The sequence below is a fragment of the Triticum aestivum genome, chromosome 1D (genome assembly GCF_018294505.1).
Source record: "Triticum aestivum cultivar Chinese Spring chromosome 1D, IWGSC CS RefSeq v2.1, whole genome shotgun sequence".
Lineage (NCBI taxonomy): Eukaryota > Viridiplantae > Streptophyta > Magnoliopsida > Poales > Poaceae > Triticum > Triticum aestivum.
In genome coordinates this window covers 177,241,367-177,313,455 of record NC_057796.1, presented here as the reverse complement: position 1 = coordinate 177,313,455, position 72,089 = coordinate 177,241,367, and positions in this window count along the sequence as shown.

Genomic DNA, 72,089 nt, shown 5'->3' with positions numbered 1-72,089 from the left:
ATGGCCCGGATGGCATCCCCTCTTTCGTCTTCGTCTATCGGTAAATTTACTTGAGGCTATATTTTTATTCACCACATGATATGTGTTTTGCTTGGAGCGTCTTGTATGATATGAGTATTTATATTTTAGTTTGACACAATCATCCTTGCTGTACATACCTTTTGAGAGGGACACGCGTGAATCGTGATTTATTAGAATACTCTCTGAGCTTCACTTATATCATTTGAGCTAGGCAATTTTGCTCTAGTGCTTCACTTATATCTTTTTTGAGCATGGCGGTGGCTTTATTTTGTAGAAATTATTGAACTCTCATGCTTCACTTATATTATTTTGAGAGTCTATATAAACAGCATGGTAATTTGCTTTGGTTATGAATTTAGTCCTATTATGATAGGCATCCAAGAGAATGAAAACTTTCATATAAAGTGCATTGAATACTATGAGAAGTTTGATTCCTTATGATTGTTTCGAGATATAAAGATGATGATATTAGAGTCATGCTAGTGAGTAATTGTGGATTGATAGAAATACTTGTGTTAAAGTTTGTGATTCCCGAAGCATGCACGTATGGTGAACCGTTATGTGATGAAGTCAGAGCATGATTTATTTCTTGATTGTCTTCCTTATGAGTGGCGGTCGGGGACGAGCCATGGTCTATTCCTACCAATCTATCCCCCTAGGAGCATGCGCGTAGTACTTTGTTTCGAGGACTAATAGATTTTTGCAATAAATATGTGAGCTCTTTATGACTAATGTTGAGTCCGTGGATTATACGCACTTTCACCCTTCCACCATTGCTAGCCTCTCTAGTACCATGCAACTTTCGCCGGTGCGTTACACCCACCTTTTTACCTTCCTCCAAAATAGCCACCATACCTACCTATTATGGCATTTCCATAGCCATTCTGAGATATATTGCCATGCAACTTCCACCATTCCATTTTATTATGACACGCTCCATCATTGTCATATTGCTTTGCATGATCGTAAGATAGCTAGCATGATGTTTACATGGCTTGTCTGTTTTTTTGTCATTTGCTATGCTAGATCATTGCACATCCCGGTACACCTCCGGAGGCATTCATATAGAGTCATATCTTGTTCTAGTATCGAGTTGTAATTCTTGAGTTGTAAGTAAATAAAAGTGTGATGATCATCATTATTAGAGCATTGTCCCATGTGAGGAAAAAAGGAAAAAAAGAGATAGGCCAAAGAGCCCAAAATAAAAAAAAGAAAAGAGAGAAAGGTCAATGTTACTATCCTTTTTCCACACTAGTGCTTCAAAGTAGCACCATGATCTTCATGATAGAGAGTCTCCTATGTTGTCACTTTCATATACTAGTGGGAATTTTTCATTATAGAACTTGGATTGTATATTCCAATGATGGGCTTCCTCAAATTGCCCTAGGTCTTCTTGAGCAAGCAAGTTGGATGCACACCTACTTAGTTTCTTTTTGAGCTTTCATAAACTTATAGCTCTAGTGCATCTATTGCATGGCAAGCCCTACTCACTCACATTGATATCTATTGATGGGCATCTCCATAGCCCGTTGATACACCTAGTTGATGTGAGACGATCGCCTTCTTTTTGTCTTCTCCACAACCACCACATTTCTATTCCACCTATAGTGCTATGTCCATAGCTCACGCTCATGTATTGCGTGAAAGTTGAAAATGTTTGAGAACATCTAAGTATGAAACAATTGCATGGCTTGTCATCAGGGTTGTGCATGATTTAAATACTTTGTGTGATGAAGATGGAGCATAGCCAAACTATATGATTTTGTAGGGATAGCTTTCTTTGGCCATGTTATTTTGAGAAGACATGATTGCTTTATTAGTATGCTTGAAGTATTATCGTTTTTATGTTAATATTAAACTTTTGTCTTGAATCTTATGGATTTGAACGTTCATGCCACAATAAAGAAAATTACATGGATAAATATGTTAGGTGGCATTCCACATCAAAAATTCTGTTTTTATCATTTACCTACTCAAGGACGAGCAGGAATTAAGCTTGGGGATGCTTGATACGTCTCCAACGTATCTATAATTTTTTATTGTTCCATGCTATTATATAATCTGTTTTGGATGTTTTATATGCATTAATGTGCTATTTTATATTATTTTTGGGACTAACCTATTAACCTATAGCCAAGTGCCAGTTTTTATTTTTTCCTTGTTTTTAGCTTCATAGAAAAGGAATACTAAACGGAGCCCAAATAGAATAAAACTTCAGGATGATTTTTCTTGGACCAGAGGACACCCAGGGGCTTGGAGTCCAAGCCAGAAGAGCCACGAGGCGGTAGCAAGGGTGGAGGGCGCGCCCTGGGGGGCCCCTACCTTGTGGGGCCCTCGGGACTCCCCTGACCTAGCTGTCCCTCCTATATATTCACATATATTCCAGAACCACCAGAGGCATCCACGAAAACACTTTTCCACCGCCGCAACCTTATGTTCCCGTGAGATCCCATCTTGGGGCATTTTCCAGCATCCTGCCGGAGGGGGATTTGATCACGGAGGGCATCTACATCAACTCTATTGCCCTTCGATGAAGCGTGAGTAGTTTACCACAGACCTATGAGTCCATAGCTATTAGCTAGATGGCTTCTTCTCTCTCTTTGATTCTCAATACCATGTACTCCTCGATGTTCTTGGAGATCTATCCAATCTAATCTTCTTTTGCGGTGTGTTTGTCGAGATCCGATGAATTGTGGATTTATGATCAACTTATCTATGAATATTATTTGAATCTTCTCTGAATTCTTATATGCGTGATTTGATATCTTTGTATTTCTCTTTGAATTATCGGTTTGGTTTGGCAAACTAGATTGGTTTTTCTTGCAATGGGAGAGGTGCTTAGCTTTGGGTTCAATCTTTCATGATTTCAGCCAGTGACAAAGTAGGGGTAGTGAGACACATATTGAATTGTTGCCATCGAGGATAAAAAGATGGTTTTCATCATATTGCTTGAGTTTAGTCCTCTACATCATGTCATCTTACTTAAGGCGTTACTCCGTTCTTTATGAACTTAATACTCTAGATGCATGCTGGATAGCGGTCGATGTGTGGAGTAATAGTAGTAGATGCAGGCAGGAGTCGGTCTACTTGACACGGACGCGATGCCTATATTACATAATAATTGCCTTGGATATCATCATTACTTTGCGCTTTTCTATCAATTGCTCGACAGTAATTTGTTTACCCACCGCATTATTTGCTTTCATGAGAGAAGCCTCTAGTGAAACCTATGGCCCCCGGGTCTATTTTCCATCATATTAGTTTCCGTCTACTATTTTGCAATTTTTTTTTCTTATCTATAAACCAAAAAACCCTAAAATATTTGATCTTTTTTGAGTTCTATCTCTCTCTATCATATCTCACCTCTGCAAGTGACCGTGAAGGGATTGACAACCCCTTTATCGCGTTGGGTGCAAGTGTTTGATTGTTTGTGCAGGTGCATCTATTGGAGACTTGCACGTTTCTCCTACTGGATTGATACCTTGGTTCTTAACTGAGGGAAATACTTATCTCTACTATGCTGCATCACCGTTTCCTCTTCAAGGGAAAAACCAACGCAAGCTCAAGAAGTAGAAGTTAGGGAATAAAAAATTTGCACAAAGGAATTCGTAAGGATGTGTTGGTGGTCACACTCATCTGCGAGGAAGTTGGTAAGTCTAGCATTTGCAATGAATTACGCGAATTCTAGATGGAATCTGGCTTCGTCCATGAAGGCAATGTGCGGCCATTCGCATGGTCGAACCTCCGCCCAATGCGGAGTGTTGATGTCACCATCTGATGATTCACCGGTGACTCCCTTGGCATTTCTTTTAGAGGAACTCCTTTGGAAGAAATCCATCTTCCTATGAACAAATTTCTGAAAAAGTTTGGACCACAAAATGATATCAATAAAACATCGCAAGTTTGATAGAAAGTACTCATATGGATGCCTAGAGGCTATATCAAGCTTTCAAAGTACTTGGAACTCAAATAATTCAACATGCAAGCTCATTTACAGCAGCACAAAGAGTATCTAATTACTCAAAATATAAACCATTAGAACAAAAACTAATTGGATCAATGGAGGAGTCACATACCAAGTAGTAATCCCCCAAAACAGTTTCAGAAACGAAGCTCCGAGCAAAGAGATTGAAATTCTAAGGTTTGAGAGCAAGAACATAAGAGAGAGAGAGAGCTACAGGGATTTTTTCTGGAGGTAGGTGTTGAAGTGAGCTAAAGGGATAACTGAGGGGGACCTTGTGGGGCCCACTACCAACCAGGGCACGCCAGGTGGGTGTGGCGCGCCCTGGTGCCTAGTGGGCACCTGGGACACCCCCCTGTGGTGTCATCAACACCAAAAATTCTTGAATATTCAGAAAAATCATGTTGAAACTCCATAACATTCTGAGCACTTTTATTTTTGGGTACTTTTTTATTGCATGGATAATTCAAAAAAGGGATAAACATGGCATTTTATTGTATTTAAATAAAAATAAGATAAAAAAAGTGGGTACAGAAATTTTTGCTTACTAAATTCATCGACCACATGCCTCTAAAAAATAATCCATTAATAAGGTTGATCAAGTCTTATTAACAACCAGTTTCGATTGGCTTGAACCCGAAGAATTTCATAAGACATAGGATACCTCAACGGGGATATGCATATCCCCAACAATAAGTATTTCATATTTCTTTTTTGCAGTAGGAAGAGGGATTTGAAAATTTCCAATAGTATTTGTCGGAGTCTTTTCAATAACATTAACACCATTCACTTGAAATTGTTTCTTCGGAAAGTACACCGTATGCTCATTACCATTGATATGAAAAGTGACTTTGCTTTTATTGCAATCAATAACAGCCCCTGCAGTATTAAAAAAGGGTCTACCAAGGGTAATCGACATCTTGTCGTCCTCGGGCATCTCAAGTATAACAAAGTTTGTTACGATAGTAACATTTGCAACACCAACGAGCACATCCTCACAAATAGCGATAGGTATGGCAGTTGATTTGTCAGCCATTTACAATGATATTTCAATAGATGTGAGTTTATTCAAATCAAGTCTTTTGCATAAAGAGAAAGGCATAACACTAACACCGGCTCCCAAATCACGTAAGGCAGTTTTGACATAACTTCTTTTAATGGAGCATGGTATAGTTGGTATTCCTGGATCTCCTAGTTTCTTAGGTACTCCACCCTTAAAAGAATAATTAGCAGGCATGATGGGGATTTCAGCTTCAGGTATTTTTCTTTTATTAGTGACAATATCCTTCATGTATTTAGCATAAAGGGCCATCTTTAAAATATCAGTCAAACGAGTACGCAAAAATACTGGCCTAAGCATTTCAGCAAAGCGTTCAATTTCTTCCTCATCCTTTTTCTTAGGTGGTTTAGGTGGAAAGGGCATCGGTTTCTGGACCCATGGTTCTCTTTCTTTACCATGTTTTCTAGCAATAAAGTCTATTTTGTCATAACCTTTATTCTTAGCTGGTGGGTTATCAAGACCAACAACAGGTTCTCTTTCAACATCATTATCTGGTTCTTTATCATTTTCTGGTTGAGCATCTACATCAACCTCATCATTGTGATTTTCATTATCACTAGGTGAATGCTCATTACCAGATTGAGTTTCAGCATTAGAGATAGAGACATCATTGTCTTCAGAAGGTTTTTCTACCTCAGATTCACTAGAAGTATGGAAAGTCCTGTCATTTTTCTTTTTTCTTTTTAGTAGGACTAGGTGCATCAGTATTTATTCTTTGAGAGTCTTGTTCAATTCTTTTAGGATGTCCTTGAGGATAAATCGGTCCTGAGTCATTCGACCTCCTCTAGTCATTACTCTAACAGCATGATCATTCATATTATTATTCATTTCATTGACCAACTCACTTTGAGATTTAGCAACTTGTTCTAACTGAGTTTGAACCATAGAAGCATGTTTTCCGACTCCTTTGACATCATTAGTGATTCTAAATAGCAAGTCACTCAAGCGAGCTATCATATCGGCATTTTGTTTTAACTGTTTCATAACATTTGCACTGAAATGATCTTGCTTAATAATGTAATTATCAAATTCATACAAGCATTGACTAGGGTGCTTATTATAAGGGATATCACCTTCATCAAATTTATAAAAGAGTTTACCTCTACCACCTGTGGTGGTGTGTCAAGACCATGTATTTCTTCAATAGGCGGTAAATTCTTAACTTCTTCATCTTTAATATCTTTTTCCCTCATACGTTTCTTTGCTTCTAGCATATCTTCAGGACTGAGATATAAAATACCACTCTTCTTTCAAGTGGGTTTATGCGGTGGTTCAGGAAGTGTCCAATCATCATAATTATTTGATATATTATTCAATAATTCCTCATCTTGTTCAGTAGTTTGTTCCTAGAAAACACAACCAACACAACTATCTAGGAACTCCCTAGAAGCATCAGTTAGTCCATGATAGAAGATATCTAGTATTTCATTTTTCTTGATAGGATGATCGGGCAAAGTATTAAGTAATTGGAGAAGCCTCCCTCAATGATGAGGACATGACTACCTTGGATATGACCAAAAGTATTGCATACATGTATATTTGTGAGGTGATTTCTAATGCAAACTATGCAATAAATTATTTATGTCATCCAGGACAAAAATACTTCACACTTTTGTGTTATGTCTAATTGCAGGTGTATGGGACATTTGTACAATACACATATGAAGATAAGGGGAAAAGATAAGTTTAGGTGCTGTTCAAAAAGTCCTCCCCCGTCACTTTTGGGCAAGAGAAGATAGAGTCCAAGTGTCTCACGTTCTGGATTCAGATTCGGACTGCATAGACATACCTGACTCAAAACGCCAAGAACTTTTTCATACGGACTCCAAATTGGGTGATTCTTCTTTTTTGTAAAGTAGATTTCGTGGTCTTTCCAGCCCAATTGGATTAACCTTCAAATTCGTCGGGTGCATTGAGTTATCGACGAAACAATCTGATGCTGCAGCAGAATCCGTGTCAAACTACAAGTCCAATGGTGTTGCATCACCTCCACTTGGGCCCATGAGCCTTGTACGACCTAGGGTTAGTTTTAGGCTGCCTTGGGACATCCTCCCACCTCCTTGACCGCCACCCCTTGCTCCTATATAAGTAGATACATCTAGTAGCTTTTTCCTTGGGATTTGTTTAGATAAAAGTTAGCCATTGCAACTTCGTGTATTTCGTTTGTGTCCAACGACCAGACCAAGACCGCTTTCGGATCCCCACATTTATCAATACTTCATCTATATTCGCAATATTTAGATTGCATTATCATATTCTTTCTTGTTCTTCGATTGCATGCAGGAATAAACCTTCGTGGTCAGGTTGCTCGTGCTCCGGCGTGGTCAATAACCTCTCGGAGTTGGTTTAGCGATTGCTAAGGCGCAACGTCGTGCATGTTTGTAGTCGGATCATCAAAGTCATCTCCACCAAATCGATAGTTGTCATCTGATCAAAGATCGGTTCACCCCGCCTCTATCACCCAAGCTTCTGGGACACTCTCTTCTTCAATTTGCACAAAGTTAAATATTTCCTGTAAGGCAACTTGTTTCTTATGAGCAGCAATTTTTTTCTAGAGAAGTAACAAATAATATCCTGGGACTACGCACACAACCAGGAGCAAGTGTATTGTACCATATCTTAGCATCACCCTTTAATGAGAACGGAAATAACTTGAGAATATAGTAGTAGCGAATTTTTTCATCATGAGCAAATAGGGTGGCTATATCATTTAATTTAGTAAGATGTCGAGGACATGACAACCTTGGAAACGACCAAAAATATTGCATACATGTATATTTGTGAGGTGATTTCTAATGTAAACTATGCAATGATTTATTTATGTCATCTAGGACAAAAATACTTCATAAACTTTTGTGCCATGTCTAATTGCAGGTGTATGGGACATTTGTACAATCCACATATAAAGATAAAGGAAAAGGAGAAGTTTAGGTACTGTTCAAAAAGTACTCTCACGTCACTTCTGGGCCAAGAGAAGATAAAGTCCAAGTCTCTCACGTTCTGGATTTAGATTCTGACTACACAGACATACTTGACTCAAAACGGCAAGAACTCTTCCATACGAACTCCGAATTGGATGATTCTTTTTTTGTTGGAAAGTAGATTTTTTGCTCTTTCCAACCCAATTGGATTCGTCTTAAAATTCGTCAGGAGCGTTGAGTTATCGACGAAACAATCTGATGCTGCAGCAGAATCCGAGTCAAACTACAAGTCCAAAGGTGTTGCATCACCTCCACTTGGGCCCATGAGCCTTGTATGACCTAGGGTTAGTTTTAGGCTTCCTTGTGACGTCATTCCACCTCCTTGGCCGCCACCCCTTACTCCTATATAAGTAGATCCATCTAGTAGCTTTTTGCTTGAGATTTGTTTAGTTAAAAGTTAGCCATTGCAACTTCGTGTACTTTGTTTGTGTCCAACGACCAAACCAAGACCGCTTTCGGATTCCCACCTTTATCAATACTTCAACTATATTCGCAATATTCAGATTGCATCATCATATTTTTGCTTGTTATTCGATTGCATGCAGGAATAGACCTTCGCGGTCAGGCTGATCGTGCTTCCAGCATCGTTAGTAACCTTAGGAGATTGGTTTAGCGATTGCTAAGACGCAATGTCATGCACGTTTGTAGTCGGATCGTCAAAGTCGGCTCCACCAAATCAATAGTTATCATGTCATCAGAAGATTGGGACACCCTCGCCTCTATCATAAGATGTGCCACAACACCTTTAGTTTCATAGCCATGGAAAGGATCAGATTCAACCAAAGTAATTAACTCTGGGACGACAGTGAATTCATAATCCTTATTAGTAATATAGATAGGTGAAGTAGCAAACTAAGGATTATATTTCATTCTAGCATTCAAAGATTTTTCTTTCAGCTTGCATAATAATTTATTAAGATCATCTGTATCCTTACAAGCAAGAAAGTATCGAGCTACCTCTCCATCTATAACATAACCCTCAGGTATCTCATGCAATTCATATCTAGGGGCACTAGTTCCAAGAGATGAATCATAATTCTTAGTTTCAATAATTTCATGAGTTTCAGTAATTTCATTGGTTTCAGCATTCTCAATTTCTTAAGCTCTAGCAAGTTGTTCATCAAGAAATTCACCTAGTAGCACAGTCTTATCAAGCAAGGTACTAGCATCATCATAAGCATCATTCATAGAAGAAGCAACATCACCAATTGCTTGCGACATATCATAATTAATAGCAGGTGGTCATTGGTACGCGTCGGTCCTAAACAAACGGTTTTTAACCCCTTTCCGCGACGGCATTTGGAACCGTCACCAAGTGAGTGTGGGCGATAGGGGGGTCCTTCCCACACGACCCAGAAACCGTCGAGGATATGCCCTCCTGGCACACACGCTCGGCAAAATGAGTTTGTGTGCGATCGGCGAGCGCTCAAATACGGAAATACGTACAGTAGAGCTAAAAAAACAATTATACGGCGAAATTGTTTCCGGTCGCAAGTACATCCCACACAGTCAGTCCCCGCTAAACGTTTTCGTTCGTATGTACATCCCACACAGTCGCTCCAAGGAAAACATTTCCGTTCACAGGTACATCCCACACAATCTTTCCCGTTAAATCGTTTGTGGTAGCGTTACCATTGCACACGATATTAATAATTTTATCGTTTGCCTTATTGAATGCATCACACACGGTGCATAGAATAAACTGTGTGTCAAAGGCTGTCCATCACACACACTTTTTATGTGGTAAACGTTTGCGCAAGGTGGCCTAACGCAAACAGTTTTCAAGAGAAAGGCGTGTGTGCAGTGGAGATTGATCGCACACGTAGTGGATCCTCGAAACATTTCTGATCTCCACGTATATCGCAGACGTTTCGCTTTCGCAAACCGTGTGCAGTGTAATCCCTAATTTAAAAATCACATGTTTTGAATTTGAAAGTAGGCAATCACTTATTTCATATTCAACCATGTTTATTACAAATATAGGTTCAACCACGAATCCATAATTCGATGCACAGGTACATATACTGAAGAACTATAGAAGCAGCAAGTAAAGAATGATGAACCACAGTTGTACTAAAGACTGTAAAGAGAGAGGCGAAAGACATTCTGGTTGCTGGAGAAGGTGAAGCGGAATGCCCATATTGTGCCCTCCTCCATGCGTAAGGCGCGCACGACTCTAGGCCAACCCCTTGTGATGGCTGCCCGTCCATCCTTCACTATATTCATTAGGACTTCTCGATGCTCATTGTAGTCTAGATGAAATACTTTAACCTTCATTGAATGTCCACCAATCATGTACTTTGCGAGGTAATCTTGAGTGAACTGCTTCGGGAACCACTGGGAACGAAAAAGATTGAGACATTGTTGTCTAACAACTCATTATGGGCAGTAAAAAGAGAAGGCTGCAGAGTTTGTAGTTACCATCCTACAGCTCACTGTTGTGTTGGAGAGAGCATAAACAAATAATTTGCTTGCCACCATTCGTATCTTTTTGCTAATAATCCTTATCAGTTTCCTCACTTGATGCTTGTTCATCAATATCTCATTGCCCCATACGCAAAAAGGGTCGATGCGTGGATCCTTGCCAAGGGCATATGTACCTACAAGCAACAAGTCAATATTAGAAGCTAACTAGTGTCCAGGCCTGGATCTATATGCACTACATTATGGAACGACGGGGGGAGTACAAGCCAAGGGATGAAGCTAACCTCGGCGGAAAATGGTGGCCACTCCCGTTGTTGTCCTGCATAAGTAGTGGAAAGGCATGATAAGTACAGCAATCTTAACATCAAACAAATATAGCAAAGGTAAACAACATCATCTCCAAATGATAGCTTGAATGTGTTGGTTTCAGCATGCTATTAAAACAGATATAAAATGGAAGGCAATGTTACCAACAGCAGGCTTAACAACTATCAAATATTGCAATTCAAATTGGTATTGTTGAAAATGAATAGAACGTAGGTAATGCTTAAACATCACACTGGATAAAGGTGTAAAACTGAAGTAAAGGGCATGTGTTAACTACACCAAGAATAACTGGAACCAAATATAGCCGTTCAAACTGGTATTGATGTAGTCGAGCGGCACAGTTCCGACTTGCACATAATGAACAACACATTGTGAATGACTGAAATAAAGAAGGCATAAATGACCAGTATAACAACCAAATATAGCCATTGAAAACTGGACAGAGTCTCACTGCAACCAACCTAACAAGCAAATACAGATAAACAGGGCATATGCTTGAAAACTGGACAAATGCTCACTGCAACCAACCTAACAAGCATATAAAGATAAACAAGGCATCTGCTTGATAACTGGACAAATGCTAAGAAAAAGCAACCTAACAACCAAATACAGATAAACAAGGCATCTGCTTGATAACTGGACAAATGCTAAAAAAAGCAACCTAACAACCAAATACAGATAAACAAGGCATCTGCTTGATAACTGGACAAATACTCACTGCAACCAAACTAAGAACCAAATACAGATAAACAAGGCATCTGCTCGATAAATAAAAAAATGCTCACTCCAACCAACCTAACAACCAAATGCAGATAAACAAGGCATCTACTCACTATAAACAACCAAATATAGCCATTCGTGAAACTAAAGTGGACAATTCATACTTAAACGTCACATAGACCTATTGAACAATACATTTTTGCATAACTGAAATAATTAAACACGGCACAGTTAAAGCACCGCACGAGAAATGCTACTACAACAAATGGTACGGATTGGCAAGCTAGAAAAGGTAAGATTTGCTGATAGAATGTTGCCTCACATTTCATGGACGGGATCCTTCCAGTTGGAAGAGCAGAGACCCATGGTGCGCTCTCTGATGTCACAGATGGGCTGTTTCACCTTGGAAGAACCTTCGTGGGTGCCCTCCTCGTGGTCGTGGTCGATAAGATCTGACTTGGCAATTGAGGATCCCAAGCCGCCGCCGTAGAACGTGTCCTTCAGAAGTGACAAAATGGGCTCGATGGCGTATAAAGCTCGCAAATCCTTGACCGCTTGGCGGAGGAGATAAGCAGCAGGGCCATCGAAGAGATCGACGATGGTTGAACCAGAGGGGTTGGGGATGGACCACTTAACCTGTGACATGGCCCGCGTGAAGCCGTCGGTGTGGACGAGCTTGATGTCGTAGCTAGCTTTCCCGAGATACAGTAATACGCTAGTCCGCTGACATGTAGCCTTCGGCATGGCAACATAGTCAACATCTTCACCGGCTTCCGCGGTGACGTGTTGCTCCGGGATCGACAGGTCGGGGCGAACGGCGGCCACCTCGCCAACGTCCGCCAGAGAGGCCATGATAAACCTCTTCTTGGTCGAATGCTCGTCGGGCTCCCCGGGATACGTGGTCGAGCTTAGGCCGCGACATTCTGGAGCAGGGGATGTGGATCTGGCGGGGAGGGACACCACAGGCCTCATCTAAAAACTCAGGGGAGTGGGGCGACAGTATGGGAATCGCTGGATAACCTATACTTTATTATCTAAGCTAGGAGGAACGGACAGACCAGTAGGGTTGGCGGCGGCGGCCATGAGCTAGGGTTCGAAGGGGGGGAGGGGGTGGGTGGGGGCTGTGGAATCCGTTGTTTGAGGATTCGCCGCGGCTACTGAAAATTTTAGTAATGGTGGGTGGAGATGGTGGTGGACAAGGGAGGGCGACGGTTCAAATGCCTCGTCTACTGCAATTTTACTATAACACTACTCGAATCAGCTTCTTTGCCGTCCGCCATGGCAGACGGCAAAGGCATAGATCCCGGACGGCAAACTCCTTTGCCGTCAGCCAGCGGACGGCAAACTGTCCGTCTGAACACGTGCCAGCAAAGGCCTTCTTTGCAACCCGCTTCTTAGAAACGGACGGCAAAGGATTGTGCCGTCCGCCGTCCAAGGCCAGCAGACGGCAAAGAGAACGGACGACAGTGTGGTGGGGTGAGAGCTGTTAGGGGGTTAACGGCGCTCTTTGTCGTCCGCTCACAGGCGACAAAGAGCTTATCTAGGCCAGCACTGGGAAGATGCCTCGTGGAGAGGACGTTTTGAGGACTCCAACATTTCAGTGAAGGCCTTTGCAGAGTCCTCCATCTCCTCGTCGAGTCCCGAGCATCGTCATAGTCTTGCACCATGTCTGCGGTCCCGGTGCCATGCTCGTCGGTGTGACGACGAACCACCTCGGCTCTGGCACGTTGGGCAGACTCACCATGTAATGTCCAGACCGTGTAACCAGGCGTAAAACCAAACTTCAGCAGGTCTTTACTCATTTCAAGCTCGTCCCTCTTTTTATAGTTGTCGCACCGGGCACAGGGGCACCAGCTTAATTCCTGGCCATTTGCAAATGCGGCTTTAACAAACCCCTTGGTTTTTGTTAACCATTCCTCGGTCCAAACTTTCTGACTAGTGTAACCGGTGTACATCCACGCACGATCACTCGTATTGACTTCCTACTTGACACACAAGAAACATATATACATAATTAAGCAAACCATATCCATCAGTTAATGGAGTTTGTCAGTTTTATTACGTCCATGCAACCTACACGCTAATAGGTAAAGATAGGCCCTAATCCCACACGAGTATGTGTAGATTGGGTTCGTTTTCCCATGCTCTGCTCCGGATCCGACGCAAAATTTCGGCAGCACCTCCCCGTTGTTCTCCTGATACACGTCTTGGCAATAAGCAGAGAGGATGTGTACCCGGAGAACAACAGGGAGGCACTGACGAAATTCTGCATCGGATCCGGAGCAGAGCATATGGGAAAAAGAACCCAATCTACACATACTCGGGCTGTCCATGGATAACGTTGCACAATTCGAAAGAATCACGATTATAAATATGCAAATGCATGCATATTTATAGATGTAACCCTTTCGAACGGGAGACGCATAGTGGTTACGCATACTGATGATTGACACCTATAGCTAGCAAGTTTCATCGACACAAAGACCGGAACAGAGCAAATGAAGGGGGGAGGAGGAGATGTCATTTGTGCTCACGAACGAACGCAGGGGCGGAGCTCGTCGAACACTAGACCCTCGCAGCGATGAAATAACTGCACATTTAAATCAAAAGATGAGTAACATAGCAATTTTGTTTCTTCCGTCGACCTAACTAAATATTTACAATAGGACGAGCGGGTTAGGGGGTCCTTGGCATCGATGGAACCCTAAATAGCAAGTATTTGACATCGACGGCCACATGTACCTCGCACTGACACTACTTGCTATTTATGGTACCATCGACACCGACAAACCCCCTAACCCGCTCATCCCCGGGTAAACTAAATAGAAACTACCATCGGTGCAAGTTACATGAGGCGGTCGGCGTTGAACACTAGATCCACATCCCACAAGTGAAGCCGGCACCCGGCGTCCCGCAACAATAGTTCTGGTGACCGATGACAGTCGAATACCTTGGCGAATTTGTCTGGCAGCCTCTGCGATGAGGATTAAAGCCAAGTTTTGAAATTTCGAACAACCAAACCGGCTTGAGTTAGTTTGGGTGTTTCAATTTTCAACACTTAGCTCTCAATCGTCACCTCTGAGGCTGCCAGACAAATTCGCAATGGTGTTCGACCGCCATCGACGCCGAGAACTGTTGCTGCTGGACGCAGGACCCCTGTGTCACTTGTGGGACGTGGATGTAGTATTCGACACCGACGGCCACATGCACCTTGCACTGACGATACTTGCTATTTAGGGTACCATCGACACCGAGGAACCCCCTAACCAGCTCGTCCCCGGGTAAACTAAATAGCAACTACCATTGGTGCAAGTTACATGAGGCGGTCGGCGTTGAACACTAGATCCACATCCCACAAGTGAAGCCGGCGCCTGGCGCCCCGAAACAATAGTTCTGGTGGCCGATGACGGTCGAACAAATTCGCAATGGTGTTCGACCGCCATCGTCGTCCGGCGTCACTTATGGGACGTGGATGTAGTGCTCGACACCGATGGCCACATGTATCTCGCACCGACGATACTTGTTATTTAGGGTTCCATCGACACTGAGGAACCCCCTAACCCGCTCGTCCCCGGGCGCCCTCAGGTATGGTGACGCACGGTCGACGAGTCAGCACTCGGACCAGGGGGTTCTCGGCATGGGCGTCGGGACCGGCGGGACCCACTGGCTCCACCATCTATCCCTGGGCAACCCTCTTCCTTTTTCCCTTTTTTCTCTTTTTGTACTTATTCTTTTTTCAAATTTTTCTTCTTCTAATTATGTAAACCTAAATCTGGCAGTAACCTAATCCTACCAATATAACCTAAACCTAAACACAAATAATAGTAGAAAAAAATCACCTCGGCTCCGGCGGTGGTGGAGGAGGCGGCGGGGAGGCGGGGGCGGGGCGCCACCGGGCCGGCGAGGGCAGGGCGCTGCCGGGGCGGGACGCTGAGCCAGGGGGTGGTGCGGGGCGGGGCGGCGAGCTGGGGCGGCAAGCCGGGACGGGCCGGGCTCCGCGGCGGGGTGGTGCGGCAAGACGGGGTGGGGCGGCGAGCCGGGGTAGGGCGGTGGGGCGATGGGGCGGGGCGCCGGGGCGGTGGGGCGGCGGGGTGGTGGGGCGATGGGGCAGGGCGGCGTGGCGGCGGGGCGGTGGGGCGATGGGACGGGGCGACGTGGCTGTGGGGCGAGGTGGCGGGGCGGAGCAGCGGTCGAGGGCGGTGGCGCGGGTGGAGATCGAGAGAGAGAGAGGGGGGTGGGGGTGCGGGCGCGACCCCTTTTCTGCTAGTAGGTCACAACTCTTTGCCGTCTACTAGCAGACGGCAAAGAGCGTACCTTGTGGGTTGGGGCCGGGGGAAACGACTGTTAAAATGGCCGTTTTCTTTGCCGTCCGCCAGCAGACAGCAAAGAAAACGGCCGTTAGGTCATCTCGTAAGCCCGCCACCCACCCTCTTTGCCGTCAGCTAGCGGACGGCAAAGAAACGGCTGATGGCAAAGCCTTCCGTTGCCGTCCGCTGCTCTTTGCCGTCCATTTTCTGGTGGCTGATGTCAAAGCCTTTCTTTGTCGTCCGCTAGCTGACGGCAAAGAGTCGGCAGACGGCAAATCTGCTGATTCCAGTAGTGCAAGGTCGGTGCTGGAGGAGTGTGGGCGACGGTTGAAGTACGACGGCTACTAAAATTTGGGTAAAGGAATTGATGCAGGGCGGGAGTGCCCAAGATCACCCACGGTACAATAACAATATGCGTGTATGATAATAAGGAAAAGTGGCGTGGATCCGCCGATTTTTGCAACGCTCAAGGCGGGTAGTTTGTTTTTTATATTCCTAGCTAGCTGGTCTATCGCACACAGTTCGTCCTAATTTCCAAATAAACTTACCGGCCTTTAGCTTGCACAGGTGGTGGTTTTACAGCGCACTTGCATCGCACACGGTTAAGCCAGTACCTCCACCCTTTGATCGCGCTTGCACGGTCGTGGTGATTTCAGCGCACTTGCATCGCACACGGTTGAGCCAGTATGCTCGCGCTTGCGCGGTCGTGGTGATTTCAGCACACTTGCATCGCACACGGTTGAGCCAGTACCTCCACCCTTTGCTCGCGCTTGCGCGGTCGTGGTCATTTCAGCACACTTGCATCGCACACGGTGGAACAAGTATGCTCGCGCTTGCACAGTCATGGTGATTTCAGCACACTGGCATCGCACACGGTTGAGCTAGTATCTCCACCTTAATTTGCTCGCGCTTGCGCGGTCGTGGTGATTTCAGCGCACTTGCATCGCACACGGTTGAGCCAGTACCTCCACCTTAATTTGTTCGCGCTTGCGCGGTCGTCGTGATTCACATCGCACTTGTATCTCACACTGTTAAGATATTATACCCCGTGTCCGTTGAGGGTCATCAGAGTCTTTGCAGCAAAAACTAACGTTAGAGAGGATCAAAAGACAGCCACACCAGCATGTGGCCCAAATATATATGAGTGAAAAGGGTGGTCTGTGATGTTCAAAATTCCAATGCACAACCTTTACCCCGCAGGCCCACGGATGGGCGCGTCATTGAAGATCGATGAGAGGGGCCAGAAGTCAAGAACCACCTGGAAGTGGCCAAATATATGTACGAATATTGGGGATGTTTAAAACTTTAAATACACAATGCATAACTTTGGTGGCACCTGCCTGGCAAACCCGAAAGCACCCTAACAACCACCTAGCTAGGATATATATAATGACATAATGTCGTACCTAGCTAGGATGCTTGGCCCACAGCCTCCCACTTCGTGTCAGCGGGGCGGATGTACGTAATGATCGATACTTTGGTCATACATGCATGTCGCCATGACATACCATAAGACGGACCAATGAATCTTTCGTTTGGTCAAATGACAGTTTTTGTTGTCGATAAACCGCTTGGACCAATAGATTGAACCATCATAATAATCACACGACAGGGACCACAAAACCAGCACCTCTTGCATGCGGCCGAAAATGATGTACGTTGGGAAGGGGTGATGTGTGTTTTCAATATAGAATAATGTACAATTTAGATGTGGTGCCTACCTCTCAATACAGACAACAACCATGAAGGCAAGGTAGTTAAGGACGAGATATGTACGCAGGGTTTGATGTAGGTCGAACCCAGCAATCTGAGCATCTGGGAGGGAATCCTGACAACGCATGAGCTCGAGCTTTGGTTGACCGACATTTGACGGTGACCGGCCCTAACATGAACTAGGAGGAATCCATTCATGGCCAACACATACCCCTCATTATCGGTCAAAGGGATGATATATATACACTCGGGGAGCCCATAGATATCCATGTCGTCACAAAAAACCGCACAAGGGAGACGTTGTCGGGGGTGTCGTGCGACATATGCCAAAGGATGGCTTATCATGGAGGGGGTTAATAATACATCGCCGGTGCCAGGAAACGGGATAAGGCTCAAACATGCCCGCCAGCGAATCTTACCCAGGTTCGGGGCTCTCCTAGGAGATAACACCCCTACTCCTGCTCTGCGGGGTCTCCGCATAATCACTCAAGCAACAAAGGTGGCTATAAGCTTGCTCCTGGAGCTGTTTATCTGGAGGGGGAAGAAAACAAGGCTACCCCTAACTTCCTCTCTCTATGTGTGTGGGTGGATGGACTAAGGTCTGAACCCCTTTGCATGGATGTCCTGGGGGGTTTATATAGGCCTATCCCCCAGGGGTACAAAGGTAATCTGGCCGGGTGTAGGACCCGGCTTTCAGTGTCTATGGGCGTCGGATTCTCCGCTGGTCGCTGGGGCCCGCCGGCTGGTGGGCCCTGCTGGTTGTCTTGTACTTAGCCGACAGGCCATGCCCACGGCTGGCGGGTCCTGCCGGCTGCTTAGTACTGTGGCAATGCCACTAATGATGTGTGCTTTGTTAGGGAGGCGTGGCTATAGTACCGCCGCCTGGCGGGCGACCACTGTAGCCACTCCCCATCTCTTCTGATTAATGGCGTACAGACTTTGAGGAAGGGAGAGGGCCGTCTGCTAGGAGTCGGCCTCTCCTCATGCCGGCTGGTCCGAGCTCGCCGCCTTCTGGCTTCTCACTGACAGGTAGGGCCCGCCGCGGGTGGGCCGTACCGACAACCCGTAGTGGGAGCATGGCCCTCCCTGCCATGGATGACGCCACACTTTAGCCACACTCTGCCCTGGATTCGAGGGTGGCAGGCAGCACTGGAGCCACGCCCCGGTTCGTCGTCATAATGTGGTGCAAACTTTGAGGGCGCTTGGGACCACCTGCTAGGAGCCGGCCTATCTGGAAGCCGCCTGCTAGGAGCCGGCCCACCTCGAGGCCGTCTTCAGGGCCTTGCCATCTTCTGGCAGCCGGCCGCTTGGACCAGCCGGCCGCAAGAAGGCGACGCTTTGGTCTTTGATTCTTGAGGGGCGCAGCCGGCCCTGATGTCTTGAAATACCATGGGAGGCTGATGAGGCTACCCATGGTCATTTACTCCGACAGTAGTCCCCAAAGCTGGTGTGGCACCGTGGCTGGGAAGGCAAGGAGCCTCGGCAGCTTCCTACTCAGAATGATCTGATGGCTTGCTTCATTCATCTTCCGAAGTGCCGACTGCTAGGAGTCGGACGCGACCAGGCAGGCCACCTGGTGTTTTTTGAAACATTGCGGCAGGAGTTGGGTGGCGTGCCAGCCAGGCACCAGGCTCACCGCCAGCTATCTGCGCGCCATGTGGCGCCAGCCGGCCAGGCCGCCTGCTAGCCCACGCGCGCGATGGGACATCTCTGCAGGCCGGGGCCCACCACTACCGGGCCTCGGCACGCGCGCGGATCCGCTGCGGCCGACGCAAACGGTTGGGATTCCGTAGCGCAATAACTTTGCGTCGTTACCGCGCGGTAAACGCGGGGTCGTGGGCACAGTTAATCCCACGATCCCCATGCCCCGCCCCCTCGGCTTCACAGCCAGGGGCTATAAGTAGGGGGGATGAGGGGAACGACACTAGCACGTGCGTCCTCCTCTCCCCTCGCCATCTTCTTCCTCTTCTTCTTCTTCTCCGCTGCCGCTGCACTCCCACACCGTGCCGAAGTGCTGCCACGGTCCGTCGTCACCGAGCCCGTCCTTTCCGCCACGCCGTTGCTTCGTCGCGGGTTCATGCACTAATCGTCGTGCTGCGCCTCCGTCGACCTCGAGCTTCCATGGGGCGCGGGCGGGCCGGTGACTGGGACGGCTCGAACGTCATCGAGGACCACATCACCTTCCTTCGCAACGCGCGACGGCTGCCCGGCGAGGGCTATGTTCAGGCGCGCGTTCCGCCTGCGAAGGAGATTTCGCCGGCGCCGTAGGAAGGCGAGCGCGTCATCTTTTGGTCGCACTTCCTCCGAGGCTTCGGCCTGCCGGCGAGCGGCTTCCTCCGCTCTATTCTTCAATTTTACCACCTCCAGTCGCACCACCTCACACCAAACACGGTGGTGCTGCTGTCGGCCTTCGTCATGCTCTGCGAAGGCTACCTAGGAGTTCTCCCCACCCTCAAGCTTTGGGGAGAATTCTTCTACACCAAACTTGGCACCTCCGCCAAGGACGAGGTGGCTCAGTGTAGAGCTTTCATCGCGGTGCGGCGCCCGGGTGCTGGGAACCGATTCCTCTCCATTAGCTTGACACAGTCGGTCAAGCTGTGGCAAAAATCGTACTTCTACGTCAAGAACGTCAACCCGGTGATCGACTTTGTCATCCTGCCGGCTTACGAAGCCGGCCCACCGGCTGAGCCGCGCACCAACTGGACCTTCAAGCCCAAGACGTTGTCGACCGCCTCCGCCGCAGCCGTCGCCTGGCTCAAGGTGACGACGGACTCGGAAGGCCTCAAGGCCTCGGACTTGTTGACCGCCTTTCTGGATCACCGGGTTCTCCCTTCAAGACGGCCTCATCTGATCAATCGGATGAGCGGGCACCGAGACCCGTGCCGGATGAGCACCAGGGAGATGTCGGCCATGGAGGTGGCCCGCCTGGTGAACGAGATTGCGAACTGCAAACTCTCAGAATTGGAGTGGCAGTTCGGCAAGCGGCCGTATTCCCGCGCACACCCGCCGCCTGCGGTAAGCTCTCCATTTCGTTTCCTTTCTTGTCTGTCGGGTTCCGCTTCGCCGCCTGATCAATTGGTCATGATGCAGCTCCTCACGACCCAGCCGGCAGCCGACGCCCTGGAGCAGGGCCAGGAGTACCTGCCGGACCGAGCCGTGAGCGACGCGGACGACCCCGACTTGGGAGCGGCCGCCTTAGAGGAAGACGACGCCACAGGCGGTGGCGACGGAGCAGGCGGCTCCGAAGGAGGAGGCGGCCTCGAGGGTTGGCCAAACGATGACGAGGAGGAGCACGTGTTGCACCGCCCGCCGGTCGCCAACAGGGCGGGGGCGAGTTCCTCAGCGGCGCGCCAAAGCGTCGAGCCGGCTCGCAGCTGCAAGGCGGCCGGCCGAAGAAACCCAAGGGCTCGCCACAACGGCCAGGCAGGAGGAAGCCGCCACGAAGGCAGCCCGGTTCCAGAGGGCCCTGAAGCAGCCGTCGACGGTGTCCGTGTAAGAGCTCGTATTTTCTTGTGTTTTCCTTTGTCTTTTTTGCAAACTCCTTCTGAGTTCGTCTTGTCTTGCTTGAACAGAGCTCCGCTCTCCCTTGAGCGATCGGCCTCCGCCTCCATCATCGGGGGACGGAGGGCTCCGCCAACACCCGCCGCATAGACCTGCTCGCCGACCTCCGAGAGGCGACGGAGAAGAACGCGCGAGAGGCGCGCGAGGAGCAGGAGCGGCAGAGGGAGGCGGCCAAGGCGGCGCAGGAAGAGGCGGACGCAGAGGCCAAGGCCCAACCCGACGCCGCGGCCAAGGCCCAGGCGGACGCAGCGACCAAGAGGCGGGCGGACGCGGCCGCCAAGGTGCAAGTGGAGGGAGCCGCATGTGGCGAGGTTCCGCAGCTCATCACCCCCTATGCTCCGCGCCGCGGGCACCAGAGATCCCGTTGCCGACTGGAAGAACCGGCAATGAGCAACCGGTCATGGAGAGGGAAGGGGATGACACCACCACCTTGAGGACGGAGGTGCCTCAGCAGGCGCCGACTGCCGAGGCCCAGGGCAGTCGTCCTGTCATGCCGCCAACGCCTCAAGGCGGCGGCGAGCTGGTGGTGGGGGCGACCCCTGTTGCCCGCACTCCGACGTGCCGGCGTGTGGCGAAGGCGACCTCGGCACCGCTCCTCAGGAGATCGGAGCCTCAAGCTCGTCGGCCCTAGAGGCGGAGGCCACCAGCGCCACTCCGCGAGAGTGGACGTCTGGGGCGGGACGAGCGTCCTGAACAAGGCTGCGCATGAAGTCCAGTCTCTGCTTCAGGCCCAAGGCACCACCCTCCAGAACTATACGAAGACGTCCCTGGCGTCGTGAGCCGCCGTCCGGGTATGTTCCTTGACCGCTTGTTTCTGATTCTTGTAGTTTTCTTGAATTCTTCTGTGGGGGCGCGCCAGTGCACCCACTGGGTGTAGCCCCCAAGTTTCGGACCGGCTGCTGAGCTAGCGGCTCGGAACTTAAAGGCAAGTTCCGAGTGCTAACCCTTTCTTTCCTTCTGTTGTCTTTGTTGCAGGATTACCACAACATCCGTGCGGCCACCTTCAACTCCCAGGTCCAGGAGCTGGCCAAGCGGACCACTGACTTGGCCGACAGCCGGAGTAAGCACTCCGCTCTTTGTTCTCGCGGGGGCGCGCCAGCGCACCCGCGGGGTGTAGCTCTCGAGATTCGGGCCGACTGCTGAGCAGTCGGGTCGGATCTTCCGGTGACCACTTTTCTTGTTTCTTTCATTTGAATCGCTCAATCCTTAGTTTCGCGGGGGCGCGCCAGCGCACCCGCGGGGTGTAGCCCCCGTGATTCGGGCCGACTGTTGAGCAGTCGGGTCGGATCTTCCGACAGCTACTTCTTTCTTTGTTGATTTGTTGATTTCCTGTTCTTTCTTGTCTTCTGCAGGAGCCAACGCCACCTTACGGCAGCAGCTGGGCGAAGCTCAAACCGCGCTGCACGCTAAGGATGAGGCCCTCTCCCTTCGAGCCATCCCCATGAAAGAGTCGAAGCGTCGGCTCCAAAACCAGATTTCCACGGCTTGCGCCTCCTACCTGGCGCGCCAAAGATGTCGGGGGATACGACACCTATGGGACCATGAAGAATCCCTTTTGCTACGTTGGCGGGCGCGGGGCTGTGGGAAGAGCGGGATTAAAAGAACAACGCAGGGGGGTTATCCAGGTTCGGGCCGCAAGCGATGCGTAATACCCTACTCCTTCTGGTTTATGTTTATCTGGTGTTCTTGGACTAGCTACAAGGCGTGCAGGGCCCAAAGAGTCTGAATCCTCTCTCAGTACACCGCGGGCCTCCTTTTATAGACAAAGGGGCTGCCAGAGTGGCACACAGGAGGTGGAAAGCTATATAGTGGTCGAGTCTATCCTCTAGCACCATAGGACAAACGCATTTAATGCGCGGCCGACGTGCCCTTCTTGCTTTATCGGGGACGGCAAGGAAGCTCGTCCCAGCTGTCGCTGCTTCGCCTGGCTTCGACGCGCGTCCGAGCTGACGAGGCGTCTAGTGCCATGCTGGCTGGCTGGCTGCTGAGTTGATGCGGTGGCAGAGTATTCACGAAGATATGCATGCCACCACGCAGGTGCTTGCTGAGTTGGCCTAGAGGCCGCACGTCGCCACGCGGGTGCTCCCTAGTTGGTGGGCTGGCAGCTGCATGGGAACGGCGGTAGAGTCTTGGCAGATGCGGGCCTGGCTGCGGCCCTGCAGATGTCTTTGGCGAGGGTCTTGCCGGGGCCCTGGCAAGGGTCTTGCCGCGGCGTCGTGGGCGTCCCCCGCAAGGGTCTTGCTGGGGGGTCTCGTGGGTATCCTCGGCAAGGATCTCGCCGAGGATCTCTGTCTTCTGATTCTCATCTAATCTTGCATGTTCTTGGTCTTCACAAAGATCTGCATGCCACCACGGAGGCGCCCCCGAGCCTTGGTTCCAATGTTGTTGAGGGCGTTGGAACTCTTAGGCTCAAGGGCGGCAGCCCTGCTGGCGTTGGGCAAGTTGCCCCGGCAAGGTTCTTGCCGGGGCTGTGGAGGCCGCCCCGGCAAGGGTCTTGCCGGGGGAGTTCACCTCGTGTGACGCCCCCGATTCAATCATACCCTAATCATGCACGCAAACGTGTACGATCAAGATCAGGGACTCACGGGAAGATATCACAACACAACTCTAAAAACATAAATAAGTCATACAAGCATCATAATACAAGCCAGGGGCCTCGAGGGCTCGAATACAAGTGCTCGGTCATAGACGAGTCAGCGGAAGCAACAATATCTGAGTACAGACATAAGTTAAACAAGTTTGCCTTAAGAAGGCTAGCACAAACTGGGATACAGATCGAAAGAGGCGTAGGCCTCCTGCCTGGGATCCTCCTAAACTACTCCTGGTCATCGTCAGCGGCTTGCACGTAGTAGTAGGCACCTCCGGTGTAGTAGGAGTCATCGTCGACGGTGGCGTCTGGCTCCTGGGCTCCAGCATCTGGTTGCGACAACCAGGAAGAAAGGAAAGGGGGAAAGGGGGAGAAAAGCAACCATGAGTACTCATCCAAAGTACTCGCAAGCAAGGATCTACACTACATATGCATGGGTATATGTGTAAAGGGGACATATCGGTGGACTGAACTGCAGAATGCCAGAATAAGAGGGGGATAGCTAATCCTTCCAAAGACTACGCTTCTGGCAGCCTCCATCTTGCAGCATGTAGAAGAGAGTAGATGGTAAGTTCACCAAGTGGCATCGTATAGCATAATCCTACCCGACGATCCTCTCCTCGTCGACCTATGAGAGAGCGATCACCGGGTTGTATCTGGCACTTGGAAGGGTGTGTTTTATTAAGTATCCGGTTCTAGTTGTCATAAGGTCAAGGTACAACTCCGGGTCATCCTTTTACCGAGGGACACGGCTATTCGAATAGATAAACTTCCCTGCAGGGGTGCACCACATAACCCAACACGCTCGATCCCATTTGGCCGGACACACTTTCCTGGGTCATGCCCGGCCTCGGAAGATCAACATGTCGCAGCCCCACCTAGGCACAACAGAGAGGTCAGCACGCCGGTCTAAATCCTATGGCGCAGGGGTCTGGGCCCATCGCCCATTGCACACCTGCACGTTGCGTGGGCGGCCGGAAGCAGACCTAGCCTCCCTAATACAAGAGCAGGCGTCCCAGTCCAATCTGGCGCGCGCCGCTCAGTCGCTGACGTCAAGAAGGCTTCGGCTGATACCACGATGTCGTGTGCCCATAACTGTTCCCGCGTAGTTGATTAGTGCGTATAGGCCAGTGGCCAGACTCAGATCAAATACCAAGATCTCGTTAAGCGTGTTATTATGAAGTAACCGCGAACGCCGACCAGGGCCAGGCCCACCTCTCGCCTAGGTAGTCTCAACCTGCCCTGTTGCTCCCCCACAAAGATCCACTCGCGGGTACTCTTATGAGCCGACCCGACTTTAGTCACCACAGGTATCATATATCATGTATATAAGTATATACCCGTGATCACCTCCCGAGTGATCACGGCCCGATAGTATAGCAAGGCAGATGGATGGACAAGAATGTAGGGCCACAGATGGAATACTAGCATCCTATACTAAGCATGTAGGATTGCAGGTAAAGGTAACAACAGTAGTAGCAAGGACAGGCTATGCAGCAGAGTAGGATTAACGGAAAGCAGTAACATGCTACACTACTCTAATGCAAGCAGTATAGAGAAGAATAGGCGATATCTGGTGATCAAGGGGGGGGGGCTTGCCTGGTTGCTCTGGCAAGAAGGAGGGGTCGTCAACACCGTAGTCGGCCGGGGCCCCCAGCAGCGGCGTCAGTCTCGTAGTCTACCGGAGAGAAGAGGGGGAAGAAACAAGGAATACAATGCAAACAGATGCATAACGATGCATGACAAGACAATGAGCGTTGCTAGGTGTGCCCTAATGCGGTAGTAGGTGATACCGACGAAGGGGGGAAACATCCGGGAAAGTATTCCCGGTGTTTCGCGTTTTCGGACAGATGAACCGGAGGGGGAAGTTGCGAGTTCGATAGGTTAGGGATGTGTGGCGGACGAACGGGCTTGTATCCGGATTCGTCTCGTCGTTCTGAGCAACTTTCATGTAGAAAGTATTTTCATCCGAGTTACGGATTATTTTATATCATTTTCTAAAGTTTTAACCATTTTTAGAATTTATTTGATTAATTTAATTCAACATTATCCAGAATAGTGCACGCTGATGTCATCATGACGTCAGCATGACGTCAGCAGTCAACAGAGGTGTTGACTGGTCAAACTGACGTGTGGGTCCAGTGGGACCCACCTGTCATACTCTGTTTAGGTTAATTAGGGTTTAGTTAAACTAATTACAGTTTAATTAAACTAACAAGTTAATCAGATTAATTAAATAGGATTAATTAACTTAATTAATTAACTAATTAATCAATTAATTAATTAGAAATTTTATTAATTCATTTTTATTTTTAAACGTTCTGGGGCTTGGCCCACCAGTCATTGTCACAGGGCGCGGGGCCCAGCTGTCATAGGGCCAGCGGGCCTTAACGGGCACGATGCTAACGGGCGGTGGTGTGGGCGCCCAAATGGACGGGTGCCCGAGGGGCACTGAGCAGGCCCGACGCACGCCGGCACCGGCGCCGGCCATAGCCAGGGGAGGCGGCGGAGGGGGGATGGCCGCGGCGGCAGAGGTGGCTGCGACAGGGAGCAGCAGGGCGGTGGTGCGCCGATGGCGGGATGCACGGCGCGGTGCGGCGGGTGGCCTCCGGCGAGCAGTGACGAGGGGGCGCGCGTGCATGCGGTTGGAGGACCGCAGCGGCATGGCGAGGCGGGCGCGTCGCGGGTGCAGTGATGCAGAGCAGCAGCATCCGGTGCGGGAGCAGCAGCAGCAAGCACGCGGGCAGGGCCGCGGCCGGGAGCAGCGACGGCCGTGGCGGTGCAGCGCGGGGTCGGCGATGGCCGAACGCGGCCACGGCGGGCGCGCGCGCAGACGAGGCGGGGTGAGGCCAGCACGGGTCGGCCGGAGCCGCGAGCGGCAGCGGGCGCGGCCCTGCGTGGGCAGGCGCGCGGAAGGACTGCAGGAGGGGGGCATGAGGCGCTCACCGCGGGGGTGCGGTGCGCGGCACGGGTTCGAGCGCGTGCGCGGGGAAGGAAGAGAGGAGGATCGGGGTCGCTCACGGGGGTCATAGGGTTCGTGGCAACGGGGCGTGAGGAGGAGGACGGAGACGGCGTGATGGAGAGGAAGCAGGCCGGTGGGGAGGGGGCGCCGGTGAGGTCGTGCTCCGAGCGGCGACGTGACCGCGGCGGCGGGCAACGGGAGGGGAATGGGATCGAGCTCCTCCCGATCCAGATCCAGACGAGGGAGTGGGGGAAGAGTGGGTGTCGGTGGGGGTTAGGGTTACGGGAATGGGGGATATGGGGAGTGGGGGTGGCCGGTTGGGTCGGCCTGGTGGTTCGTGGCCCAGTTGGGCCGGTGGCCTGCTCGGCCGGAGCCCGGGGGGTGTCTCTTTTATTTTTATTTTTTTGTTGGTCTTGTTTTTCTTTTTCTTTTATTTATTTATTTATTTATTTATTTTCCTACTCTGTTTTAATTCAACTTAAACTATTTATGCATTTGTAAAAGTGTGGTACCTTCACCTTAATACCTAGGCATTATTTGGCACACTCCAAACATTTTTGTTTTAACGTTTGAAAACTTTTATTGTTTGCCATATTTTGAATTGATTTTTGAATCGGTTTTGAACTAACGAGAGATTAGCAACAGTAACGGAGCTGACGTGGCATCATTAGCAGAGTTTTACTGTAGCTTAATTATCCGGGCGTTACACCTCGCCCTTCTGCTCTTCGTGTTTCTGGCTTGGCGTCGCTCTCGTTGTCTCGTGGCCATGCTTCCTTCCTCCACCCTGCTAAGTGTGGCCGCAGGCGCGGCTCCAACTGCGCGCACACAAGTAAAGGGGTACAAAATAGGACCCCTCCTTTCGTGCACCGACATAGTCGCTCAAAGTTGCCCATAACTGGGGACACGGCTAATCATGATTAGTTTTAATACTCTGTAGAGTTTTGCACACTTTACCCACTAGACTCAACCTGAAGATTGAGACGAAATCTTTCAGAAGCAGTCACCTCCACCCCCGGCAGCCGGTACACCTACTCATATCTACATCTGCTAGCTTACCTGGGCGAGGATCCCACAACCTACTCAACTAAGCCAGAGCCCATTTAGCTAGTGGTTGCGCATGGAAGCTACTAGTCACTAAGTCTGTCTGATCTTTTTGAGCCTGGGCGGCCGTCCACTTACATTCAGAGGGTATAAACCATGATGTTTTTGAAACCACCCTTCAATACCAATTCCGCCCAGAGGTGAATTAAGTCCTTAATTACTACTCAATTTGTCATATATATATATATATATATATATATATATATATATATATATATAATCCTCACATAAGCTCAATGAATACACGAACCACCCCCGTCTACAAAGCATAGCAAACTACAACTACCATGATTTGCAAAAGATGGGAAGATAGCTCAATAGCATAGCAAAATAATATAGTAATCCTATACATGCATATATTCATAGTGTGATATAACTACATGCATAGAAAACAATAGGTAAAGGATGATCAACATGTAACTTGCCTTGATTCTGGTTCAAAAAAGTCACACTCCTGACAATAGCTCGCGTCGCACTCCGGACAATCTACAGGTTTCACACAATTCAACAAATCAATCATCGAAACTTCCAAAAGAACCCAATAAAACCAACAGCAAGAAAACCATTTTAAAAATCCAAAAACAGTAGCATAATAGCACCTAAAAAGCACTACGGGCACAATGCAAAAAGAAACACCTAAAACCGACAAACGGTTTGAGAGTTACGACCTCCGGAAGGTTTAGTTTGAATTTGAATGAATTCAAATTTGAAAGGTGCAAACATGTGAGATTTTGGTTCTGTGATAAAGTACTGGTTTTTGTGAGTGCATAGGAAAAATAAACACCTAATTTGGATATATAGACTAAAAGATATAGCTAGTAGAAGCTTAGAGGCAAATATGAAATAAAAACAAAACCAACTGAAATCCCCTGGTCTGGAATCCCTGTAGCGTTTACTATAGCGCTACGTGGCAGCGCGTGATTGGCCGAAAGTGATCCTACACCCGTGTGCTAACCGGAAACAGAGGACGTCGGCGGTGGGTCAGGCGTCGGTGGCGGCGGGTCTCCGACGAAGATGAAGTGATGGTCGAGTGCGGTGTCGAGAGACGGAGGTGGTGGTGGTGTTCAATGGCGATGGGGTGTGCTCTGCGGGCGACGGCGACGACGAGAACACGGCGTGCTCCGGCGGCGTCGGTCGAGCTCTTCCTCTCTCCCCGCTGAGTTTCTGGTCACGAGAACTTGTCAAGCGAGTACGACGTCGAGCGGCGGATCGAAGGAAGCAGTCGGCTGAGCTCGGTGAGTCCTTACGACGGTGGAAACATCGGCGAACGGCGGCGGTCGGCAGACCTTCTCTACGAGATCCAAATTGGCCGACAGGCGTGTGTGGACGAGGGGCGATGGGGAAATGGCTTCTGAAGGTTTCCCCTAGGGCTTTTCCTCGCGTGCGGTGTCCCTAGGGAGCACGGGGTTGGACAGGGGCGCAGATCGACTCGGGTGCAGCCTCGGCGTGCGTGCGTGATCGTCCGACCGGAAAAGGGGGATGGGGAGCAGGGCCCGCTGGTCAGCGGCTGGGGCGAGGTGGATCGGGCGCGGGCGAGTGATGCGGGTGAGGTTTTTTTAGGGGTAAGTCAAACTTAATTCATCAAACACCACATTGTGTGGGATACAGTTCAGATCACGGGGTTGGCCATACCAAACGTGGCGCCCTTGACCTAGAAGGAGAGATTGTTTGGCTAGATTATGTGCTTCCTTATTAGAGGCACGACCTTCAAAGATAAAATTACATTGAAATGAGTCTGACTGAATTTTCATTTCATTGATAATTGCACCAAATGTGCCTAAGCTGCCCTTGTTGATTGCGGGTCAGGTGCATACCACTTCGCTGGAAAGGTGGCCGGCTGGGCCGCGACAAGGGAGCTGGGCCGCAGTTGTTTGTGCGCCTGTTGGGCCGCGGTGCGGCGCTGCGTGCTGTGTTTTTTTAAACCAAGGCTACGGCAAAACAAATACTAAAAATATAATAAAGCCAAAATAAAATCTAAAATAAATCCTATAACCACAGTAAAAATAATAACACTAATATAAACTACAGGAACACTAGTTCCTATTCTAATGCAATTTTCAAAAATAGTTTTATGCAATAGGCCACATAACAGCAATAAAACAATCAAATAAAATATTTTAAAGATAAAGAAAAATACCAGAACATATCAGATAAACTGGAAATAATATTCTGGACATTATGAACATTTTTAAAATAGGGGAGAAGTCATGTTATCCCCACTCGAAATAAATTGCCTTTTGTTGCATAATGATTTGAATATTCTGAAAAAGCAAATAATGCAATAAAAAATATGATATGCGTATGAATGATCTATTAACATCCTAATTTAGGAAAATTGGGATGTTACACCATTGGGGCATGCTGGTCAGACGTCGGCGTTCTCCTTCCCGGCCTTGTAGGCGGCAGCCCACCGTGCTTCGATCTCCGCCAAGCTCTCATCACCATGGCGTCCGGCCTCTTCTTTCTTGCAGCGGCGGGACTCTCTTTTCTTGACTGCATTCTGCCTTTTCCGGTCCTTCTGTGCGGCTTTGGCCGCCTTTAGATCCACCGCCCATTTGGCCATGGCAGCCTCAAAGTCCGGTGATACGTCCATTTTGCATCATGTTTTCTTACTGTTATTTATAATGTTTTTACCCATAATAATGCTTTTTGGAGTAATTTTAATGCCTTTTCTCTCATAATATGCAAGGTATACACAAAGAGGGAGAATTCCGGCAGCTGGAAATCTGGACTTGAAAAAGCTACGTCAGGCTACCTATTCTGCACAACTCCAAACAAGCTGAAACTTCACGGAGATTTTTTATGGAATATTTAAGAATTATTGGAGCAAATAACTACCAGAGGGGGCCACTAGGTGGGCATAACCCACATGGGCGCGCTAGGGAGCCCAGGAGCGCCCTGGTGGGTTGTGCTCACCCAGGCCCACCTCCGGTGCCCATCTTCTGGTATATAGGTCATTTTGACCTAGAAAAAATAAGGAGGGGACTTTCGGGACGGAGCGCCGCTGCCTCGAGGTGGAACTTGGGCAGGAGCACTTTTGCCCTTCGGCGGAGCGATTCCGACGGGGGAACTTCCATCTTGGGGAGGGCAATCTCCATCAACATCTTCAACAACACCATCTCATCTCAAACCCTAGTTCATCTCTTGTGTTCAATCTTGTTACCGGAACTATAGATTGGTGCTTGTGGGTGACTAGTAGTGTAGATTACATCTTGTAGTTGATTACTATATGGTTTATTTGGTGGAAGATTATATGTTCAGATCCAATATTCTATTTGATACCCCTCTGATCTTTAGCATGATTATTATTTGTGAGTAGTTACTTTTGTTATTGAGGTCACAGGAGAAATCATGTTGCAAGTAATCATGTGAACTATATATGTGTTCGATATTTTGATAGTATGTATGTTGTGATTTCCTTAGTGGTGTCATGTGAACGTCGACTACATGACACTTCACCATATTTGGGCCTAAGGGAATGCATTGTGGATAGCAATTAGATGATGGGTTGCGAGAGTGACAGAAGCTTAAACCCCAGTTTATGCGTTATTCCGTAAGGGACCGATCGGATCCAAAAGTTTAATGCTATGGTTAGAATTTATTCTTAATACTTTTCTCGTAGTTGCGGATGCTTGCAGGAGGGTTAATCATAAGTAGGAGGTTTGTTCAAGTAAGAACGGCACCTAAGCAGCGGTCCAACCACATATCAAATTATCAAAGTACCGAACACGAATTAAACCAACATGATGAAAGTGACTAGATGAAAATCCCATGTACCCTCAAGAACACTTTGCTTATCATAAGAGATCATTTTGGCCTGTCCTTTGCCTCAAAAGGATTGGGCTACCTTGCTGCACTTTTGCTACTACTATCGTTACTTACTCGTTACAAATTATCTTGCTATCAAACTAATCCGCTACTTACAATTTTAGCACATGCAGACATTACCTTGCTGAAAACCCCTTCTCATTTCCTTCTGCTCCTCGTTGGGTTCGACACTCTTACTTATCGAAAAGAGCTACAATTGATCCCCTATACTTGTGGGTCATCAAGGCTATTTTCCGGCACCGTTGCCGGGGAGTGAAGCGCCTTTGGTAAGTGGAATTTGGTAAGGAAACATTTATATAGTGTGCTGAAATTTATTGTCACTTGTTACTATGGAAAACAATCCTTTGAGGGATTTGTTCGGGGTATCTTCACCTTGACTGGAACCACAATTAGCTACCCCTCAACCTACTGCACCTACTAAAAATACTGAATATGAAATTCCTTCGGGTATGATAAAACAACTGCTAGCTAATCCTTATGCAGGAGATGGAACCGAACATCCTGATATGCACTTGATATATGTAGAACAAATTTGTGGATTGTTTAAGCTTGTAGGATTACCCGGAGATGAAGTTATGAAGAAGGTTTTCCCTTTATCTTTGAAGGGAAAAGCATTGGCATGGTATAGGCTATGCGATGATATTGGATCTTGGAATTGGAATCGTTTGAAATTGGAGTTCCACCAAAAAATTTATCCTATGCATCTAGTTCATCGTGTCAGAATTATATATATATTTTTTGGCCTCGTGAAGGAGAAAGTATCGCTCTAGCTTGGGGGAGGCTTAAGTCAATGTTATATTCATGCCCCACTCATGAGCTCTCAAGAGAAATTATTATCTAGAACTTTTATGCTCGGCTTTCTCGTAATGATCAAACCATGCTTGATACTTCTTGTGCTGGCTCTTTTATGAAGAAGACTATTGAATTCCGTGGGATCTTTTGGAAACAATTAAATGCAACTCTGAAGATTGGGAACTCGACCAAGGTAAAGATTCAGGTATTAAACTTAAGTATGATTGTGTTAAATCTTTTATGGATACCGATGCTTTTCAAAAGTTTAGCACTAAATATGGACTTGACTCTGAGATAGTAGCCTCCTTTTGTGAATCATTTGCTACTCATGTTGAACTCCCTAAAGAGAAGTAGTTTAAATATCACCCACCTATTAAAGAAGAAATTAAAGAAACGGTACCGACTAAAGAAGAAACTATCCTTTACAATGTTGATCCAGTTGTTCCTTCTGCTTATATTGAGAAACCACCTTCCCTGTTCGGATAAAGGAACATGCTAAAGTTTCAACTGTGGTTAACAAAAGCTATATTAAAACACCTAAACCTGATGAACAAATCAAAGTAGAACCTAGTATTGCTATGGTTAAAGATCTCTTGGAAGAAGATATGGATGGGCATGTTATTTACTTATGTGAAGAAGCTGCTAGAATTGCCAAACCTGATAAAAAGGATAAACATAGACCTGTTGTTGGCATGCCTGTCATCTCAGTTAAAACAGGAGATCACTGTTATCATGGTTTATGTGACATAGGTGCTAGTGTGAGTGCTATTCCTTACACCTTATATCAAGAAATTATGATAGACATAGCACCTGCAGAAATAGAAGACATACATGTTACTATTAAACTTGCTAATAGAGACACTATATCACCGATTGGGATTGTTAGAGATGTTGAAGTCTTGCGTGGGAAAATAAAATACCCTATTGATTTTCTTGTTCTTGGTTCCCCACAAGATGACTTTTGTCCCATTATCTTTGGTAGACCTTTCTTGAATACAGTTAATCCTAAGATAGACTGTAAGAAACAAAATGTCAGTGTTAGCTTTGGTGATGAGTCTCATGAGTTTAATTTTTTGAAGTTTAGTAGAAAGTTTCATGAAAAAGAATTGCCTAGTAAGGATGAATTAATTAGTCTTGCTTCTATTGATGTACCACCTACTGATCCTTTAGAACAATATTTGCTAGACCATGAAAATGATTTACATATGCATGAAAGAAATGAAATAGATAAGATTTTCTTTGAACAACGTCCTCTACTTAAACACAATTTGCCTATTGAAACTCTAGGGGGTCCTCCTCCACCTAAAGGTGATCCTGTGTTTGAATTAAAACAATTGCCAGACACTTTGAAATATGCTTATCTTGATGAAAAGAAAATATATCCTGTTATTATTAGTGCTAACCTTTCAGAACATGAAGAAGAAAGATTATTGAAAGTTCTAAGGAAGCACCGGGCTGCTATTGGATATACTCTGGATGATTTAAAGGGCATTAGTCCCACTCTATGGCAGCACAAAATTAATATGGAACCTGATGCTAAACCCATTGTTGATCACCAACGTCGGTTAAATCCGAGGATGAAAGAAGTGGTAAGAACGGAGATATTAAAACTTCTAGAAGCAGGTATAATCTATCCTATTGTTGATAGTAGATGGGTAAGTCATGTTCATTGTGTCCCTAAGAAGGGAGGTATTACTGTTGTTCCTAATGATAAGAATGAACTTATTCCACAAAGAATTGTTACAGGTTATAGAATGGTAATTGATTTTAGAAAATTAAACAAAGCAACTAGAAAAGATCATTCCCTCTGCCTTTTATTGATCAAATGCTTGAAAGATTATCTAAGCACACACATTTTTCCTTCCTTGATGGATATTCTGGTTTTTCACAAATACCTATTTCTCAACCTGATCAAGAAAATACCACTTCTACTTGTCCCTTTGGAACTTATGCTTATAGACGTATGCCTTTTGGTTTATGTAATGCACCTGCTACCTTTCAAAGATGTATGACTGCTATATTCTCTGACTTTTGTGAAAATATTGTTGAGGTTTTCATGGACGACTTCTCCGTTTATGGGAGTCCTTTGATGATTGTTTAAGCAATCTTGATCAAGTTTTGCAGAGATGTGAACAAACAAATCTTTTCTTGAATTGGGAGAAGTGCCACTTTATGGTTAATGAAGGCATTGTCTTGGGTCATAAAATTTCTGAAAGAGGTATTGAAGTGGACCAAGCTAAGGTTGATCCAATTGAGAAAATGCCATGTCCTAAAGATATAAAAGGCATTTGTAGTTTCTTAGGTCATGATGGTTTCTATAGGAGATGTATTAAATACTTTTCTAAAATTTCTAGGCCTCTCACGAATCTTTTGCAAAAGGACATCCCTTTTGTTTTGTATGATGATTGTTTAGAAGCCTTTGAAACACTCAAGAAAGCCTTAATTTCTGCACCTATTGTTCAACCACCTGATTGGAACTTGCCTTTTGAAATTATGTGTGATGCTAGTGATTATGCCATTGATGCTGTTATACGACAAAGAGTTGATAAGAAACTGAATGTTATTCATTATGCTAGCAAAACTCTAGACAGTGCTCAACGAAATTATGCTACTACTAAAAAAGAATTCTTAGCAGTGGTGTTTGCTTGTGATAAATTTAGATCTTATATTGTTGATTCAAAAGTAACTGTTCGCACAGACCATGCTGCTATTAAATATCTTATAGAAAAGAAAGATGCTAAACCTAGACTTATTCGATGGGTTCTCTTGTTACAAGAATTTGATTTACATATCATTGATAGAAAAGGAGCTGAGAACCCAGTAGCTGATAATTTATCTAGGCTTGAAAATTTACCTGATGACCCACTACCTATTGATGATAGTTTCCCTGATGAGCAGTTAGCTGTAATAAATGTTGCTCATAGTACTCATTGGTATGCTGATTATGCTAATTACATTGTTGCTAAATATTTACCACCTAGCTTTATATACCAAAAAGAAAAAAAATCTTCTATGATTTAAGACGTTACTTTTGGGATGACCCACATCTTTATAAAGGAGTAGATGGTATTATTAGATGTTGTGTACCTGAGCATGAACAGGACAAATCCTACGGAAATGTCACTCCGAAGCTTATGGAGGGCATCATGCTGGAGATAGAACTGCTGACAAGGTATTGCGATCTGGATTTTATTGGCCTACTCTCTTCAAGGATGCCCGTAAGTTCGTCTTATCTTGTGATGAATGTCAAAGAATAGGTAATATCGGTAAGCGTCAAGAAATGCCTATGAATTATTCACTTGCTGTTGAACCATTTGATGTTTGGGGATTTGATTACATGGGACCTTTTCCTTCCTCTAATGGGTATACACATATTTTGGTTGCTGTTGATTATGTTACTAAATGGGTAGAAGCTATTCCAACCAGTAGTGCTAATCACAACACCTCTATTAAAATGCTTAAGGAAGTTATTTTCCCAAGGTTTGGAGTCCCTAGATATTTAATGACTGATGGTGGTTCACACTTTATTCATGGTGCTTTCCGTAAAATGCTTGCCAAGTATGATGTTAACCATAGAATTACATCACCTTATCATCATCAGTCTAGTGGTCAAGTTGAACTTAGCAATAGAGAAATAAAATTAATTTTGCAAAAGACTGTTAATAGGTCCAGGAAGAATTGGTCTAAGTAATTAGACGATGCACTTTGGGCTTATAGAACAGCTTATAAAAATCCTATGGTTATGTCTCCTTATGAAATGGTTTATGGAAAAGCTTGTCATTTGCCTCTTGAGTTAGAACATAAACCATATTGGGCCATCAAAACTTGCTGGTGAAAAGAGGTTATTTGATATTAGCTCATTAGATGAATGGAGAATCCAAGCTTATGAAAATGCAAAATTATTCCAAGAAAAAGTTAAAAGATGGCATGACAAAAGAATCCAAAAGCGTGAGTTCAAAGTCGGAGAATATGTTCTTTTGTACAACTCTCGTTTCAGATTCTTTGTAGGAAAACTCCTCTCAAAATGGGAAGGCCCCTATGTTATCGAGGAGGTTTATAGGTCTGGAGCCATCAAAATTTATAATACCGAAGGTACTAAACCGAAGGTTGTCAATGGGAAACGAATAAAGCATTATATCTCAGGTACGCCCATTAATGTTGAAAGTAGTGTTATCCAAACTTTGACACCGGAAGAACACATAAAAGAGTCCTTCCGGAACACTCCAGAATCATGAAAATAAGGAGGTACGTGATACGGTAAGTAAGCAGACTCCAAAAAATCCGCAAAAATATTTTTATCAGTTTTGGAATATTTAAAAAAATTCGAAATAAAGAAACTTCCAGGAAGCGTCCCCTAGTGGGCACAAGACACAAGGGCGCGCCAGGCTGGCGCGCCCAGGTGGGTTGTGCCCACCTGGGACACCTTCCGGACTCCGTTTTTCTACCGTATGCTTGTCCCCCAAGATAAAAAATCTATATATACTTCCCGAACCTGTTGATCACCGTATCGTGGCGAAATCCTTTGTTCTCTTTTCCTTGCTGTTTTCTATCAGATCCCATCTACCATGGCCTCTTCAAGCTCCTCCAAGGACGAGTTCTTCAAGAACGTCATCAACCCATATCTATGTGAGGTGGTGCAGCACCCTCAGGTCATCCAGATGCATGAGGGGGTGCTTCACCTCCGCGATGTGCCATGTGCCTAGGGGACGGGAACTGTGGAGGACAGGCTTGAAGCTGTGGAGGAAGACCTCTTCTGGTGCAAGGGGATGGTGGAGCGTGGACTCAACGCTAATCACCTTATGATCACGGACCTCTCTCGTGATCTCAAGGTGGATGGAAAGCCCATGAAGGACATCGTCTTCATCCTCAACGAGCAAATCAACTTCCTCCAAAGCCAGATTTATGATCTCCAAAACCAAGTCTTTGAATATGAGGCGAGGTTTAAAGGTATGAGTTTGGCTGCTAGTTGCAGGACCCGGAGACTCAGTCGTCCTCTTATGATGGTGGACCACTGCCATGGAAATCCGAGGACAAGATCTCTCCTTCATCACCATCATCTTCTTCACCACCAAAAGAGAACTGAGTATCGGGTATGGGCACTCCCCTTGGCATCCGCCAAGCTTGGGGGAGGTGCCCCGGTATTGTATCATCCCACCATCTTTTTGCTTCTACTTATTTTAGTTTGATCTTTTTGCTTTAGATGAATAAAAGTTAGTTCGATCCTTTCTTCCTTGAGAGTTTGCTTAGTGATCTATCCTTGTAATCGTGTGCAAGTTATATAATAAAGCTTAGTTTGATTTTCTGCTTTCTTTACTTTCATGTGGCAATTAAAGAAAAGAAATAAGAAAGAGAAAGAGAAAGGAAAGAAATAAAAGGAAAGAAATAATGAAAAGATCATATACTAACACTGGTGCGAGTCGGTCCTAAACAAATGGTTTAAAACCCCTTTCCGCGACGGCATCTGGAACCGTCTCCAAGTGAGTGTGGGCGATAGGGGGGTCCTTCCCACACGATCTAGAAAACGTCGGGGATATGCCCTCCTGGCACACACGTTCGGCAAAATGAGGTCGTGTGCGACCAGTGAGCGCTCAAATACGGAAATACGTACAGTACAAATAAAAAAAATACAATTATATGGCGAAATTGTTTCTGGTCGCAAGTACATCCCACACAGTCAGTCCCCGCTAAACGTTTCCGTTCGTATGCACATCCCACACAGTCGCTCCAAGGAAAACGTTTCCGTTCACAGGTACATCACACACAATTTTTCCCGTTAAATCGTTTGTGTTATTGAATGTAGCATTGATATGCCTCCAACGTATCTATAATTTTTGATTGCTCCATGCTATTATATATTCTGTTTTGGATGTTTAATGGGCTTTGTTATACACTTTATATTATTTTTGGGACTAACCTATTAACCCAAGGCCCAGTGCAAATTGCTGTTTTTTTTTTTGCCTATTTCACTGTTTCGCAGAACAAGAATATCAAACAGAGTCCAAACGGAATGAAACCTTCGGGAGCGTGATTTTTGGAACAAACGTGATCCACAGGACTTGGAGTGGACGTCAAGCAACAAACGAGGAGGCCACGAGGCGGGGGGGGGGGGGCGCGCCTACCCCCCTGGGCGCGTCCTCCACCCTCATGGGCCACTCGTGGCTCCACCGACCTACTTCTTCCTCCTATATATACCTACGTACCCCGGAAACATCCAGGAGCACCACGAAAACCTATTTCCACCGCCGCAACCTTCTGTACCCGTGAGATCCCATCTTGGGGCCTTTTCCGGCGCTCCGTCGGGGGGGCATCGATCACGGAGGGCTTCTACATCAACACCATAGCCTCTCCGATGATGAGTGAGTAGTTGACCACAGACCTTCGGGTCCATAGTTATTAGCTAGATGGCTTCTTCTCTCTCTTTGGATCTCAATACAAAGTTCTCCTTGATCTTCTTGGAGTTCTATTCGATGTAACTCTTTTTGCGGTGTGTTTGTCAAGATCCGATGAATTGTGGGTTTATGATCAAGATTATCTATGAACAATATTTGAATCTTCTCTGAATTCTTTTATGTATGATTGGTTATCTTTGCAAGTCTCTTCGAATTATCAGTTTAGTTTGGCCTACTAGATTGATCTTTCTTGCAATGGGAGAAGTGCTTAGCTTTGGGTTCAATCATGCGGTGCTCGATCCCAGTGACAGTAGGGGAAACGACACGTATTGTATTGTTGCCATCGAGGATAAAAAGATGGGGTTTATATCATATTGCTTGAGTTTATCCCTCTACATCATGTCATCTTATCTAATTCGTTACTCCGTTCTTATGAACTTAATACTCTAGATGCATGCTGGATAGCAGTCGATGTGTGGAGTAATAGTAGTAGATGCAGGCAGGAGTCGGTCTACTTGTCACGGACGTGATGCCTATATACATGAACATGGCTAGATATTCTCATAATTATGCACTTTTCTATCAATTGCTCGACAGTAATTTGTTCACCCACCGTAATACTTATGCTATCTTGAGAGAAGCCAGTAGTGGAACCTATGCCCCCCGGGTCTATTTTCCATCATATTAATCTCCCATCAACAAGCTATTTCTGGCACTGTTTATTTTGCAATCTTTACTTTCAATCTTTATCATAAAAATACCAAAAATATTATCTTATCATCTCTATCAGATCTCACTTTTGCAAGTGGCCGTGAAGGGATTGACAACCCCTTTATCGTGTTGGTTGCAAGGTTCTTATTTGTTTGTGTAGGTATGAGGGACTTGCGTGTGGCCTCCTACTGGATTGATACCTTGGTTCTCAAAAAATGAGGGAAATACTTACGCTACTTTGCTGCATCGCCCTTTCCTCTTCAAGGGAAAAACCAACGCATGCTCAAGAGGTAGCAAGAAGGATTTCTGGCGCCGTTGCCGGGGGGTCTATGCACAAGTCAAGACATACCAAGTACCCATCACAAACTCTTATCCCTCGCATTACATTATTTGCCATTTGCCTCTCGTTTCCTCTCCCCCACTTCACCTTTGCCGTTCTATTCGCCTTCTTTTTCATTTGCCTTTTTCTCGCCAGATCTATTGTTTGCTTGTGTTACCATGTGCCTTCTATTTGCTTGCATCTTTGCTTGCTAAAAATCTATTGATATGGATCCACTTAAAGTGTTCTACTTGGATCATCTTCGATCCTTATGCGCTCGTGTTGAAACCCCAACTAGCCTAGTTGATGGCAAATCTTTAGATGAGCATGCTCATTTTGTGCGTCACCGTTTGTCTGAAAAAGGGAGACTCTTATGGGATCAAATAAGCAGATTGTTGTGTTATGCTTGGAATCTTTGTGAAATTTGTGATTTTACTTGTTGCTCTAAGAACCCTAAAAAACACCTTCCCTACCTATGTGAGTTTAACGATAATGAAATCTTATCTTCTTATGCAAAGGGTGTTTATAGTTACTATGATATCGAACAAATTGAAGAATTTGTTACTTTTAAGGGTGCTTATGAAGTTGCTTCTTTGATTGAAAAGTATGATATTACTCTCTACGAATCTGAAAATTTTGACATACTTAAATATTGCTATGAAAACTATGCTCATAATGTCTATGTCAAAGAATTTATTGAAAGAATGACCGTTGCCTCTGAAGAAAATAATGACATGCATGAATCTATAGATAGTTTTGATTCCAATGATTTGATTGAAATATCCCTTGATGAACATGATGCTTGCTATTCTTGTGGCCATGATGCCAATATTTATGAAGATGAATTTGCTATAGTTCCTTATGTTAAACATGAGATCGTTGCTATTGCACCCATACTTGATAGTTCCTTCGATAAAAAGCATGATTGCAATGATGTTATTATAAATTCTATTAATGTCAATTGTGTTAATGATATGCAAAACCCTAAGCTTGGGGATGCTAGTTTTGTTATGTCTACTACTTGTTGGAATGATCATGATTGGGGTGATTCTTCTTATGATCTTGAAAATTTATTTAAGCCCCATGATGAATATGAGATTGATAATAGTGTTTGCAATATTATTGAAAGTGGGTTTGGAAGAGTGTCAACTTTAGATCCCAAATATTTGGAGAATGTTCAATCTGATGATTTTTTTATAAAAGTGGGTTTGGAGAGGTCATGACTCTAGCTAATGTTAATCCCACTATTTTGGAAGAGTGTCAACTTCGCATGCATGTGGATCGTGTTGAGAATATGTTATGTGATAGCTATTTTGTTGAATTTTCTTATGATCCTACATGTAATTATTATGAGAGAGGAAAATATGGTTGTAGAAATTTTCATGTTACTAAATTACCTCTCTTCATGTTGAGATTGCTATCGTCACTTTCTTCTTCCTTGCATATGCTAGTTTTTGCTTGCCTTGCAAATTTGTTTGCTTATAATATGCCTATGCATAGGAAGTATGTTAAACTTATATGTTTTGTCAAGTGTTTTATGATGCTCTCTTTGTGCTTCAATTCTTGTCTTTCATGTGAGCATCATTAAAATTATCAATGCCTAGCTAAAAGGTTTAAAGAAAAGCGCTTGTTGGGAGACAACCCAATATTTTTCCTTGCTGTTATTCAATAAATAATCCATCTAGCTTCTGGTTACATGTGTTTTATGTTATAATTAGTGTTTGTGCCAAGTGAAACCTATAGGATCTTCTTGGTTGATAATTATTTGATCTTGCTGAAAATTCCAGAAACTTTCTGTTCACGAAAACAATTGTTAAAAATCACCAGAACATGATAAAATACTGATTCCAATTGCAGTAGATCAATAAACAAATTATCTAGGTCGTCCTATTTTGGCAGATTTTCTGAGTTACAGAAGTTTGCGTTAGATACAGATTACTACAGACTGTTCTGTTTTTGACAGATTCTGTTTTTCGTGTGTTGTTTGCTTATTTTGATGAATCTATGGCTAGTAATGGAATTTATGAACCATAGAGAAGTTGGAATACAGTAGGTTTAACACCAATACAAATAAAGAATGAGTTCATTACAGTACCTTGAAGTGGTGTTTTGTTTTCTTTCGCTAACGGAGCTCATGAGATTTTCTGTTGAGTTTTGTGTTGTGAAGTTTCCAAGTTTTGGATAAAGATTTGATGGATTATGGAACAAGGAGTGGCAAGAGCCTAAGCTTGGGGATGCCCAAGGCACCCCAAGGTAAATCCAAGGACACCAAAAAGCCAAAGCTTGGTGATGCCCCGGAAGGCATCCCCTCTTTCGTCTTCGTCCATCGGTAACTTTACTTGGAGCTATATTTTTAATCACCACATGATATGTGTTTTGCTTGGAGCGTCTTGTATGATTTGAGTCTTTTCTTTTTAGTTCACCACAATCATCCTTGCTGTACACACCTTTTGAGAGAGACACACATTTATCGGAATTTATTAGAATACTCTTTATGCCTCATTTATATCTTTTGAGCTATATAGTTTTTGCTCTAGTGCCTCACATATATCTTTTAGAGCATGGCGGTGGTTATATTTTATAGAAGTTATTGATCTCTCATGCTTAACTTATATTATTTTGAGAGTCCTTTAGAACAGCATGGTAATTTTCTTTGGTTATAAAATTAGTCCTAATATGATAGGCATCCAAGATAAAAACTTTAAAGTGCATTGAATACTAAGAGAAGTTTGATACTTGATAATTGTTTTGAGATATGAAGATGGTGATATTAGAGTCATGCTAGTTGAGTAGTTGTGAATTTGAGAAATACTTGTTCTAAAGTTTGTGATTCCCGTAGCATGCACGTATGGTGAACCGTTATGTGATGAAGTCGGAGCATGATTTATTGATTGTCTTCCTTATGAGTGGCGGTCGGGGATGAGCGATGGTCTTTTCCTGCCAATCTATCCCCCTAGGAGCATGCGCGTAGTACTTTGTTTCGATAACTAATAGATTTTTGCAATAAGTATGTGAGTTCTTTATGACTAATGTTGAGTCCAGGGATTATACGCACTCTCATCCTTCCACCATTGCTAGCCTCTCTAATACCGCGCACCTTTCGCCGGTATCATATACCCACCATATACCTTCCTCAAAACAGCCGCCATACCTACCTATTATGGCCTTACCACCGTTCTATTTATTATGACACACTTCATCATTGTCATATTGCTTTGCATGATCATGTAGTTGACATCGTATTTGTGGCAAAGCCACCGTTCATTATTCTTTCATACATGTCACTCATGAGTCATTGCATATCCCGGTACACCGCCGGAGGCATTCACATAGAGTCATAATTTGTTCTAAGTATTGAGTTGTAATTCTTGAGTTGTAAGTAAATAAAAGTGTGATGATCATCATTTTTAGAGCATTGTCCCATGCGAGGAAAGGATGATGGAGACTATGATTCCCCCACAAGTCGGGATGAGACTCCGGACGAAAAATAAAAATAAAATAAAAAAAGAGGCCAAAAAAAAGAGAGAAGGCCCAAATAAAAAAATGAGAGAAAAAGAGAGAAGGGACAATGTTACTATCCTTTTTCCACACTTGTGCTTCAAAGTAGCACCATGATCTTCATGATAGAGAGTGTCTTATGTTGTCACTTTCATATACTAGTGGGAATTTTACATTATAGAACTTGGCTTGTATATTCCAATGATGGGCTTCCTCAAAATGACCAAGGTCTTCGTGAGCAAGCGAGTTGGATGCACACCCACTTAGTTTCTTTTGAGCTTTCATACACTTATAGCTCTAGTGCATCCGTTGCATGGCAATCCCTACTCACTCACATTGATATCTATTAATGGGCATCTCCATAGCCCGTTGATACGCCTAGTTGATGTGAGACTATCTTCTCCTTTTTGTCTTCTCCAAAACCACCGTTCTATTCCACATATAGTGCTATGTCCATGGCTCACGCTCATGTATTGCGTGAAGATTGAAAAAGTTTGAGAACATCAAAAGTATGAAACAATTGCTTGGCTTGTCATCGGGGTTGTGCATGATTTAAATACTTTGTGTGGTGAAGATAGAGCATAGCCAGACTATATGATTTTGTAGGGATAACTTTCTTTGGCCATGTTATTTTGAGAACACATGTTTGCTTTGTTAGTATGCTTGAAGTATTTTTTTTTTATGTCAATACTAAACTTTTATCTTGAATCTTTCGGATCTGAACATTCATACCACAATAAACAAAATTACATTGAAGAATATGCTAGGTAGCATTCCACATCAAAAATTCAGTTTTTATCATTTACCTACTCGAGGACGAGCAGGAATTACGCTTGGGGATGCTTGATACGTCTCCAACGTATCTATAATTTTTGATTGCTCCATGCTATTATATATTCTGTTTTGGATGTTTAATGGGCTTTATTATACACTTTTATATTATTTTTGGGACTAACCTATTAACCCAAGGCCCAGTGCAAATTGCTGTTTTTTTTCCTATTTCAGTGTTTCGCAGAAAAAGAATATCAAACGGAGTCTAAACGGAATGAAACCTTCGGGAGCATGATTTTTGGAACAAACGTGATCCAGAGGACTTGGAGTGGACGTCAAGCAAACAACGAGGAGGCCACAAGGCAGGGGGCGCGCCTACCCCCCTAGGCGCGCCCTCCACCCTCGTGGGCCCCTCGTGGCTCCACCGACCTACTTCTTCCTCCTATATATACCTACGTACCCCGAAAACATCCAGGAGCACCACTAAAACATATTTCCACCGCCGCAACCTTCTGTACCCGTGAGATCCCATCTTGGGGCCTTTTCCGGTGCTCCGCCGGAGGGGCATCGATCACGGAGGGCTTCTACATCAGCACCATAGCCACTCCGATGATGTGTGAGTAGTTTACCACAGACCTTCGGGTCCATAGTTATTAGCTAGATGGCTTCTACTCTCTCTTTGGATCTCAATACAAAGTTCTCCTTGATCTTCTTGGAGTTCTATTCGATGTAACTCTTTTTGCGGTGTGTTTGTCAAGATCCGATGAATTGTGGGTTTATGATCAAGATTATCTATGAACAATATTTGAATCTTATCTGAATTCTTTGATGTATGATTGGTTGTCTTTGCAAGTCTCTTCGAATTATCAGTTTGGTTTGGCCTACTAGATTGATCTTTCTTGCAATGGGAGAAGTGCTTAGCTTTGGGTTCAATCATGCGGTGCTCGATCCAGTGTCAGTAGGGGAAACGACACGTATTGTATTGTTGCCATCGAGGATAAAAAGATGGGGTTTATATCATATTGCTTGAGTTTATCCCTCTACATCATGTCATCTTACCTAATGCGTTACTCCGTTCTTATGAACTTAATACTCTAGATGCATGCTGGACAGCGGTCGATGTGTGGAGTAATAGTAGTAGATGCAGGCAGGAGTCGGTGTACTTGTCACGGACGTGATGCCTATATACATGATCATGCCTAGATATTCTCATGTTGTAACATCCCAAATTTTCAATTTGGAATGTTATACATAGGTCATTCATGCATATCATATTTTACTGCTTATTTCGTTTTCGCGATCCTCGAAATTCTAAGCAACTCAAGGACCCACGGAGAGAGTTGGGAATTTCACATTATTCATATTTGAATTTTTTTCAAATATTGAAACAAGGATCATTTTGGTTTTAAATAATTTTTCTCTCCGAAAATATTTCGAATTAAAATATATGAGAGGAGATAATATGATTTCTCCAAAATAAATGAAATATTGGAGGAAATTTTTTAAAATCAAATAAATAAATTTTATTTGGATTTTATTTGCAATTTTATTTGAATTAGAAAAATGTGCATTTTTCAAAATTGCATTTTAGGACCAAGAAAATGTTCATCTTGTTATAAATATTTTATTTAGACGATGAAAATTTGTTTTGGTATTTTTAGATTTTTATTTATTTTTCTAGGATTTTTCCGGCGAAATCCGTTAAAAAAGTGCGCACTGACCTACCGGGCCGTGTCCGACCTGGACACTTGTCCCGGCCGGCCTTATAAGCCGCGCCTTCGAGGCCGAGGCCCAAGTCGCCCCAGCCCCGCCGAACCCCAGTGCCGCGCCCGCCGCCGCCAGCGTTGCGCGCTGCCGCCTGCCTCCCGCCGTGTCGCCGCCGCCGCCTTGCCGCCCCGCGCCCGACCCACCGGAGCCGCGTCGTTGTCCCGCTGCCGCCTCGCCGTCCGTCGGCGGAGGTAGCCGCCGCCGCCGCCGGTTTTCACGAGAAAACCGTTCGGTTTTTCTAAAACCCTAGATCTAGTATATTTTTCTAATTAGATCGGTTTTGTTTTGGTTTTTCTCGGTTCGGTTAAATAGCGGACGTTCGTCTGTACGTTCTTATAACGAACGTTGTTCATCCGTTAGTCACAGACAGCGAACAGTCGTTCGTTAGCCTGTTCGTCAGTTTTTCTTTTTCCAGGGTTTTTCCGCGATTATTTTTGACCGCGATTTCTTCCCTAATCTTCGATCTAGTATAACTTTTTGCTCGTTTATCCAAATCAGGTGAAACAAGCGCCTAGATCTTCGTCTCGAAACCCTCTTTCTATTAAACCAACTTGAACAAGATTTTGGTACTGTAAAATTTGACTTTAGTCCAGATTAGTAATCGGATCTTGTTTCCTTCGCAGTTTGAGTTTCGTTGCTCCGTTTGATTTGATTCTTTTTGCAAACCGGAGTTCTTCAGTTGAACTTTCTGGTTAGATCTTCTTATTTGAGTTTTACCCGTGCATCTTTGCTTGATTGCTTATGTATGCTATTGTTTGTTTGCGATAGAATTCCCGGAGTGCGAAGCGTGCTACTACGAGTCAGTAGGTTTTGCGGATCGTCAGCAAGGCAAGTAACACATTGATCATACTCTTTTCATACCCAGTTTTTATGCATTAGTTACAATCCTCAAACACTGCATGATTAAGATGATTAACTTGTGGGTATTGGGAAGAAGATGATGAGGTAGAACCTATTACCTGTTTTATTATCAAACCCTTGGGAGTTACTTCTACGTTATGCTTATATTGCCATGCTATGCTCGTAGACGTGGATTTGGTTTGAGTGAACCCATGACAGATGTGAGATTTATTAATTAATGGTTCAATTTAAGGTGGCAACTTTAATACACATCTGGGTGGATTGTTGGTTTTGGGCACCTGGGGTTATACCAGTGTTGTCCTAGGAGATCCCGGGGTTATACCGTGTGATCCTCCTATGGTCCGCCACCCAGGCTCAAAGGGATCATAAGATTATTCATGCTAGAAACTTCCGTGTGCAGGCACAAGCCATTATGGGCTCTGGCATAGTTGAGTATGTTGCGTGACCTCTTCCAGTGGTAGGCTAGAAGATGTAGGGGATGTAGGTTGGTACTGTCTACCTGGGGTTAGAGTTAATGCTTCTGAAAGACTGTGTCTCGGTCATCCGTTTCTCAAACACCATGTAGTGCGAGAAATCCAACGGAGGAGATCGAGTCTTGTGGGGAAAAGTGCGCAAACCTCTGCAGAGTGTACAAACTAATCATGGTTAGCCGTGTCCCCGGTTATGGACATCTTGAGTATCTGGTACTTGAATTATTGATTTGATCTCATCACTCTAAATTAATTTGTTGGGTTGATAATTACTTTCTAATTGGGATTGAGATGGGGGTACCATTCTCAATGTTTCAACCACCATGATAGTTAAATAAAATATATTCCTTTGTTGTAGGGAAAAATTGGCTTTTCGCAAAAACATATAACCATAGAGCCTCCACCAGCCATATATGCATGTAGTGATAGCATTTATCTGTTCATTGCTCTACTGTGTTATATTGCCAGCATATTCCATGTGCTGACCCGTTTTCGGGCTGCAACGTATCATGTTGCAGACTTTTCAGACGACGAGTAAGGTGCCATAGGTCGTTTGTCATGCACTCAGCTATGCCGTTGGAGTTGATGGACTCACTTTATCTTCCAAGCCTTCCGCTGTTATCTTATTTAGATGGCCTTAAGCCATATTTATTGTAATAAGTTCTCTGTTGAGACATTCGATGTAATAAGTGTGTGATTGCTACTCTGTTATAAATCCTTCGAGTACTGTGTGTGTCAGCATTACCGATCCAGGGATGACACTGAACACAGAGATTTGACCGTCTGAGGTCGGATCGCTACAAGATGGTATCAGAGCACACGCTGAATGTAGGACACGACCACTAAGAAAAGCCATAGGTCACTCTTCTCTACTCATTTCTGACTCCTCTCCATTTTCTACTCTTTAGGATGGCGGACTCGAGGAACAAGTTTGCACAACCAGATGATGATACACCCTTTGGACGACACTTGAAGGAAGTCACTAGGTACCTGAACATTGGAATGCCAAGCTTCACCGGGACCTACACCGCCACTTTACCAGAAGAGGAGCGATGGATGATTCGAGTTCAAGTTCCAAGAAGAACATTCACGCCAGTTACGGTGCCCATAGAGTTTTCCTTTGATGCACCCACCTGGAGTCTAGGAAAGAGCATGGTAGCCCACATTGCTATGGGACGAATTGGAGAAGTCTACAAATAGGAGCTAAAGGACACTATGTATCAGATATGCGGGCGCCGAGATGAGCAATGGGAGATGATCAGCACCAGGAAGGATAGGTCCATTGGAGCCTTTATCTAGGAGTTAAACCAGCACATTCGACGCCAGGAGAACGAGATGTGCGCAAGCATGATAGATTTAAAGAAGGCCATGACTAGGATCACCGAGCTAGAAGAGGAACTCAAGTCTACACGCGATGGATATCAGTAGGAAATGACGATACTCGTGGAGAAGAATGACGACTTGATAAGAAAGATAGGAGTATTCCTGGGAGACCCCGCGCCAGGAGGAGAAGACGATGAACCCAAGGAAATATGTTCTGAAGACTACATCATCATCGACGACACCGACTCCGACCCTGATGGTAGTGATGATGATTATGAAGACGAAGCTGGAGCGGATATCATGGAGTCTTCTACCGATCAAAATTTCTAGAATGACCACCATATGATTAGAAGTCTTTCCCCATGTATATATTAGTAGTCCGAGCACTTTTGTAACGTTAGTTCTAGACCGATTGTATGCCCTTGCTTGATTGATTGAGTGATATGATATGATTGTGTTTGTCTCATGTGCATATGGGTAGTGCTTTCTCACTAGACCTCATTTCTATTCTAATCTCTCCCCTCTAAACCCATCAGATGCCTCCGAGACGTGACACCGGATTTGTCTTCCCACCGGAGATCACCCAGTTGATCCAGCAGCAGAATGCCTTGATGCAGATATTAGTCCAGAACCAAGGCAACAACAACAACAACAACCCGCCACCACCACCTCCAGTTGACAACTTAGCCCGTTTTCTGAGGTTGCAGCCGCCGGTGTTTTCTAGTAGCACCGAGCCAATAGTTGCGGATGACTGGCTACGCAAGATTGGAAGGGAGTTGACCACCGCAGGTTGCACAGATGCTGAGAAGGTGCGTTTCGCCGCACACCAATTGGATGGACCAGCAGCATCATGGTGGGGGAATTACACAACCACTTTCCCTATAGCGAATATCACTTGGGATCAGTTTCAGCAAGCATTCCGCACAGCCCATGTCTCAACTGGAACTATGAGCATGAAGAAGCGTGAGTTTCGCAACTTGCGCCAAGGAAATTGTACTGTGGCTCAGTATGTAGATGAGTTTAGTAAGCTATCTCGTTATGCCCCTGATGATGTGGCCACAGATGCCACGAAGCAGGAGAAGTTTATGGAAGGGCTGAATGATGAGATGAGCATGCAGTTGATGGTGGCAACATTTAACAACTACCAGGAGCTGGTAGACAAGGCTCTTATGATGGAAGGGAAGCAGCAGCAGATTGAGAGCCGCAAAAGGAAGTATGGACAAGGGAAGTACAATTCAGGAGCTCAGCAGAAGCCTCATTTCACCCCGAACTCGGGAGGATTGACCCATAACCATGGAGGCCACACTCACAATGGAGGAAGTTCGCATAACCACAGTGGCCCCAAGAATGGAAACGGGAATGGAGCAGGCAGCAATCAGAACCGCCCTAACCCAGCCACACCCGCCAAGAAGGATCAAAGTCACATTACCTGTTTCAAGTGTGGGAAGACTGGGCACTACGCCAATGATTGTCCGGAATTGAAGAACGGAAATGGCAATGGAAGCGCTGGGAAGAAGCCCAACCCTTTCAACAGGGGACAAGTGAACCACGTGAACATGGAGGAGGTTGAAGAGCAGCCTGATGCAGTTATCGGTAAGTTTTTGGTTAAGTCATTTACCGCCCTTGTTTTATTTGATACTGGTGCATCGCATTCATACATTTCAAGGGGATTTGTGGACAAGTTTAAGTTACCCACCTTAGCCCTTAGGACACCCTTGCTAGTAAGCTCACCTGGTGTAGAGTATATGGCCAGCCGATGGTGCGATCGGTTACCCTTAACCATTGGTAGCCATGTTTTCCCCTCAGACCTAATAATTCTGGAGTCACAAGGATTGGATGTGATACTGGGAATGGATTGGTTATCGAAGTATGGAGGAAACATTGACTGTGCTAGTAGGTCTATTCTACTCACCACCCCGGAGGGAAAAAGGATCAAGTATGTATCTAGGCATGCGCCTAGGAGGACTCAAGTAAATTCTCTCACGGGAGTTGTTCAGGAGGAAGTGCCCGTAGTGAAGGATTACCCAGATGTATTTCCAGAGGAGTTACCAGGCATGCCGCCAGATCGAGACATCGAGTTTTTGATAGAGCTGTTGCCAGGCACCGGACCGATATCGACGAGACCATACCGGATGCCCGCAAATGATCTGGAGGAGATTAAGAAGCAGATTAAGGAGTTATTGGAGAAAGGTTACATTCGACGAAGTTCATCACCATGGGGAGCCCTAGTGCTTTTGGTTGAGAAGAAGGATGGATCGTTAAGAATGGTTGTTGATTATCGTGTGTTAAATGAAGTGACGATCAAGAACAAGTACCCACTGTCGATGATCAATGATTTGTTTGACCAGCTGCAAGGAGCTAAAGTGTTTTCGAAGATCGATCTGCGATCAGGATATCACCAGCTGAAGATTCGAGAAAAGGATATACCTAAAATAGCTTTCACCATGAGGTATGGGTTATATGAGTATACGGTTATGTCATTTGGACTAACTAACGCCCCAGCCTATTTCATGAGTATGACGAACAAGGTGTTCATGGAGTTCTTGGATAAGTTTGTCGTGGTGTTCATTGATGATATCTTGGTGTACTCGAAGAATGAAGAGGAACACAAGGAGCATTTGCGTTTAGTTCTCGAGAAGCTCAGGGAACATCAGTTATATGCCAAGTTCAGCAAAGTGATTTTTGGTTGAAGGAAGTTGGATTTCTTGGACATGTTATATCAGGAGAAGCTATAGCAGTGGATCCTACCAAGGTCCAGTCAGTCACTGAGTGGTTGGCACCCAGCTCAGTTGGAGAGATCCACAGTTTTCTTGGACTCGCGAGATACTACCGGAGATTCATTGAGAATTTCTCCAAGATTGCGAAGCCTATGACGGCATTGTTGAAGAAGGACACCAAGTTCCATTGGACTGAAGAATGTGAAGCAAGTTTCCAGGAGTTGAAGAAACGTTTGACTACAGCCCCAGTGTTGATTCTGCCGGATATACACAAGGATTTCCAAGTGTATTGCGACGCCTCTCGCTTAGGACTTGGAGGAGTACTTATGCAAGACGGAAGAGTTGTTTCTTATGCCTCAAGAAAACTTCGACCGCATGAGTTGAATTATGCCACGCATGATTTCGAGTTAGCAGCCGTAGTGCATGCGCTCAAGACTTGGAGACATTATCTTATTGGAAACCGTTGCGATGTGTACACGAATCAGAAGAGTTTGAAGTACATTTTTACCCAGAAGGAGCTGAACCTCAGGCAGAGGAGATGGTTGGAGCTCATAAAGGATTATGATATGAAGTTGCATTATCATCCAGGAAAGGCCAATGTCGTAGCAGACGCTTTGAGTCGAAAGAGTTATGCCAATACCCTCTTAAACCGAGGAATGCCAAAGGAGTTAGCAGAAGATCTCAAGGAGCTATGTTTGGAGATAGTCCCTAGAGGTTTTGTTGCATCATTGGAGGTTCAATCAACGTTATTGGGAAAGATTCGAGAAGCTCAGAAGGATGACAAAGAAATTGCCGAGATAAAGGAGAAGATGAGGGAAGGAAAAGCCAAAGGTTTTCAGGAGGATGAGCACGACACCTTGTGGTTTGAGGACCGTGTATATGTGCCCAATAATGCAGAGATCAGGAAGTTGATACTACAGGAAGCTCATGATTCGCCATACTCGATACACCTCGGAAACACCAAGATGTATTTGGATTTGAAGGAGCGTTTCTGGTGGACCGGAATGAAGAAGGATATTATCGAGTATGTAGCCGTATGTGATGTATGTCAGAGAGTGAAGGCAGAACATCAGAAGCCAGCAGGATTACTGCAGCCTATGCCGATACCCGAATGGAAGTGGGACAAGCTTGGCATGGATTTTATCACCGGATTACCCAGGACCCGATCGGGATATGATTCTATCTGGGTAGTAGTGGACGGCTTGACTAAAGTAGCCCACTTTATCCCAGTGAAAACCACTTACACCAGCGCAAAGTTGGCCAAGATATACATGACCAGGATCGTATGTCTGCACGGAGTTCCGAGGACCATCGTATCAGATAGAGGAACACAGTTTACTTTAAAGTTTTGGCACCAGCTGCACCAGACATTGGGTACCAGGCTGGAGTTCAGTACAGCTTTTCACCCGCAGACAGATGGACAGACCGAGAGAGTCAATCAGATTCTGGAGGACATGTTGAGAGCTTGTGCATTAGATTATGGATCCAGTTGGGATGACAACTTGCCCTATGCCGAGTTCTCATACAACAACAATTACCAGGCCAGTTTGAAGATGGCACCTTTCGAAGCCCTGTATGGAAGAAGATGCCGAACACCGTTGATGTGGGATGAAGTTAGAGACCGCCAGTTGTTTGGACCGGATTTGATTAAGGAGTCCGAAGAGCAGGTTAAGCTGATTCGAGATAGACTGAAGGTAGCTCAGTACAGACAGAAGAGTTATGCAGATTCAAAACGCAAGGAGGTAGTCTATGAAATCGGAGACAGAGCATATCTCCGTGTGTTAAGACTACGAGGTGTTAAACGTTTTGGAGTTAAGGGAAAGTTAGCCCCGAGATTTCTGGGACCATACCGAGTTTTGGAACGCATGGGAGAGGTTGCCTACAAATTGGAGTTACCCGAAGGACTGTCAGGAGTTCATGATGTGTTTCACGTTTCCCAGTTGAAGCAGTGCCATGCAGAGATGGTCGATATTCCTCTGAGAGATACAGTGCCCTTGGAAGCAATTCAGTTGGATAGTGATTTGACATATGAGGAGAAACCTGTCAAGATTCTTGAATTTGCCAGCCGAGTTACTCGCAGCAAGGTTATCAAGTTTTGCAAAGTTCAGTGGAGCCACCATACCGAGGATGAAACCACTTGGGAACGAGAGGATGATCTACTTAAGAACCACCCACACCTATTTTCTAGCCAACCCGAATCTCGGGGACGAGATTTATCTTAAGGGCGGTAGGTTTGTAACATCCCAAATTTTCAATTTGGAATGTTATACATAGGTCATTCATGCATATCATATTTTATTGCATATTTCGTTTTTGCGATCCTCGAAATTCTAAGCAACTCAAGGACCCACGGAGAGAGTTGGGAATTTCAAGTTATTCATGTTTGAATTTTTTTCAAATATTGAAACAAGGATCATTTTGGTTTTAAATAATTCTTCTCTTCGAAAATATTTTGAATTAAAATATATGAGAGGAGATAATATGACTTCTCCAAAATAAATGAAATATTGGAGGAAAAATATTAAAATCAAATAAACAAATTTTATTTGGATCTTATTTGCAATTTTATTTGAATTAGAAAAAATGTGCATTTTTCAAAATTGCATTTTAGGACCAAGAAAATGTTCATCTTGTTCTAAATATTTTATTTAGACGGGAAAATTTGTTTTGGTATTTTTAGATTTTTATTTATTTTTCTAGGAGTTTTCTGGCGAAATCTGTTTAAAAAAATGCGCACCGACCTACCGGGCCGTGTCCGACCTAGACACTTGTCCCGGCCGGCCTTATAAGCCGCGCCCCCGCCGAGGCCCAAGTCGCCCCAGCCCCGCCGAACCCCAGCACCGTGCCCGTCACCGCCAGTGCCGCACGCTGCCTCCCGCCTCGTCGCCGCCGCCTAGCCGCGCCGCCTTGCTGCCCCACGCCCGACCCGCCGGAGCCACGCCGCCGTCTTGTCGCCGCCTCGCCGTCCGTCGTCGGAGGTAGCCGCCGCCGCCGCCGGTTTTCGCGAGAAAACCGTTCGATTTTTCTTTAAAACCCTAGATCTAGTTTTTTTCTAATTAGATCGGTTTTGTTTCGGTTTTTCTTGGTTCGGTTAAATAGCGGACGTTCGTTCGTACGTTCGTTATAACGAACGTTGTTCGTCCGTTAGTCACAGACAGCAAACGTTCGATCGTTAGCCTGTTCGTCAGTTTTTCTTTTTCCAGGGTTTTTTCGCGATTATTTTTATCGCGATTTCTGCCCTAATCTTAGATCTAGTATAACTTTTCGCTCGTTTACCAAATCAGGTGAAACAAGCGCCTAGATCTTTGTCTCGAAACCCTCTTTCAGTTAGACCAACTTGAACAAGATTTTGGTGCTGTAAAATTTGACTTTAGTCCAGATTAGTAATCGGATCTTGTTTCCTTCGTAGTTTGAGTTTCGCTGCTCCGTTTGATTTGATTCTTTTTGCGAACCAGAGTTCTTCAGTTGAACTTTCTGGTTAGATCTTCTTATTTGAGTTTTACCCGTGCATCTTTGCTTGATTGCTTATGTATGCTATTGTTTGTTTGCGATAGAATTCCCGGAGTGCGAAGCGTGCTACTACGAGTCACTAGGTTTTGCGGATCGTCAGCAAGGCAAGTAACACATTGATCATACTCTTTTCATACCCAGTTTTTATGCATTAGTTACAATCCTCAAACACTGCATGATTAGGATGTGATTAACTTGTGGGTATTGGGAAGTAGATGATGAGGTAGAACCTATTACCTGTTTTATTATCAAACCCTTGGGAGTTACTTCTACGTTATGCTTATATTGCCATGCTATGCTCGTAGACGTGGATTGGGTTTGAGTGAATCCATGACAGATGTGAGATTATTAATTAATGGTTCAATTTAAGGTGGCAACTTTAATACACATCTGGGTGGATTGTTGGTTTTGGGCACCTGGGGTTATACCAGTGTTGTCCTAGGAGATCCCGGGGTTATACCGTGTGATCCTCCTATGGTCCGCCACCCAGGCTCAAAGGGATCATAAGATTATTCATGCTAGAAACTTCCGTGTGCAGCCACAAGCCATTATGGGCTCTAGCATAGTTGAGTATGTTGCGTGACCTCTTCCAGTGGTAGGCTAGCAGATGTAGGGGATGTAGGTTGGTACTGTCTACCCGGGGTTAGAGTTAATACTTCTGAAAGACTGTGTCTCGGTCATCCGTTTCTCAAACACCATGTAGTGCGAGAAATCAAACGGAGGAGATCGAGTCTTGTGGGGAAAAGTGCGCAAACCTCTACAGAGTGTACAAACTAATCATGGTTAGCCGTGTCCCCGGTTATGGACATCTTGAGTATCTGGTACTTGAATTATTGATTTGATCTCATCACTCTAAATTAATTTGTTGGGTTGATAATTACTTTCTAATTGGGATTGAGATGGGGGTACCATTCTCAATGTTTCAACCACCATGATAGTTAAATAAAATATATTCCTTTGTTGTAGGGAAAATTGGCTTTTCGTAAAACATTATAACCATAGAGCCTCCACCAGCCATATATGCATGTAGTGATAGCATTCATCTGTTCATTGCTCTACTATGTTATATTGCCAGCATATTCCATGTGCTGACCCGTTTTCGGGCTGCAACGTATTATGTTGCAGACTTTTCAGATGAGGAGTAAGGTGCGATAGGTCGTTTGTCATGCACTCAGCTATGCCGTTGGAGTTGATGGACTCACTTTCTCTTCCAAGCCTTCCGCCGTTATCTTATTTAGATGGCCTTAAGCCATATTTATTGTAATAAGTTCTCTGTTGAGACATTCGATGTAATAAGTGTGTGATTGCTACTCTGTTATAAATCCTTCGAGTACTGTGTGTGTCAGCATTACCGATCCAGGGATGACACTGAACACAGAGATTTGACCGTCTGAGGTCGGATCGCTACACATAATTATGCACTTTTCTATAAATTGCTCGACAGTAATTTGTTCACCCACCGTAATACTTATGCTATCTTGAGAGAAGCCACTAGTGAAACCTATGGCCCCCGGGTCTATTTTCCATCATATTAATCTCCCGTCAACAAGCTATTTCTGGCACCGTTTATTTTGCAATCTTTACTTTCAATCTTTGTCATAAAAATACGAAAAATATTATCTTATCTTCTCTATCGGATCTCACTTTTGCAAGTGGCCATGAAGGGATTGACAACCCCTTTATCGTGTTGGTTGCAAGGTTCTTATTTGTTTGTGTAGGTACGAGGGACTTGCATGTGGCCTCCTACTGGATTGATACCTTGGTTCTCAAAAACTGAGAGAAATACTTACGCTACTTTGCTGCATCACCCTTTCCTCTTCAAGGGAAAATCGAACGCATCCTCAAGAGGTAGCAAGCACACACGGTCCGTAGAAGAAACTGTGTGGCAAAGGCCGTCCATGACACACAGTTTTTATGTGGTAAATGTTTGCGCAAGGTGGCCTATCGCAAACAGTTTTCAAGAGAAAGTCGTGTGTGATTGTTCACTGATCCAACACGGTTTATTCTTAGAAACTGTGTGCGTTGCCTGAGGTCATCGCCCACGGTATTTTTTCAACAACCGTTTGCAATATCAAAACCCAATTAGCAGGCTAATTCGCCATTAGCAGGCTAATTGCCCTATTATTAATAATCCATTTATTAATCTAATTGACATTCATATTAAGCACACAATATATTTCATTTCCATATTAAGGAAGCAGAATTTCATAATTGAAATACATCAGAGTACAACATGATATAGCTTCAGCACTCAGCTACCCCATTACACAACTGCACCAGCAGCAAGTTCCACATGCAACATGTAGAACCTTTCGAAATTAGCATCATAGACGGTATATAGACAGATGCATCTCAACTGGAAAACTGCTGAAGCGGAAGGCGAATATTGAGCCTTCATTCATGTTGAAGGTCTTTGCAACTTTAGGCCAGTGCATGTGGATGATTGACCGTCTGTCATTCGACCTCTTCAGGAACACTTCAATATTGAACCGTGGGTGTTGTATGAAAACCTTCCTCGCCTCCTAACCATAGAGGTGGTTTGAGAGGTAATCATCAGTGAACTGCTTTGGAAAGGCCTGAAAACAAGGATGTGCATAAATATCTTCTCTATATTGGAAATGGGGCAAAGGAATAAAAAAAGGCAAGGTATAATAGTCAGTACCATCTTGTAGTGAACTGATGTCTTCTTCATTGTGCAGACAAAGATCTTGTTGTTTTTATTCGCTAATTTCTTTATACTAAGAATCTTTCTGAGTTTCTTGATTTGATTGATATTCATGGACAACTCATTTCCCCATATGCAAAAAGGGTTGAATAGTGGGTCAAAACCTTTGACAGCAGGACCTACATGTGCAAGACCAAATTGTTAAAAACCAAAATATTAGAATGGTTCCTGCAATTGCACAATAATGTGCTATTAGACAACGGACCATGCACGTGCTAACCTCGATTGTAAACCTCAGTGCTTCCCATTGTTTCCCTGCAACACATATAAGGTAGTTAGTCATCAGGTTAAGTACGGGTTCGCATGCTATCAGTAAAATATGTTGATGAAAAATAAGCACATTGCAGATTCATCAGATTAACTGAAGCCACACGGAAAACCCATTTACCCAAACCAAGCATGATTAAGAACTAGGAAATATAGCACTTGTATATGTTTCTCATGTATTAAGTGCAGCCAAATTCGATTTATTCCTCACATGCACAACAATACAAAATTCTACCCACGACAATTGGACATCGCATTGCAGAATTGAACCAAGCAGTTAACTAAACACCACAACTAATGAACCAAACATTAATTGAGCACCACATTACACAATATAACATTGAACCAAGCAGTTAACTAAGCACCACAATAAATGAATGCCGGGGAAAACGACACCTATGGGATCACTGGAATCCCTTCTACGGTTGGCGGGCGCGGGGTTGTGAAAAGAGCGGGTTTAGCGGTCAACACAAGAATCGTTTAGCTAGGTTCGGGCCGCGAGGATGCGTAATACCCTAGTTCTGCTTTGGTGTGTATTTGAGTGTTCTTGAGTTCTTGAACTAGCTACCGGGTGTAACTTGTCCAAAAGATCCGAATCCCTCTCCTGGACGCCTCGGGCCTCCTTTTATAGACAAAAGGGGTTGCCACAGTGGCACACAGGAGGTGGAAAGGTGTACAACGAATGAGTCTATCCTCTGGCACCGTCGGACAAACGCGCTTAATGAGTTGCCGACGTGCCCCTCTCGCTTTATCATGGACAGCAAGGAAGCTCGTCCCAGCTGTCGCCGCCTCGCCTGGCTCCGACACGCGTCTGAGCTGGCGGGGCATCGTGGCGCCATGTTGGCTGGCTGCTGGGCTAGCGCGGTGGTGGAGCCTTCACGAAGATCTGCATGCCACCACACAGGTGCTTGCTGAGTCGGCGTAGAGGCCGCATGCTGCCACGCAGGTGCCTGCCCAGCTGGTCGAGCTAGCAGCTGCATGGGAGCGGCGATGGAGCCTTGGAAGAAGCGGGCCTGGCCGCGGCCTTGCTTGTGTCCTCGGAAAGGGCCTTGCCGGGGCCCCGGCAAGGGTCTTGCCGCGGCATCACGATCGTCCCCGGCAAGGATCTTGCCGGGGGCCTCGTGGGTTTCCCTGGCTAGGATCTTGCTGAGGATCGTCGTCTTCTGGTCTTCATTTGATCTTGTATATTTATAATCTTCACAAAGATCTGCATGCCACCACGGAGGTGCCTCCCGAGCCTTGGTCCCAATGTGGTTTATGGTGTTGGAACCCTTGGGCTCAAGGGAGGCGCGCTCTGTTGGCGTCAGGCAAGTTGCCCCGGCAAGGGTCTTGCCGGGGCTGCGGAGGTCGCCCCGGCAAGGGTCTTGCCAGGGGAGTCCACCTCGCCCTCTTGCTCTTTGTGTCTCTGGTCTTGGCGTCGCCTTGGTCGTCTTGTGCTTTGGCTCCCCTCTTCTGCCCTGCTTGGTGTGGCCGTGGGCACGGCTCGGACTGCCCGTGCACAAGTAAAGGGGTCAAAAGGAGAGCCCCTACTTTTGTACACCGACAGGAGCCCCCAGGCCTGGGCCACACATAAGCGTGACGCGTTGTTGGGCTAGGCCTAGAACGGTGCGCGGGCAGGTGGGGTGGATTTTATCACAGTAACTTTTTCGTCCGCTTCGCTTCCCCACGACCCGCGTTGAACGCGCGACGTGGAGGGTCATGCGTGACGTGGGGGTCATGCGTGGGGTGATTCCTACACGCATGCGTCACATCGTGGTAAAGAGGTGGCTCGCGCCTTCCCCATAAAAAGAGGAAAACACAGAGGCGCGGCTCATTTACTGAGTGGACCCGGGTCGTGGTCTTCAAGGCGTCCGCGCCCCACGATCACGGGGTGGATAACGGTCGCCTCACCCGTCCCCTCGGTTTCTGCTTGCTCGCCACGTGTCCCCATGCAGGTGGCAGGCGGTGGAGATGGGAAACCGTGCTGTCGCTGATTGGAGCAACAGGTTGGTCTCGATTCCCTGCGCCCCCAGATGGCCGGATTGGCTGAGTGGGGTGGCCGAGCCCCGACCCCGCCCCTTTATAAGAAGGGGGAGGGGGATGGCATCCCACACTCTCTCATCATCCATCTCCTTCCACTTCGTCTCCTTCCTTCCATCTGCCATGGCAAGAGGGGGCACCGGCCCTTGGACGGTGGCGGCGAGGGTCTCTGACCGATAGCGCGTCCCTCCTTCCCAAGAGCTTGCGGCGGTGGAGCCGGCCACGAGAGGAAGGGGAGGGGGCGAGGTCGAGGTCGCCGTGGCGCTCGGGGAAGAGGGGGACGGGGCAGCGTACCGGCATTGCCTCCGCCGGCGATGCCTCCCCCAATGGAGGGCCACGTCGGTGACCAGCCCCGTGAGTTCTTCATCAGGCTGCGCCGACCACCGCGTCATCGTCTTCGTCTCCCTACTCCATTTGCTCGGGAGATGGAGCTGGACCCGCCACAGACTCTCAGGTTGCATATGAGGGGTTACGGGAACGGTGGTACGTGGGTTGACGTCGACTTCCCCGCTCCTCACGTCATGTACCTTCGTCGCGGATGGAAGACTTTTGCTCGTGTCCACATCCTGACGGCGGGGCTCGTTCTCTACTTCAAGTTAATGGAGAATGGCCTGCTCTCCGTCAAGGTCTTCGGGGACCTTTGAACTCGCTTGAAGTGCTGCGTGGAGAGCTCCTCCGATGATGAAGACTCCTCCTCAAGCGGGAGTGACGAGGAGGACAGCGACAGCGACGACGAGGGCGTCAAGCGGGAGGACGCCGACCTCGACTCCGACTGATCGCGTCGCCCCTCCCTCGGCCTCGCGCCCCGCCGAGGGTCTTCCTCGTCAAGTTCTCCATCGGTGCGTTCCCCGCCGCCTCCTTGGGCGGCTGGCGTAGGAGGGCTAGAGAAGATGAAGAAGGCGAGTGGCGGGCCGTCAACTCGGAGCACGCGGGCACCGACGCCTTTGTCGCGTATTGTCGGCCCGCTGCCTCATCTTTCGGCTCCTCTCTGGTGTCTTCTGCTGCTCGTACCTCGCCTAGGCGTTCTTTTTGCCCTCCTGCTATCTCGTTCCACCTTCTGAGGAGAGGGACAAGAAAGGGATTATGGGCATCTTATCTCTTTTTAGTTTGTAAGCCTGCGGGCATTTGTTAGATTTAAAACCTGTAATCCCATTGCTCATGTTTTTTATTCCGTATGGACTGTACCTGTATGGGACGTTTTTTATGAAAAAGGGTGCTTGTCGGGTTCTTTCTGCGTGAGCGAGGCCCATGCCAGGGAGTGAATCCTTGTTATTTTTAAGATAAACATCGTCGCCCGGCAACAGGCCTTGCCGCCCCCTTACTTCATTCGACCATTCTCACGATCTTGGCGGAGGCAGGGGCGAAGTAGAGTTAGGCCCTTCGTTTGCTTCCTTGTCACCGCCACTTCCTTGTCACCGCCACTACGACCAAGTTCCAACCCAAGGAGTAGTCCTTGGGTACAGGAAAAGCGGAGCAAGGTGGCCTAGGAATAAAACGAGGTTTCATATCTTCCAATTCCATACAGAAATGCACAACAGGGGGAAGCAAAGAGCTTATCTGAATCTGCAGCCCCCAGCAACATTGGCTTGCCGAGGCCGGAGTGCCGTCTTGTTCCCTTTCTTCCAAACAGCTCAGGAGAAACGTCCATGTACCCTGCGAACCAAAGAGGATGGAAAGGAACAGAGAGACGCACACTCGACCTCTATGCTAGGGGTTAGTCGCCGCTAAGCACTATCAACCCTAACAGAGGGAGAGACTCAACCTAGCATGCATGCTAAAACTTAGGGCGCCAGCGCTTTGTTTATTTATGCTCAGGGTCTGTGCCTGGCTTTGTACAGAGGGTTACATGCCTTGCCGGGAAGGCTTGTACAAAAGGTGGTTTGCCGGAGGGCCCGGCAACCGCACCTTATGGGTAAAATGATAGAGGCAAAGGTGTCCCGTCTTTCGATGAGATGATGAATATCGCTTTGATGGAAGTCGACTTTGACGATCCGACTACGAACGTGCGAGGACGTCGCGCCTTAGCAATCGCTAAACCAACTCCGAGAGGTTATCGACCACGCCGAAGCACGATCAACCTGACCACGAGGGTCTGTTTCCTGCGAGCAAATGAAGAACAAGCAAGAAACTGAGATTGCAATCTGGATATTGCGAATATAAGATGAAAGCTTTATTGATCAAGGTGGAGTTCTGTGATGCCTTTGTCTGGTCGCTGAACACAAACGAAGTACGCGAAGTTGCAGCTATGGCGAACTTTTAATCTAAACAAAACCCAAAGTCTAAACGACGCCCTAAGGGCTGTATATATGGAGGAAGAGGGGGGAATTTCGTGGCCCTTGAGGAAGGGGTCCGAAACCAACCCTATCTCTTGTTTCCCCACACATACGGACTCTAAAAACAGCCTATACTTATGTATTTCGAAATTACATGGGCCTGGCCCAATAATAAGGTGACGCAGCACCTAGAATAGCCTCTGGACGAGAGTTATGAAGTAGCATCTTGTATATTTCGTCCAAGGCTTCATGCACGCATTATGGTGGCTTCAACATCCTGAAATCATCACTTGTAACTCCGTTCTTGTTCCCCATGCGCATGCCATCATCTCCATGCTTGTTCTTGCTCCAATGTTCATCCTTCTCAAAGCTAGGCCCTTCATTTGTAAGCAAAACAAATGTATCCAATTTAGGCAGCATCATATTCTCATGAACATTAGAATCATTACCAAGAAACGAAAGTACCTGGTAATTTAATTGGCGTGCGCGAGCTCTAGTAATTGGTCCAGTATGTATAGCAGCAGGGCCTGTGGGTGTAACAATGGTATTGATGTCCTCATCATCCTCCCCGTCTTGAAATGAAGTCGTCCGCGACGGAAGCTCATCTTCCTCACCCAAATAAGGCTTCAAATCTGCAATGTTAAAAGTGGGACTAACCCCAAAATCTGCAGGCAGCTCAAGTTTATATGCATTATCATTTATTTTCTCTAACACCTTAAAAGGACCATCAGCACGTGGCATTAGCTTTGATTTGCGCAAATCAGGAAATCTATCCTTACGCAAATGTAACCAAACAAGATCTCCAGGTGCAAACACAACATGTTTTCTACCCTTATCTCCAGCAAGTTTATATTTAGCATTCATACGCTCAATGTTTTGCTTAGTTAACTCATGCATTTTTAAGATCAATTCAGCACGTTGTTTAGCATCAAAATTAACCTTCTCCGAAGATGGAAGAGGCAACAAATCAATAGGTGCACGAGGTAGGAAACCATACACAATTTCAAAAGGGCACATCTTAGTAGTAGAATGCAATGAACGATTATAAGCAAACTCAATATGAGGCAAGCATTCTTCCCACATTTTCTTATTATTCTTCAAAACAGCCCTAAGCATAGTAGACAATGTTCTATTGACTACTTCAGTTTGTCCATCAGTTTGGGGGTGACAAGTAGTACTAAAAAGCAGTTTAGTCCCCAACTTAGCCCATAAACATCTCCAAAAGTGGCTAAGAAATTTAGTATCACGATCTGAAACAATAGTATTTGGCACACCATGCAAGCGAATAATTTCACGAAAGAACAAATCAGCAACATTAACAGCATCATCGCTTTTATGACATGGTATAAAGTGTGCCATTTTCGAGAATCTATCCACGACAACAAATATGCTATCCCTCCCCTTCTTTGTTCGAGGTAAACCTAACACAAAGTCCATAGATATATCCTCCCAAGGAACACTAGGTACAGGCAAAGGCATATATAAACCATGAGGATTGAGTCGTGACTTAGCTTTTTGACATGTAGTGCAGCGAGCAACAAAACGCTCAACATCCCGTCTCATCTTTGGCCAAAAGAAATGTGTAGCAAGTACGTCCTCCGTCTTCTTCACGCCAAAGTGTCCCATTAATCCTCCTCCATGCGCCTCCTGCAACAACAAAAGACGAAGAGAGCTAGCTGGAATGCATAGCTTGTTAGCACGGAACACAAATCCATCATTAACGACAAACTTGTTCCAGGTTCTTCCTTCTTTACAATTCTGCAATACATCTTTAAAATCAGCATCATGCACATATTGATCTTTGATGGTCTCCAAACCAAATATTTTGAAGTCAAGTTGTGAAAGCATAGTATAGCGACGAGACAATGCATCAGCAATAACATTTTCTTTACCCTTCTTGTGTTTAATGACATAAGGGAAAGTTTCAATGAATTCAACCCATTTAGCATGTCTACGATTCAGTTTAGCTTGACTTTTAATATGTTTCAAAGATTCATGATCAGAATGTATAACAAATTCTTTGGGCCATAAATAATGTTGCCATGTTTCTAAAGTCCGAACAAGAGCATATAGTTCTTTATCATAAGTAGAATAATTCAGACTAGGCCCACTCAATTTTTCAGAAAAGTATGCAACAGGTTTGCCATCTTGTAATAACACACCTCCTAATCCAATGCCACTAGCATCACATTCAAGCTCAAAAGTCTTATTAAAATCAGGAAGTTGGAGTAAAGGAGCATGTGTCAACTTATCTTTCAATACCGTGAAGGCTTCTTCCTGTGCGGTACCCCAAACAAAAGGCACATCCTTCTTTGTAAGCTCGTTGAGAGGTGTAGCAATGGTGCTAAAATCTCTCACAAAACGCCTATAGAAACCAGCGAGTCCAAGAAAACTCCGCACTTGTGTGACCGTTTTGGGCTGCGGCCAACTCTCAATAGCTTCAATCTTGGCTTTATCAACTTCAATTCCCTGTGGAGTAACAACATAGCCAAGAAAAGATACTCGGTCGGTGCAAAAGGTGCACTTCCCAAGGTTACCAAACAAACGTGCATCACGTAGAGCAATAAAAACAGCACGTAAATGTTCCAAATGTTCTTCCAAAGATTTGCTATAAATCGGTATATCATCAAAATAGACTACCACAAATCGTCCAATGAAAGCACGTAAAACTTCGTTCATTAGTCTCATGAAAGTACTAGGTGCATTAGTTAACCCAAAAGGCATGACTAACCACTCATATAAACCAAACTTAGTTTTAAATGCAGTTTTCCATTCATCTCCCAATTTCATACGAATTTGATGGTATCCACTACGCAAATCAACTTTGGAGAATATTGTAGAGCCACTCAATTCATCAAGCATATCATCTAGCCTAGGAATAGGATGACGATAACGAATAGTAATATTATTAATGCCTCTACAATCAACACACATACGCGACGTACCATCCTTTTTAGGCACTAGTATAATAGGAACAGCACAAGGACTAAGAGATTCGCGTATATAACCTTTGTCGAGCAGCTCCTGTACTTGACGCATAATCTCCTTCGTCTCCTCTGGATTGGTACGGTATGGTGCACGGTTGGGTAGCGATGCACCGGGAATTAAGTCAATTTGATGCTCAATCCCTCGAATAGGTGGTAATCCCGGTGGCACGTCTTGTGGGAAGACGTCAGCGAACTCCTGCAAAATGTTAGTGACAGCAGGGGGCAAAGAGGAAGGCACGTCCTCGAATGAAAATAATGCCTCTTTGCACACAAAAGCATAGCAAACAGATTTGCCGAAATCTAGTTCATCAATATCAGATTTTGTGGCAAGTAAACATGCACTTGTCAATTTAATTTCAGAAACAACACTAGATGGTTTATTATTAGGTTTCATTTGTTGCTCAAATTCCTTTGCCACAATCTGATTTTCACTCTTATTTTTCTCCTGTTTTGCTTTATTAGCTCTATTAATGTCATCTTTCAAAATGGAATCAGGAGTCATAGGAAGCAAAGTAATATTTTTATCCCTATGAACAAGAGTATACTGATTGTTTCTACCATGGTGTACAGAATTTTTATCAAATTGCCATGGTCTACCTAGTAATAAGGAACATGCTTGCATGGGTACCACATCACAATCAACATAATCAGCATATGTAGAGATACTAAAATGCACACGAACAGTACGTGTTACCTTAACCTTGCCGCTGTTGTTGAACCATTGGATGTAGTAAGGATGTGGATGTGGTCTTGTGGTGAGAGATAGCTTCTCCACCATCTCCATGCTAGCCAAGTTGTTACAGCTCCCTCCATCTATGATGACGCGAACAGAACGTTCCTTCACAACTCCCTTTGTATGGAACAAATTATGCCTTTGGTTTTGCTCTGCTTGTGTGACCTGCACACTCAAAACACGTTGAGCAACTAAACATTCATACCTGTCAGCGTCTTCAGGAGCCATGTATTGCGTCTCATTTTCAGAATCATCTCCACCATGTTCTTCACGTGTAATAAGAGCCAAAGTCTCCTCATCATAGTCACTAGCGGACTCATACCCACCATCCGCAGTAGCAATCATGACACGCTGAGATTTGCATTCTCTCGCAAAATGTCCTCTTCCCTTACAACGACGACAAATAATATCACTTGTGTGCCCTGTCGATGCCATGGAAGAAGAAGAGCTCTGCGCACGCCCGGCAGGTGTGCTCTTGGCAGAGAGTGGTGGTTGTGCCTGCTTTCTTGTATCACGGCTGGAGGTGGCACCTGATGAAGGTGATGGTGTAGTGGAAGTAGAAGATGCACGCGGTGTCCATGATGAAGGTCGACCTGCAGAAAAGTTAGTTCGCGCCAATGGCTGTCGATCCTGCACTTCACGTTCAGCTTTACAAGCAAGATGGAATAAACGAGTGATATTATTATAATCCTTATACTCTAGAATGGTCTGAATCTCTTTATTTAATCCACCCATAAAACGTGCAAGCATAGCTTCATTCTCCTCAACAATACCACATCTAATCATGCCAGTTTGTAATTCCTGATAATATTCTTCTACAGAATTTTTCCCTTGTCTTAAACGCTGCAATTTTTGAAGTAATTCACGTTGATAATATGGTGGAACCCAACGAGTACGCATAGCAGTTTTCAAAGCAGCCCAAGAAGCTGGAACAGGATATAATCTACAATGTTCAGACCACCAAACACATGCAAAGCTAGTGAAAGCACAAACAGCAGCAGGAACACGTCTCTCCTCAGGATATTGTAAACATGTAAATCTTTGTTCAGTTTCTAACTCCCAAGTAAGATATATATCAGGAACATATCTACCCTCAAAGGGTGGAATATTCAATTTCAGTTTAGGGAGATGGTCATGATCTCGTACCTGAGGTGGTGGTGCCGGCCTACCGTTGCGAATATATACTTGAGGTCGACCTGCTGGTGGTGGTGCTGGTGGCTGCACGTAGTTCTGATTTTGATCAACCTCATCCTCATAATCGCTCGCATAATCGTCATCCTCCTCAGCCGCCGCAGGAGCAGGAGCCAAAGAAGCATCAACAGTAGGTGCAGCAGCACCCGAATTTTGACCAATCTCAATTGGAACACGCTGTGCCCGTCCCACTTGATTTGGAAGGCGGCGTTGGAGATGTGGTTGTTGTTGTTGTAGAGGTGCGACATGTGCAGCCGGTGGTGGTTGGGGAAGACGCTTGAGTAATTCAGTAAACTTGTTATCCAGCTTTGTCTCGAACGACTTCTCCACGGCATCTATCTTCTCCATAGCCTCTTCAAATCTGTTTAGCACATCTCCCACCTGGCCACTCATCATTTGCTGAAATTTATCATGCAACTCCTTGTTCGTCATGTTCTCCCAATCAGTCTCATCGGCTTGTGAACCTGCCATGGTTAGCAGCAATAGAAACACAAAAGAATATGATCCTGCAGACTACTAGAAGTGGTGGTGATGGTGGTGTGTCACAAAACCTTCAAGCGAATCTCAAATTCTTACCAGTTCTTACCCAGCAGCAGGTGGTGATCGGCAACCGTTGTAGTCAAAAACTCTCAAAGCTTGGATATAGCGATTACCAGGGAGAGTCAAACGCACGATGTAGACTTATGTGGAGCTGGGAAGGCTTATAATATGGTAGCAAAATGGTAAGCAATAATCAAGTCAGAGATGCAAAGTTGAATAAACGCTCAACGACGGTACTGTGCTGGTCCTAGGCTAGACCGTGCTAGAGACGCGAGCCTAGAACACTAACAAAATCACGGCGCTGCACGTAAACAAGGGAAAAGCACACTCTGGAAATTTGTTTTGTTTTCGCTCTTTTTTTTTGCGCTCGCTTTTTTTTGCGCTCCTCTTTTTTTTTTGCGAAAAATCACTATAATGGCGAGTGTCTCAAAACTCTTCCCAGGTCAAACTGACAGGACGGGCACAAAATTTTTTGACTATTTTTTTTTCCGAGACCTACTCAGGCAAGGAAACACGAAACAGAAAATATATGGATCTCTAAAACCAACCGAATATGAAAAGAACTCGGATTGGTGGTGGATATATGGCGGTAGGATATGGCAGCGGTGGTGGTATATGGTAGCGGTGGTGGTATATGGATACGGATCGGTGGTGGTATATGGATATGGATTGGTGGTGGTATATGGATACGGATTGGTGGTGGTATATAGATACGGATTCAGAGCGGTGGCGGATGAGCAATGGTGGTAGATGGCAAGGCGATGATGATGGTGCGGCGGCGGCGTGACAACTTATGACCAGAACTCGAAACTCTAAAAGACTAGACTCTAAGACCAGCAACTTGACACGACGATGCAACCGCAAATTCAACAAAGCAAAAACCCTAAAAAGATTATGCAAAGGCTCAGATTGGTTCGGATATGATGAACTAACCCTAATTTTTTTGTGTGGCTTTTTCGTGGACTGTAGGTATGAAGAACAGACTCGATCTAAACTACGAAAAACTGTAAAATCTCACCGAGCAACCTGGAAATCTGATACCACTTGATAGAGGCAAAGGTGTCCCGTCTTTCGATGAGATGATGAATATCGCTTTGATGGAAGTCGACTTTGACGATCCGACTACGAACGTGCGAGGACGTCGCGCCTTAGCAATCGCTAAACCAACTCCGAGAGGTTATCGACCACGCCGGAACACGATCAACCTCACCACGAGGGTCTGTTTCCTGCGAGCAAATGAAGAACAAGCAAGAAACTGAGATTGCAATCTGGATATTGCGAATATAAGATGAAAGCTTTATTGATCAAGGTGGAGTTCTGTGACACCTTTGTCTGGTCGCTGAACACAAACGAAGTACGCGAAGTTGCAGCTATGGCGAACTTTTAATCTAAACAAAACCCAAAGTCTAAACGACGCCCTAAGGACTGTATATATGGAGGAAGAGGGGGGAATTTCGTGGCCCTTGAGGAAGGGGTCCAAAACCAACCCTATCTCTTGTTTCCCCACACATACGGACTCTAAAAACAGTTTATACTTATGTATTTCGAAATTACATGGGCCTGGCCCAATAATAAGGTGACGCAGCACCTAGAATAGCCTCTGGACGAAAGTTATGAAGTAGCATCTTGTATATTTCGTCCAAGGCTTCATGCACGCATTATGGTGGCTTCAACGTCCTGAAATCATCACTTGTAACTCCGTTCTTGTTCCCCATGCGCATGCCATCATCTCCATGCTTGTTCTTGCTCCAATGTTCATCCTTCTCAAAGCTAGGCCCTTCATTTGTAAGCAAAACAAATGTATCCAATTTAGGCAGCATCATATTCTCATGAACATTAGAATCATTACCAAGAAACGAAAGTACCTGGTAATTTAATTGGCGTGCGCGAGCTCTAGTAATTGGTCCAGTATGTATAGCAGCAGGGCCTGTGGGTGTAACAATGGTATTGATGTCCTCATCATAAAATTTACGAAGATGTTCAATGTTCCAGGAGTTGCTCACTGGAATAGCATCTTCGGTCTCCAGGCGGACTGCGCCGGGCCTCGTGACTCGTATTACCCGATAAGGGCCTTCCAACTTTGGCGTCAACTTGTTGGAATTCTTGGCCGATTGAACGCACCGAAGAACAAGGTCGCCTTCCTCAAAGCTTCGGGCATGAACCTTGCGGCTATGGTAGCGGCGCCAGGCTTGCTGGTAGCGCGCTGCTCTCACAGCCGCCCAAAGACGATCTTCCTCAAGGAGTGTTGCGTCATCTTGCCGCAATTGCTCTTGCTCAAGCTCGTCATAAGCGAGCACTCGAGGTGACCCGTATGTGAGTTTTGTGGGGAGAACTGCTTCTGCCCCGTATACCAGGGTAAAGGGTGTCTGGCCGGTGGCTCGATTTGGCGTCATTCTGATCGACCAAAGAACTGCCGGCAACACATCAATCCAGCGCCTTCCACTCTTGTGCAGCCTATCAAAAGTCTTTGTCCTCAGGCCTCATAGTACTTCAGCATTTGCCCCTCTCCGCTTGGCCGTTGCTCCGTGGGTGTGCCACGGAAGCGAAACAGACCTTGCTGCCGAGCTCTCGGATGTATTGTATGAAGGTGTGGCTTGTGAACTGCGTGCCGTTGTCGGTGATGACTCTGTTTGGCACACCAAAATGGCAGACTAGCCCCTTGAAGAACTTGACGGCTGACTGTGCAGTCACCTTCCTCACTGCTTCCACCTCCGGCCACTTTGTGAACTTGTCGATTGCAACGTACAAGTACTCAAAGCCCCCGGCAGCGCGGGGGAAAGGGCCCAGTATGTCGAGCCCCCAGACCGAAAATGGCCAGGAGAGAGGAATTGCTTGAAGGGCTTGTGCTGGTTGATGAAGCTTCTTCGAATGGAACTGACACGCTTCACACTTGGTTACTAGCGCCGTTGCATCCTGGAGGGCGGTGGGCCAGAAGAAACCTTGCCGGAACGCCTTGCTGGCGAGGGCCCTCGACCCTATGTGGGAACCACATATGCCTCCGTGTATCTCTGCCAACAGCTCCAGTCCTTCCTCCCGGGGAATGCACTTCAATTTCACACTGTTTGGTCTTTTTCTGTACAGGACGTCATATGGAGTTCCCTGCTCCTCAGGGAGTTCCCCTGTTTGGAGGAATTGGACGGTATGTTGTGCCCATGCCGGAGCCTGGGGCTCGACGGCAAGGACTAAAGGCATTTCCTCTGCCATGGGAGCGGCCGTCTCTACGGCCAGGGCTTGACGCCCTGCCGGAGTCGGTTGCCCCTCGGCGGGCTCAGTGTCCACGGCAACATCCTTGCCGGTGGAGCTCTCTGGCACGTCCTCGACGGGAGCACTACACTCCGAAGAGGTGCGCTTGCCGGAGTGGGTGCGAGAGGTCTTGCCGGTCTTCTTCCTTCCCGGGGCTTCAGCGGCAGGAGCAAGTGCCTTGGCGGTAGTTGCTGCAACTGCCTCCCGGTAGAGTTGGTCAGCGCAGATCAGCGCATCCTTCTTGTCGGAGGGGACGGTGATGATGGTCATCGGTCCAGGCATCTTTAGCGTGTTGTAGGCGTAATGCGACGCCACCATGAACTTGGCTAGTGCCGGGCGGCCGAGGATCCCGTTGTAGGGCAAGGGGATCTCGGCTACATCAAAGACAATCCTCTCCGTCCTGTAGTTCAACTCTCCTCCAAACGTCACAGGCAACGTGACCTTACCCTTCGGCTGACTCCTTCTCGGATTGACCCCTTGAAACGTGCCTGTCTCCTCGAGGTTTCCATCAGGAATCTGCAGCCTCTTGATCACAATGGGTGAGATCAAGTTCAGACCGGCCCTGCCGTCAACTAGCATCTTTGTCACCTTGAGGTTGCGTATCGTTGGCGAAACCAACAACGGCATACACCCGACCGTAGTTGTGTGATCAGGGTGGTCCTCAGTGTCAAAGATGATAGGCGTGCTAGACCACTTTAGTGGCTTCTGAGCGTCGAACGATTGCTTCGCTGCTGCGATCTCACGAGCCCACTGCTTGAGCTGGCGGTGAGAGGTATGCAGCGAGGCGCCGCCGTCGACGCACATGACCTCCGTAGCCTTCTGAAATTCTTGCTCGCTGGACTCGTCGTCCTCGTCATGATCATCGTCTTCTTGCTTCTTGTCGCGGCCCCGAGCGGGCCTCTCTTGTTGGTTATCCTTGCCGCGGCGACCTCCTTGGCCGCCACGCTTCTTGCCGGATCCTTTGGCACCATCCTGACCCTTCTCCTTGTCCCACCTCTCATACTCAGTTTTTTGCTTTTCAGCAAGCAGCTCGACTTGTCGGCAGTTCTGGAGGTTGTGGCCCTTGGTGCGGTGGATCTTGCAATACTGCTTGTCGGCAGCCGCCAAGGCCCGGCAAGTGGCGCACCCGGCAATCTCTTAGCCGGGTCATGTGCCTTGGCCTTCTTGGCAGTGCCGGTATCGTCGGATCCCTCGACGGCAAGCACGGCCTTGCCCTTGCGCTTCCTGTTGCGACGCCGGCCCTTCTTCGTCAGGGCGGCGGTGTCTTCATCCGTAGTCGGTTTCCGCGCCGGCGTCCTCGCCGGGGTACTTCCTTCCCTCTTCGGCCCGAGCGCATCTGTCGGCCAGAACATAAAGTTCGGCCACATCCTTGACCTTGTTCATCGCTAGCTCTTCGCACATCTTGCGGTTGCGCACATTCTGATGGAATG